This window comes from Pseudophryne corroboree, chromosome 4, assembly GCF_028390025.1.
Source record: "Pseudophryne corroboree isolate aPseCor3 chromosome 4, aPseCor3.hap2, whole genome shotgun sequence".
NCBI classification, from domain to species: Eukaryota; Metazoa; Chordata; class Amphibia; order Anura; family Myobatrachidae; genus Pseudophryne; species Pseudophryne corroboree.
In genome coordinates, this window is record NC_086447.1 from 890,957,714 (window position 1) to 891,029,802 (window position 72,089).

Below are 72,089 nucleotides of genomic sequence, written 5' to 3' on the forward strand. Positions count from 1 at the left end.
GACCCGATCGCTGCGCTGCGAACAACTGCAGCGTGCGATCAGGTCAGAATGACCCCCATTATTCAGTCAAACCTGATTCACAGTGCAGACGTCTTTTCTTTATTTTTGTATTTATTTAAATAGTACTATTTATTTAGTTGGGCAACTCTCCCCCCAATGGCGTCCACTGTTTGAACTGTGTGTTTGATTAGCAGTTTACACCTCTCCAGTGGAAGTAGGTCTAACCCATACATCAATAGCTATTTCCCACACGCCTGAGAATAGATAACCTGGACTACCCTGTCCCCTCCTGAGCTGCGCACACACCTGTAGTAAACCAGTGTTTGTCCTAGGCTGACTCACAGGTGACAAAGGCGGTTGGGTGGCTATGACTCACGGAGGCGTGTCGTGCTGATGTCCAGAGACAGATCAATACCGTGCCAGGAACCAATATCTCTTCTCAAATTGTCCAAACATGTTGGGGGCCACATCCTGGTGCATAGACTCATCGTTGAGCCCTGTATGACTCGTTAAGCAAATTGTGGGGGAGGGGATGGATGTAATATTCGGATATGATACATAGTACCTGGATATGATTAATAGCAGGCAGGGGAAAGTGATTTGCAACATTTACCTACATAATCATCTGCCTCATCAAAAACAGAAAACATATTACAGCTACAGTATAATACATAAATAAAGATAATTGCTCATTTGTTGCTGCGGTTGTTCCTGTGAAAGATTTTCACTGTTATGAAATAATTGCACTAAAGCTAATTTCAATTATTTTTGACAAATTTCTGTTTCTTTTGAAAATGAGACAGATGTAATTGAATTTGCCCGATAAGCGGGATGCATGGTTTTGCCTTGTAAATGGCCGCCACTTTAAAAAAAAGTCCAAGTTCGTCCGGTATACCGCACGTCCGCCAATCTCGGACTCAATTGCATCCTGCCCATGGTGTCACTTGTGTACCTGGAATACCTCATGGAAGACATTGCCACCCACAATGGACAGCGCAGTGGCTGATTACTCAATGATCATGACCAGCGGCATCTGGTCAGAATTGTCCTTAGTAAGAGACTGGCTCAAATCTTATCCACATTCAATGCAGGAGGTACCAGAAGGTCAGTGCCGCATTAGTTAGCCTCCACAGGATACAGTGCCCCTGTTAACACTCTGACACCAGACACAAAGCCTCATCTGGGCTTGTGACTTTGCTAATTGGACACTGGAGGACTGGCAACATGTGGTGTGGTCCGATGAGTCTAGGTTACAAGTTGTTTTGGGCTAATGGTAAGGTTTGAGTGTAGAGCAGACCCCATGAGGTCATGGACCCCAGTTGTCAACAAGGCATCATGCAGGCCGGTGGTGGTGGTTCCATAATGGGGTAGGGTGTATTCATGTGATATGGGTTGGACCTCTGGTCCCCCTTAACACATCATTGACAAGTAACTGCTATGGTGCAGTGCTTGGTGATCATTTGTAGCCCTTCATGGACTTCATGTACCCCCACAATGATGAAATATTCTAGCAGGATAACACACCATGTCATTGGTCCAAGTTGTCCAGAATTGGTCCGAAGAGCATTTTGAAGAGTTCCGATGAATGGTGTAGGAGAGGTCCATTTGTACCCAAGAGCTAAACCTACAAATATCAGGGAATATGTGGGAAGCTATCCAGATGACATTGGTCAACATCTCTTCAGATGTCTTCTGTCCTCTTTTGGAATTGATGCCACATCAAGTTTCTGCACTTCACCAGGCTAGACACAGCTCTACACAATACTAGGTACCTATCCCATGACTTTTGGCACTTCAGTGTATTTTTTTTAAATTTACTGTCAGGTGTGTTTGTTGTTGATAAACATATTTATATACTTGGGGTATATAGACATACAGATGTGTCCCTGCTCATCTTACATGCAATTTGTGCATACGCATTGCGTGTAAGATTAGTTGCACCCACAACTTAGCCACAGTAAGAGAATGGGTCACAGGAGCTTGTGTAACCAGGGGTTCAGTGTATTAGAGGAAAGGTAAGTAATGAAAGTTGGTACCCCATCTGATACTGCTCTTTAGAAAAAATAAAGATGAGGTGCAAGATGAGGTTCCCCAGGACCATATCTGCCATGGCCTCTCCATCTTAAACATGGAAGCAATTTCGGTTTAATAAATATGCCCAATATACCCCTTTTAGACGGGTGTAGTATGGTATGCCGGCGGCCGTCTCCCGGCGACCAGCATACCGGCGCCGGAAGCCCGACCGCCGGCATACCGACAGCGTGGCGAATGCAAATGAGCCCCTTGTGGGCTCGCTGCGCTTGCCATGCTGCGGGCACGGTGGTGCGCTATGCGCACCCACGCTATTTATTCTCCCTCCAGGGGGGTCATGGACCCCTACGAGGGATAAATAGTGTCGGTGTTCCGACTGTCAGGATTCCGGCGCCGGTATACTGTGCGCCGGGATCCTGACAGCCGGCAACCTGAAGACCACCCCTTTCAGACATATGACCTGGGAATTTCAAGGCACAGACCCAGGTTTTTTGCTGGCTGCCCCGCTTTCACACTACACCTGAGACCAGGGAAATTCCCGATTCGTCTTTTAGGCAGAAGCCGGGTCTGCTCTGGCACTCTATAAGGCTGCCAGAATGCTCTCATTCACACATACATGTCATAAACACAAATGTCACGCTCACACATGTCATACGCACACGTCACACACATACAAGTCATATACACACATATCACACACACATACATGTCACACACGCACACATGTCAATCATATATGTCACACTCATACACATACATGTCATACACACAAACATGGTATATAATGAGCTGCATCTTTGTAGCTAGGGAGCTCCGGCTGCTTCTACACACTCAGCAAGAACTGCAGCAGGATGCACTGACCCCTCCAGGCAGCTCCGCCCCCTCAGGCATCCTTGAACTTCTAGATGCGACCTGGGAGTAAAAGCCTGAGTCGCACCATTATGATTTAACCACTCTGGAACAAAAGTACCGGGAAAAACCATGGTCAACAGCAGGGCTGCCAACCCAAGTCTGTGAACCCGGGTTGGTGCATTTCAGACATTAGTGAGTCCCAGGTAGTTTGACCGAGCCCGGCCGAAACCCGCGACTCTCGTTATATCTGAAAGGGCCTGTAGTGTCTTTTTTGGAAAATGTCTGCGAGCTCTAGCTAAAGTATGTAACAGCATCCATTCTTTACAGAACTGCTTCCACTCACTGCTCTCCTGGGCTGCTACATGGACTGGTGACTTCAGGTCAGGTCAAAGCATCTACATAGGTTTAAGTGAAGATTTTGATTGGTTTAGTCAAACACACAGCATTTCCTCTTACAGATGGAGCCATCTTTATCTTGGCCTTTAATAGGATTAACAGAGCCAGGGCAGTCAGACTTAATCCCCTGCTGTAATGATTTAGGGGATAATTCAGACCTGATCATAGCAGCAAATTTGTTAGCAGTTGGGCAAGACAATGGCCCTCATTCCGAGTTGTTCGCTCGCTAGCTGTTTTTAGCAGCATTGCACACGCTAGGCCGCCGCCCTCTGGGAGTGTATCTTAGCTTAGCAGAATAGCGAACGAAAGATTAGCAGAACTGCTACTAAATAATTCTTTGCAGTTTCTGAGTAGCTCCAGACCTACTCCTAGATTGCGATCAGCTCAGTCCGTTTAGTTCCTGGTTTGACGTCACAAACACGCCCTGCGTTCGGCCAGCCACTCCACCGTTTCTCCAGACACTCCCGCGTTTTTCCCTGACACACCTGCGTTTTTTAGCACACTTGTAACAAATCGCAGCATAGTGAAAATCGGCAACGAGCGAACAACTCGGAATGACCCCCCATGTGCACTGCAGGTGTGGCAGATATAACATGTGCAGAGAGAGTTAGATTTGGGTGGGTTATTTTGTTTCTGTGCAGGGTAAATACTGGCTGCTTTATTTTTACACTGCAGTATAGATTTCAGTTTGAACACACCCCACCCAAATCTAACTCTCTCTGCGCACGTTATATCTGCCCCACCTGCAGTGCACGTGGTTTTGGCCAACTGCTAAAAAATTTGCTGCTACAATCAGGTCTGAATTACCCCCTTAATCCCCTGATGTATTGTTCTCTCTGTATTGGATTGCAGCTGAGAACAATAGATGAAAGGTATATACTAATAAACCATGGTGTGCCTAGGCGCAGTAAATAAGACAATATAAACGTGGCTCTATCTGTAGACCTACCTGAGTGTTTGGTGTCACTAGGGGAGATGTACCAAACCTTCTAAAGTGGACAGGTAGAGATCAATAACCTTCTAGGTATCATTTATCTGGTGTGTATCAATAAAATGATAGCTAGAAGCTGACAGGTTACTATGACCAACTGGTCCACCTGTCCAGCCTATCAGCTCCTGTCATTTTCCAGCAGGATTCCTGTCCCTCAATGTCTGTGAGCTGTCCAGGTGCTGAAGACCTGCCCCCAGTCATGGTGACTCCCCCTCGCCTTGCTTTTAAAGACTGAAAACGTTCCCAGGTGCAAGTTTTATTGTTTGGGACCTTAAAAGATGAAGACAATCCTGTTTTTTCTGCATTACGTGGACCTATTCCCAGGTACTTATGTGACTTGTTTACCCATCAGAGAGTGATCTGCTCACAGGGTGATGGTATTGTTGGATAGGGGTCCAGTGTCCAATCACACAGGATATGTCTCTCACCTGTTGAGGCAACCAGCATTCGCTGTGTACATAATAGTAACACGAGTACTGTGTTTATTTCAGGTGAGAAAGCCAAGTCCCATCCCAGTAAGGTAAATACTACGACAAGGTTTGAGCACACACATCAGATCTATTATGTTCTGAAGGGAGCGCAGACTCCGAGGTGATATTGGGACACTCAGTAGCGAGAGAAGGTTGTTGAGTACAGTATTCTCTGCATACAGTAAAACTAGGCAGATTTAGGGGTCTATTCATGAAGCAGTGAAAAGAGTGGTGAGTGAGCCTGTGGAGAAGTTGCCCATGTCAACTAATCAGCTGCTCCATACAACTGTACAGTATGCAAATTATAAATGTTACCTCGATGTTGATGCAATGGGCAACTTTTCTACTGGCTCACTTCTCCACACTTTTCATTGCTTCATGAATAGACCCCTTAGAGTCTGGGGATCATAGCGTCCAGTTCAATATCTGCACAGGGAAAGCCAAGTGGAATCCACAGTATGCGGCCGATTCAACTCATTTTCAATTTCATCAAGTTATTGACATAAAGTGACCATTTGGGGGTGTTACCAGGGAGTTTACATGGGGTTGTTGGGAAAACGTGGGCATCTCATGGCCATTTTCTTGGCGTGTATCTGCTGTCAGATGCGAGCTCGTATGTAGACAAACAGTGGTAGCTGCTCAATCATCCTGGAGATAATTATATATCAGGTGCTAGAAAGGGGGAGGGGTCACAAACAAACAACAGACAGAGAGGGTTGGTGCTTTTCCCCCCACGGGTATCCCCCACGCACACAAAAAATAACCATACCTGAACCTATCTGGTAAAAGAATTTCAGAGAAATTGGTTGCATGCGTTTGCAAAGACATGTTTAGCTGCTGGCCACGTCAAGGCTTCTCCAATATCAGCAGTCCTAACACTACATAACGGCAGTGCCCACATAGGGCCATGTGATTTGTCTACAGTAAGGCCTCATGATGAAGGCTATTACTAAAACACATCCAGACAGAGGGCAAGCTTACCTGGGAGCACTACAAGGAACAGCATGCCTTCCAAATGCTGCTTCCATTCAATACCTTCTCACACGTTTAGTGTGCTCGTATGTGCAAAAACATGGCCCCTGAGTCGCTACCCCCGTGTTTTTCCTTGTAAGTGATTGCCCCTTTTAAAAAAGTGTCCCAGATTAGCCGGCATCTCGCAACTCCGGTGATCTTGGGCGTCATTACACCCGGCACATAATCTTATAGTGTGTATCCAGATGTTCCTCGTTTTTACATGTAGGTTGGACATATCTATACAATTGCTATTGTCTCCGGTGGGCGTCTATTTTCATTCTGGGCGGCAGCTTCACTTGCTAATATTAGCAGTACCATAGCATAGAAAATCACAATTGCATTTGCGTACAAACATCCCTTTGATCCCATAGAGGTGCGCAGGAAACTGGCAGTATTGGGGGTACCCAATAGCTGAATAGTACACCGCACCCAAACAGCACTTCCTTTATGTCCAACTCTATGTAACCCCTAATACCTCACCAAAATACAACTTTCACTTTTTACACTTATTGCAGGGTATCCTATAATTGTAAAGGAACATACCTAAGTGTTTTCTAATGTCACCGGATATTTTGCTGTCCAGGTGAATGGAGATCATCATCTTTGCACAAACATAATTCTGTTGTTTTTGTTTTACAGTTAGAATGAGTCCATCATGGACGGATGTGTGCAGGGGCATAGGGACTAGGGTGGAACAAGTGGAGCTCAAGCTCCAGGCGCCGCTGGGGACAGAAGGCGCCGGCTCACTGCACAGCTGAGTGCCGGGATATCGGGGTAGGAGGAGATGACTAGAAGAGAGGGAAGGGGTGGCCACCACACTGCCTGCATGTTGCATATCACTGATTGCACAGTGCAGAGAGTCGAGTGTGGTGTGTTGTTAGGGAAGAGGGGAGGTTTGAAGGCTTGTCAGGGATCTGCGTTCAGTGATCTGGAACATGCAGGCAGTGTGGTGGCCACGCCTTCCCTTTCCTCAGTCCTTTCCTCCTACCCATGGAGTCCCAGCCTGTCAATCACATAGAAGCTCCGCCCCTCCAGGCTGGAACGAGGAGCTTCTCTGCTGCTGCCCTCTTGGTGAGAATTACTGTGTGTATAGTGTTTATGTCTGTGTATACTGTGTGTTTATGTCTGTGTATACTGTGTGTATACTGTGTTTATGTGTATATGTCTGTGTTTGTGTGTAAATGTGTGTGTATGTCTGTATGCTAATGTGTATATATGTATGTATGTATGTGTGTGTGTTTGTGTATATATACTTTTGTATACAGTATGTGTGAGTATATGTGTGTGTTTATGTATATGTGTGTATATATGCAGTTCTGTATATATCTGTGTGTGTATATTTGTGTGTTTATGTGTGTGTATATTTGTGTGTGTGTTTATATCTGTGTATACTGTATTTGTGTGTTTATGTATGTCCGTGCCTAAATGTGTGTGAATGAATGTATGTATGTATGTATGTATGTATGTATGTATGTATGTGTGGTGGTGGGTGGGGGTGCCATGGCATGACCCTGCTCCGGGTGTCATGTCTCCACGCTACGCCTCTGGATGTGTGTACTGTAGATGGGATCCGACATGGGGTTTCTCTGTTTATTATGTTGAGGCGTTGCAGATGGAAGTGAAGCTTCCGTTTTATGCTGTAAGGCAGCAGAAAGGGATGAAGCTGTGACAACTGTCCTCGAGTTCCCAGTTCTTAGACCCGTTGGCTGCAGGAACACAAACACTTGAATTTGTCAACGCTCCATTGCAACCTGGAAGCCGTTACATTCCATCCTGAAGGGCCAGAGACAGGAGCTCTGTAATTGCCGCTGGTGCTGGGAAAGTTCCTATACTCTTGTGCATATACAATGTCCTCTGGTAAATAATTCCACTGGTATAAAGTTCTGGTAATATTACACATTACAAACTTAGCTAATTAAACAAATATGCTTCAAATTAGATAGTTGGGCAAATGACACTGGAACTCTATACGAGAGGGTGTCACAAAAGTCATTCCTGACTATAATGCTGTTATTAGAACAGGGAGCACTTGGGTGCTACTATCTACATCCTAATTGTTCTTTCTCTTACATCCTAGAGGATGCTGGGGACTCCGAAAGGACCATGGGGTAAAGACGGGATCCGCAGGAAACATGGGCACACTATAAGACTTTTACTGGGTGTGAACTGGCTCCTCCCTCTATGCCCCTCCTCCAGACCTCAGTTAGATTCTGTGCCCAGGAGAAACTGGACACACACTAGGGGAGCTCTACTGAGTTTCTCTGGAAAGACTTTATGGTAGGCTTTTTTATTTTCAGGGAGACCTGCTGGCTACAGGCTCCCTGCTTCGTGGGACTGAGGGGAGAGAAGTCAGACCTACTTCTTCTGAGTTAAAGGCTCTGCTTCTTAGGCTACTGGACACCATTAGCTCCAGAGGGTTCGATCACTTGGTGCGCCTAGCTGCTTGTTCCCGGAGCCGCGCCGTCACCCCCCTCACAGAAGCCAGAAGAAAGAAGCCGGGTGAGTATTAGAAGAACAGAAGACTTCAGTGACGGCAGAAGACTTCAGTAATGGAGGTACAGTGCAGCGGTCGTGCTGCGCTCCATGCTCCCACACACCAACGGCACTCACAGGGTGCTGGGGGGGGGAGCGCCCTGGGCAGCAGGTTACTGGAGCCTTTTTCCACTGGCAAACATACATATTAGCGGTGCCTGGGCACTGTATTGTAACCCCCGCCAGTATAATATTTTAAATTTTAGCAGGACTATAGCGCGCCGGGAAGGGGCGGGGCTTAGCCGCACAGCTTACCAGTGCCATTTTCACTACTTCACAGTGCATGCAGAGACGCTGGCCCGGACCTCCACTCTCCTTACAAGTACAGGGAGAAAAACGGGGGAGGGGCACAGGCAATTGGTGCTATATATTTACAGCGCAAACATCATATATTATTTGTTTAGTAGTATATGGGCACTGGGGTGTGAGCTGGCATACTCCCTCTGAGTTCTCTCTACAGGCTTCCCTGTGGGTCTGTCCCCTTTGGCCAGTGTGAGTGTTGGTGTGTCGGTACCGTGTGTCGACATGTCTGAGGCTGAGTGTTCCTCCCCGGAGGAAGTTACTGGGGGCGCGGAGAAAGATTTGGGAGTGACTCTGTCGGCACAGCCGACTGTTGATTGGGTAATATGTTGAGTACATTGAATGCAAATGTGGCGTTATTGTCTAAGAGACTGGATAAATCTGATTCTCAGACACAAACGTGGAGAAAATCCATGGAGGACGCTTTGTCTCAGGTACAGGCTCCCTCAGGGTCACAAAAAAGTTCATTTACCCAGATGGCAGATACGGATACCGACACAGACTCTGATTCCAGTGTCGACTTCAGTGAGGCCAGTTTACATCCGAAATTGGTTAAGAGTATTCAGTACATGATTGTGGCTATTAAAGATGTTTTACATATTTCTGAAGTGCCTGCTGTTCCAGATACGAGGGTTTGTTTGTATAAGGGAAAAAAGCCTGAGGTGACGTTTCCCCCCTCTCATGAACTGAACGCTCTTTGTGAAAAGGCTTGGGAGTCGCCTGACAAAAGGTGGCAAATTCCCAAGAGAATTTTTATGGCATATCCTTTCCCTTCTGACGACAGGGTGAAATGGGAGTCATCTCCCAATGTGGACAAGGCTCTATCCCAACTGTCCAAAAAGGTGGCGCTTCCGTCTCCTGACATGGCTGCCCTCAAGGATCCTGCGGATCGCAAGCAGGAAACGACATTGAAGGCCATTTACGTCACTACGGGTGCACTCCTCAGGCCTGCCGTGGCATCGGCGTGGGTGAGTAGTGCTATTGTTAAGTGGGCTAATAATTTGGCATCTGACATGGATACCCTTGATAAGGATAACATTCTTTTGACTCTTGGTTATATCAGGGACGCTGCAGCTTACCTAAAGGATGCAGCGAGGGATATTGGCCTCTTGGGATCAAGGGCCAATGCCATGGCGGTCTCGGCCAGGAGGGCGCTGTGGATTCATAAATGGAATGCTAATGCCGACTCCAAGAAAGCTATGGAAGCTCTCCCTTTTAAAGGTAGTGTCTTGTTTGGTGACGGCCTTGCTGACCTGGTGTCTACCGCTACTGCGGGTAAGTCATCTTTTCTTCCTTATGTTCCCGCACAACAGAAAAAGGTGCCCCATCAGCAGATGCAGTCCTTTCGGCCTAATAAATACAAAAAAGGAAGGGGCTCGTCCTTCCTCACTTCAAAAGGTAGAGGAAGGGGAAAAAGGTCGCCTGCTGTGTCTTTGCCCAGGACCAAAAGTCCTCCCCTGCCCCTACCAAGTCCACCACATGACGCTGGGAGTCCGTGCCGGTGGAGGACCCTATGGGAGTCCGTGCCGGTGGGGGACCGTCTCCGAATCTTCAGTCAGGTCTGGTTTCAATCGGGCCTAGTTCCTTGGGTCTTAGACATAGTGTCCCAGGGGTACAAACTGGAGTTTCAGGAGATGCCTCCCCGCCGATTTTTCAAATCAGCCTTGCCAGTTTCGATTCCAGAAAGAGAAGTAGTAAATGCTGCGATACAAAAGCTGTGTCAACAGAGGGTCATTGTCCCGGTTCCCCCGTCCCAACGGGGGGAAGGGTTCTATTCGAGCCTCTTTGTCGTGCCAAAGCCGGACAGCTCAGTCAGACCGATCCTGAACCTAAAATCCCTCAATCCGTACTTGAAAACTTTCAAGTTCAAGATGGAATCTCTTCGAGCTGTGATCTCCAGCCTAGAAGGGGGGATTTTATGGCGTCAGTCGACATAAAAGATGCCTACTTACACATCCCGATATATCCTCATCAGGCCTTCCTGAGATTTGCGTTGCAGGATTGTCATTACCAATTTCAGACGTTGCCGTTTGGGCTTTCCACGGCCCCGAGGGTCTTCACCAAAGTGATGGCGGAAATGATGGTACTCCTACGCAAGCAGGGTGTCACAATTATCCCGTACTTGGACGATCTCCTGATAAAGGCGAGATCAAAAGACCAGTTGCTGAGAAATGTGGAACTCTCCCTGACGGTTCTGCAACATCATGGTTGGATTCTAAATTTGCCAAAGTCTCAGTTGGTCCCGACAACTCGGCTGCCCTTCTTGGGCATGATCCTAGACACGGAACTACAGAGAGTGTTTCTTCCGGCGGAAAAAGCTCTGGAAATCCAGACCATGGTCAAGAAGATTCTGAAACCAGCAAGAGTGTCGATTCATCAATGCACTCGAGTGCTAGGGAAGATGGTTGCGGCTTGCCATTCCGTTTGGCAGGTTTCATGCCCGGGTGTTTCAGTGGGACCTGCTGAACAAATGGTCCGGGTCTCACCTGCACATGCACCGGAAAATAAGTCTACCTTCCAGGACCAGAATTTCTCTCCTGTGGTGGCTGCAAAGTTCTCACCTTTTAGAGGGACGCAGGTTCGGAATCCAGGATTGGGTCCTGCTGACCACAGATGCAAGTCTCCGAGGCTGGGGTGCAGTCACACAAGGAAGAAGTTTCCAGGGAAAATGGTCAAGCCAGGAATCTTGTCTCCACATAAATGTTCTGGAGTTAAGAGCCATTTACAACGGCCTTCTGCAAGCGAAAAACCTTCTTCAAGGTCTACCTGTCCTGATTCAGTCGGACAACGTAACAGCGGTGGCGTACGTAAACCGCCAGGGCGGAACAAAGAGCAGAGCGGCAATGGCGGAGGCCACAAGAGTTCTCCGCTGGGCGGAACAGCATGTGAGCGCTCTGTCAGCAGTCTTCCTTCCGGGCGTGGACAACTGGGAAGCAGACTTCCTCAGCAGACACGATCTCCATCCAGGAGAGTGGCCCCTTCATCATGAGATATTTGCAGAAGTGACAAGGCGTTGGGGAATTCCTCAAATAGACATGATGGTGTCTCGCCTCAACAAGAAGCTTCCGAGGTATTGTTCCAGGTCAAGGGACCCCCAAGCCAGTGCAGTGGACGCCCTGGTAACTCCGTGGGTGTTTCAGTCGGTGTATGTGTTCCCTCCACTTCCTCTCATTCCAAGAGTGTTGAGGATCATAAGACGAACAAGGGTTCAGGCAATACTCGTCGTTCCAGATTGGCCACGAAGGGCCTGGTATCCGGATCTTCAGGAATTGCTCATAGAAGATCCTTGGCCGCTTCCTCTCAGAGAGGACCTGTTACTGCAGGGGCCATGCATATTTCCGGACTTACCGCGGCTGTGTTTGACGGCGTGGAGGTTGAACGCCAAATCCTAGCTCGTAAAGGTATTCCCGGGGAAGTCATCCCCACTCTCCTTAAGGCTAGAAAGGAGGTCACGGCGAAGCATTATCACCGTATTTGGAGAAAATATGTGTCGCGGTGTGAAGCCAAAACAGCTCCTGCGGAGGAGTTTCACTTGGGTCGTTTCCTTCATTTTTTGCAGGCAGGCGTGGATGCAGGCCTGAAATTGGGTTCCATCAAAGTGCAGATTTCGGCTTTATCTATTTTCTTTCAAAAAGAATTGTCCGCCCTTCCTGAGGTTCAGACTTTCGTGAAGGGAGTGCTGCACATCCATCCTCCGTTTGTGCCACCCGTGACACCATTGGATCTTGAAGTGGTGTTACAATTTCTTATGTCTCACTGGTTTCAACCTTTGCGAAAGGTTGAGTTAAAGTTTCTCACTTGGAAAGTGGTCATGCTTTTGGCCTTGGCGTCTGCCAGACGAGTGTCAGAATTGGCGGCTTTGTCTCACAAGAGCCCATATTTGATTTTTCATGTGGATAGAGCGGAATTGAGGACTCGTCAACAATTTCTGCCGAAGGTGGTTTCTTCGTTTCACATAAATCAACCTGTTGTGGTACCTGTAGCTACGGATGCTGTGGCAGTGCCAAAATCTCTTGATGTCGTAAGAGCTTTAAAAATTTATGTCGCCAGAACGGCTCTTGTTAGGAAAACGGAGGCTCTGTTTGTCTTGTATGCTTCCAACAAGATTGGAGATTCTGCTTCTAAGCAGACTATTACACGATGGATTTGTAATACGATTCAGCACGCTCATTCTTCGGCTTGGTTGCCGTTGCCGAAGTCTGTAAAGGCCCATCTTGGGCGGCTGCCCAAGGGGTCTCGGCACTTCAACTTTGCCGAGCAGCTACGTGGTCGGGTTCAAACACTTTTGCTAAGTTCTACAAGTTTGATACCCTGCCTGAGGAGGACCTCATGTTTGCTCAATCGGTGCTGCAGAGTCGTCCGCACTCTCCCGCCCGGTCTGGAGCTTTGGTATAGAACCCATGGTCCTTTTGGAGTCCCCAGCATCCTCTAGGACGTAAGAGAAAATAGGAGTTTAATACCTACCGGTAAATCCTTTTCTCCTAGTCCGTAGAGGATGCTGGGCGCCCATCCCAGTGCGTACTGTTACTTGGAGTTGTATTGTTGGTTGTTGTTTACGGTTACACGATGGTTGTGTATCGGTTATGTTCAGCTTGTTGCTGTTTTTTCGTTCATACTGTTATCTGGTTTCTTGGTTATCCAGTTGTATGGTGTGTTTGTGGTGTGAGCTGGTATGTCTCTCACCCTTAGTTTAAAAAAAATCCTTTTCCTCGAAATGTCTCCCCTGGGCACAGTTCCTATAACTGAGGTCTGGAGGAGGGGCATAGAGGGAGGAGCCAGTTCACACCCAGTAAAAGTCTTATAGTGTGCCCATGTCTCCTGCTGATCCCGTCTATACCCCATGGTCCTTTTGGAGTCCCCAGCATCCTCTACGGACTAGGAGAAAAGGATTTACCGGTAGGTATTAAAATCCTATTTTTCCCCCTATACTCCCACATGAACAGTACTGATGTATTTATAATGGGTGCAGTGTGTGCGGAGCACACGTGCCCCCGGGGTCTAGGGGGGCCCACAATACACAACCTGCACCCAATATTTTCCATTCTTACCGGAGTCCTGCGCTGGCAGCAGCAGCGCTGCAAAAATCACCAGGAAAATGGTGCCATTTTCCCAGCATTTTGCGCATGCACAATAAGAAAATCACTGGGAAAATGGTGCTGTTTTACTGGAGACCGGTGCATGTGCAGTAGACTCGGGGATAGCGCTAGGGTCCTCTAGGGACTCTAGTGCCCAGAGTCTACTTTGCTACCTGCTAGAGAGGTGGGGACCCAGAGAAAGGCCTCCTCCTCTCTAGAAACGCCCCTGCTCACAGGTCTTCTCCCAACAGGAGATGAGTATCACCTGACGTACGCCGTCCCAGCAGAGAGAGGGTTCAGCAAAGGGTTAATCTACCAATACTGAGGGGGTCAACTTGTCTTTTGCATGGCCCTGACCCAAACTAACATACAGTAATCATTATCATTTCATGATAAGAAGCCACAGCACTCCACAGCGCCACAGAGTTGCCACAAGTACCCACCAATGATACACAGAAACCGAGCAGGGGCACAAGAGAGAGGGGGGTTGATGCTCAGGTGAGCGCACAGCCATTTGCAGAGCATCTTCTGTGTTCTCACACTCTGCATGCTCCGTAACCCGGGTATACACAAGTACGGGTGATACAGAGGTGTATGCATTTCAGTCACATCTCCAATGCCGACTGAAAGGGAGGAACTTGGCTGTAACAGGGCACTCTCACATAGGGAATACTCAGAGAGGCTAGAAGCACAGCTATGCCGGTAACCAGATGGATATCCTGCACCAAGGACAGGACTGTGGCAATCACACCAAGCATTTGGATAGGGGCAGTCCACTGGGTCGACCTAGAGACCCTGTCGACCTAGAAACCCTGTCAACCTAGTTACTGTCGACCAATAGTGGTCAACCTAGATAGTGTCGACCTAGTTACTGTCGACCTAGAGTCCGGATCCCAGTCCACTCTCAGAAACGCGTACAACTCTGCCTATATGCTACAACACCGGGCTTGGTGCGGAGGTTAACGCCAGATATTGCTGTTAGTACACATGAAGTTAGTAGTATCAGGGCGGGATGTACTATCCTTCGCCCCCGCGTTAAGTGCCGTTTTCTCTCCGTTCACACTCGCCGCTTCCCCTGAACTCCCCCGTCTGCTTTCTTATTTCCCTCTCCCTCCTCTTAACCGCCGCGGCCACGGAGTTCTACTATCGCAGCGCTCCCCTTGGCGGTTGGTGCATGCGCACCACTCACTTTTTTTTTTTTCGGGCATGCGCACAGCGCCTTTCTGGACGGATCCTGGAGGCTTCCTGCGCCGCATTTGTAGCTTCCGGCCTTGCGCATGCGCCAACCGCCATGGGGAGCGCTGCGAGAGGAGAACTCCGTGGCCGCGGCGGTGAAGAGGAGGGAGAGGGAAATAAGAAAGCAGTCGGGGGAGTTAAAGGGAAAGCGTCAGGCAGCGGAGTGGTGAGTGTGAACGGAGAGAAAACGGCACTTAACGCGGGGGCGAAGGATAGTACATCCCGCCCTCACTGTGTTTAGTGGAGATGCGGTACATCCCGTCCTAACACACCACTCATCTCCTGATATACTCTGTGCTGCAGGTGAACTTTCACTATTCAGCTGTCAGAGATTCATTATTATAAAATATTTGCATCATATCACCTGAAAAACACTCATTTTCAAGGGATACCAGCACATATTAGTGGAGGAAGCAGCCAGGTCGCACAGGAGGGGGCATGGAGGCGTCGTTCTGTGGGCGTGGAGACATGATTGCATCATCATAGCCCTGCCCCCACTTTACAACATTATTTAGAGTGGATTGCATCATTGTTGCCCCACCCACTTTTACTGAACGAGCGGATGGAGTGGGGGTGAGCGGATGGAGGAGGGAGGCGTGCTGGCAGTGGGGAGCAGGATGCGGGAGACTTGCCCTTTTTTCAAGGGGGCCAGGAGTGCCACCCAATTTTCGGGAGGTAGGACCAGGCTGTATCGTTGCTAAGTCCTGCCTCCACCCATCACAGCAAAATGCAGCTATTTGCGGGTCTGTGGGGAGGAGGCAGACTGGGGGACATGTACTAAGCAGTGGTAAAAGTGGAGAAGTGAGCCAGTGGAGAAGTTGCCCATGGCAACCAATCAGCATTGACGTAACATTTATAATTTGCATACTATAAAAATAAACAGAGCAGCTAATTGGTTGCCATGGGCAACTTCTCCACTGACTCACTTCTCCACTTTTATCACAGCTTAGTAAATGTCCCCCTTAGCAAGTGATACAAATTTGCGTCATTTAGCCCTGCCCCTTCTATATGGAGCCAGGTATCCCAGATATAATCTCATTCTGCCCCCTTCATTAGGAAGTGGGTGGGATATGGGAGATTCGGGCACTCTTCCTTGGGTGTGGGGGACTGCCCCAAAAAACGTGAGTCTCCTGCAAGTAGCGGAGCATAACCTGTGGATTGCAATCAGTCCCCCCTGACCAACGCTTTGCTGTTATATGCATTAGGGGTGGGTGGGGGGCACTGGCAGTTAATCTCCAGCATTTTTTAAACACTCAGTTAAGGGGTAAAGAACATAGGGCCTGATCCATACAGTAGGTTGATGGAAATGAGTCTCCTGCCCCATTACCTCCACTTCAATTCTGCATCAGCCCCATAACGTACGGTAAACCGGGCCCCATGAAGAATAACATCAAGTTCTCTGAGCGAAGTAAAACCCACCTAAAAAAGAATGAATACCCGCCTAATACTGAAAATGGTCTTGATGCTGCAGACAGGGAAGGGTTAAAATAAAACCAAGGTTTACACAAAAGTAACACGAGCAAGAGCCGCTGCGAGCTACAACTTGCCCTTAAACATACTGTAAATATATACCCTGGTGCGCATGGCAGGCTGTCCGCACCTGTCCTCGTCCTCACACAGGTAGGTGAATGAACCCAGTTATCTTCCTGGCACCAGAAGCCGTTGCCTTGCGGCCCCCGCCTGCTCCTCTGATCATGCGCTGACAATATCTATCCGTGCTAATGTTTTCTGGCTGACGACCTACAAACACATTCATTACCACAACAAATTCCTGACACACATCCAAACTCCCAGATAACAGTGCTCCTGCGCCCAGTTACTGGTGCCCCAGCAAGCCCACATTCCAGGGACGTGTCCCTGCCCACTTTCTTCACTCCTTGCTGGGCAGAGCTGAGATGTGCCGCACTGCTCCACTTTGGCGCAATTGGAGGGAGGGGTTGTTATGAGCTATTGTTGTGCATTAATGCAACGAAATGGTATCAACCGACACAACGCACAGATATCATTCAACAATGTATGGAACTTCCGTGCCCTTTACTAAGTAATACAACTACTGTACATACTGTATAAATATATCAAAATAAAAATTAGGATTAGGATGTATGTTACATACAGTATACTAGCCCTCATTCAGCTTCAGTAGCAGTTTTGCTTTGTAAAGTGACGCCCAATGATGCGATGGCAATCCAATTGCGATTGCATCGAAGAAATCTGCAATTAGTGGAAGCCCCAATTAGTGCCGCCATGTTTCCTATTGCAGGAAATGCATTTCCTGTTCCCCTCCCATCCAGTGCTGCATCTTTGCCCCAGAACGCCAACCGTCTGTTACTCACTTTGCAATCGCATAGAACAGTGAGTTCTACATAAATCACAGCATCTTTTTTCACACACCGCCAGAGCAAGTGTGATTTTTCCTAAAATCATTATTTTTAGGAAAAATTATTCACCCCCCCCCCCCCCCCTTCCAGGACTAATTAAGCAAGTTTCCAATTTAGTTTAATTAGTCAGTAATTTACTCACTTTCCAAAACAGTATCTTCTCCTCCAACTTTGGGATCCGGACTCCTGCAGCAGCGGTGAGTGGAGTAATGTGTGTGAGTGTGTCTAATGGGGACATTTACTAAGCAGTGATAAGAGCGGAGGAGTGAGCCAGTGGAGAAGTTGCCCATGGCAACCAATCAGCTCTGAAGTAACATCTATAATTTGCATACTAGAAAATGATACAGAGCTGCTGACTGGTTGATGGAGCAACTTCTCCACAGGCTCACTTCTCCACTCTTATCACTGTTTAGTAAATGTCCCCCTAAGTGTGTGTGTGACTGACTCCTCCCCTACGAGTGTGTGATCTACCCCTGGAGGCAGCAGCTGGGAGACTTACATCTCCCAGCAGCCCCCTCCCCAGTGCAAAGATGGGGGAAAGACCACCGGGAGCCGCAGAGACCACAGGAGTGGTAAGTATTTTTTTTTTCTCGCACCGCGATCTAACAATCCCACAACCATTTTTTCAAATTAGATACTGTGGGTATCGGGAGTGCGCAAACCGCAATTGAATTCCCCCCTTAGGTGCAGAAGTACAAAGCTAGCTATCGGTGACGGGGCGTCTAAGGGCCTAATTCAGCATGGATCGCAAAAGCAAAATCTTTCTTTAATGGGCAAAACCATGGGGGTCATTCCGAGTTGAACGCTCGCTAGCTATTTTTTGCAGCGCTGCGAACAGATAGTCGCCACCTATGGGGGAGTGTATTTTCGCTTTGCAAGTGTGCGAACGCCTGTGCAGCCGAGCACTACAAAAAAGTTTAGTGCAGTTTCTGAGTAGCTCTGAACTTACCCAGCCGCTGCGATCACTTCAGCCTGTCCGGGACCGGAATTGACGTCAGACACCAGCCCTGCAAATGCTTCGACACGCCTGCGTTTTCCCAACTACTCCCTGAAAATGGTCAGTTGACACCCATAAACGCCTTCGTCCTGTCAATCTTCGGCTGTGCGAATGGATTCTTCATTAAATCCATCACCCAGCACTGATCCTCTTTGTACCCGTATGACGCGCCTGCGCATTGCGGTGCATATGCATGCGCAGTTTTGCAGAGTTTTGACCTGATCGTAGCGCTGCAAAAAATAGCTAGCGTGCGATCAGGTCGGAATGACCCCCTATGTGCACTGCAGGTGGGGCAGATGTAACGTGCAGAGAGAGTTAGATTTGGGTGGGTTATATTGTTTCTGTGCAGGGTAAATACTGGCTGCTTTATTTTTACACTGTAAGTTAGATTTCAGTTTGAACACACCCCACCCAAATCTAACTCTCTCTGCACATGTTACATCTGCTGTAACTGAGAACACCCAGCTCACAGCGTACCACCCACCTGCTTAGAATGTTATGGTTTGTTACATTTGTTTACAAACACAAGACAGAATAAATCGACTGCTGTAACCGTCACTGTAATTATAATCAGACATTGAGATACTGTGTAACATTGTTCAAACCCATCTCCACTTGGAAATGGGCCCAGTATCAAAATCTGTCAGGGGGCCCACACTTCCTGTGGCCTGGCACTGAGCGAAACGGCCTGATCTGATGATGCAAAAACTTGATTGATGTAAAATTTTGCCGCAACTTTGTAGAACGCATACACAGGAGCGAGGTACAGTAACTGCCTCTACGGTTCTATCGGTGCAAAATCTGCAGAAGAAGTTCATTTCCACTGAACTCATCGCCCATCTCTCATCTCGCATTTGGCATTGAGCAAAAAGGGTCATTCCGATGAGAAGCCGCCTTTGTCCCCATCCCCTGTCTTCCTGCAGTATTCATGTCGGCTTCACTTGCAGCACACAAGGGGCCGTGTTACGCAGCCAGAAACACAATACACACTTGTTGCTCTTATACCGTGCATACGCGGATGCAGACACGTAGCATCTCTCTGAAACATGAGTTCGGAGCCCAGATTGTAGAGTAGATGCTGTGAAATTCTGTACAGTCAGAATTAACCCCCTCTCTGCATTGGCAAACGCAGGATTTCTAGAGGGGGGTTTCCAAATGCAACCCACAATCTCTCACTCTGCAGAGCATTGGAGCAAGTGCGGGAGTCTGGTACAGCGGTAGAAGAACCTAGTAATGACCCTGGATATTAATGTAAACATTAGTCTTTTTATACACTGGACACTGTATGGAATACAGTATTTGTATTTAACTCAACATAGATGGTCCATAGTATAGGCTGTATCAAACATATTTAAATAATAAATACACAAACATAATAGAACCAGTACTGCACTTCTAAGCACACATTCTCCCACCTCATGGTAAGGCTCCTGTCTCTTCTTCCTGGTAGCTACTCTCTGGTCCAGTGCACTGATTGATTGATTCCACACGCACAGCAAACTTGGTAGAAGAGGCTTCATGATGTGGTGGCAGCTTGCTATTGTCATAATTTGAGCCACTTGCCAAGAGGAGTGGGGGTGTCCAGGCAACCAGATGCCCCCCCCCCTCCCCCTGCGTTTGCCTATGCTCTGCCAGCCGCAACTTCCCGACTGATTCTGATTCACTTCTTCAGTTGTTGTGTTTCCCTATGGCCGGGGCACTGTACTCTCTTTCATATGCTAATGCCACAAACGTGCGAACTACTGTAATTCACACATCTGTGCATTTGAAAGTGCAAGCCTACACCATGCACTGTGCTAGCGGCCGCAGGCGTCGGCATCAGCACTGGCAGCCCCACGATTCGTGCAAGCGATAGTATGAAATAGACGTTCCTTACTTCTACGCACTCCCACCAGAAACAGCTGCTTTGCACACCTTGATGCTCGCTGCCCACAAACGCCTATTTCACGCTGGTCTCTGTTCGCGCAAGATGTGGCATGCACACACCAATTGTAGGCCTGATTCAGATGTGATTGGAGGCTTTATTACGGGTTCAGTATCATTTACCGACGGACACAATACCGACGGTCATAATCCCGACAGCCATTGGCCTACAGTCAAAATACCGACACGGTCAAACTAACGACATTCATTATGCCGCCATGTTCAAAATGCTGACATAGAATACCGACATTTGAAATGCCGACATGCCAAAATACAGACATGAGTTTTTCTGGGGGTCGACATGGACACCGTCTAAGTGTACCGCGTCCCCTCACATGGCTCGCTGCACTCGCCATGCTTCAGGGCCGGTGCCTCGCTGTGCTTGGCACACTATTATGTTCCCCTTCCAGGTCCAATGGGATGGTAAAGTATGAACAAGTCTGTTTTTGGTTAAAAAAAATTCCTTAAAAACATATGTTGACATTTCGACACGTCGGCATTTCTATCGTCAGTATTCTATGTCGATATTTTGAACATGTTGACACGACGAATGTCAGTATTTTGACTGTCGGTCAATGACTGTCGGGACTATGATCGTCGGTATTGTGTCCGTCGGTAAATCAACTGCTACCCATTATTGCAGCTGCTCACCTGCAGCAGTGATGCGCTAGTAACGTATGGTAATGCAGCAGTGATGCGCTAGTAACGTATGGTAATGCAGCAGTGATGCGCTAGTAACGTATGGTAATGCAGCAGTGATGCGCTAGTAACGTATGGTAATGCAGCAGTGATGCGCTAGTAACGTATGGTAATGCAGCAGTGATGCGCTAGTAACGTATGGTAATGCAGCAGTGATGCGCTAGTAACGTATGGTAATGCAGCAGTGATGCGCTAGTAACGTATGGTAATGCAGCAGTGATGCGCTAGTAACGTATGGTAATGCAGCAGTGATGCGCTAGTAACGTATGGTAATGCAGCAGTGATGCGCTAGTAACGTATGGTAATGCAGCAGTGATGCGCTAGTAACGTATGGTAATGCAGCAGTGATGCGCTAGTAACGTATGGTAATGCAGCAGTGATGCGCTAGTAACGTATGGTAATGCAGCAGTGATGCACTAGTAACGTATGGTAATGCAGCAGTGATGCACTAGTAACGTATGGTAATGCAGCAGTGATGCACTAGTAACGTATGGTAATGCAGCAGTGATGCACTAGTAACGTATGGTAATGCAGCAGTGATGCACTAGTAACGTATGGTAATGCAACAGTGATGCACTAGTAACGTATGGTAATGCAGCAGTGATGCACTAGTAACGTATGGTAATGCAGCAGTGATGCACTAGTAACGTATGGTAATGCAGCAGTGATGCACTAGTAACGTATGGTAATGCAGCAGTGATGCACTAGTAACGTATGGTAATGCAGCAGTGATGCACTAGTAACGTATGGTAATGCAACAGTGATGCACTAGTAACGTATGGTAATGCAGCAGTGATGCACTAGTAACGTATGGTAATGCAGCAGTGATGCACTAGTAACGTATGGTAATGCAGCAGTGATGCACTAGTAACGTATGGTAATGCAGCAGTGATGCACTAGTAACGTATGGTAATGCAGCAGTGATGCACTAGTAACGTATGGAAATGCAGCAGTGATGCACTAGTTATGTATTGTAATGCAGCAGGAGGCGTCTGATATAAGTAGACGCCTCCTGCTCGCATAAGTGATCCAGTGCTGCACCCTAGGACCAGGACAGTAGAGAACCTGGCTGGGCCCAGGTACTTTTCAGGGGGTATGGCCTAATCACAGGAGGGGTGGCCATGCACCCTTAGAAAAATATACAGATTTTTTTTAAGCACTTCCCTGGCCACACTGCAGCCCAGCACACAGCAGTGTGTGATGGGCTGAGAAGAAAAGCTGCAGCTGCTGCTTCCAGGGAAGGGGGCAGCGGGACATGGGCCCCTCTATCAGACCTGGGCCCAGGTAATTTGTACCCCCTCCCCCCCTCTCTCTGCACCAGTGCCTAGAACGCTGCATTGGATCACTTGCGTCGCCGTCAGCCAGCTGTGTGACACACGGGGTCACGCAAACTGGCCGCTGCAGTTCCTGGAGACCGCACGCCCCCTCTCTGCCTCCAAAACCGCAGCAGACTGTCAATCACTGACAGTTTGCAAGCCGTGGTGCGTCCAACGATGCAGGAACCGTAGTGCGCTTGTGCAAAGTCCCGAATAACGGTACTCTGCACTATGTGTTGCATCTCCAATCATATCTGAATCAGCCAGCTTGACTCAGAATCAGACCTACAGTCACATGATATATTGATATCATTGTGACAGACCCTACAGTATGTACAGCAGACCCGGAATACAGGAATGGGGGCTCAGGTGCAGAGATATATTTTGGGTCGCCCAGTGTTCTTTCTCCCCTCACCCCCTCCCATACAATTCTCATATTCATGAACACTCTCCTTTGTGTTATTTTATCTCATTTTCCTGACTGACCCGCTGCTGGCTGGCCACTGTAAGTAACGCAGCAGCTGCAGGCGAATTACTCACTGATATTATTCTAATCAGTAATTTGATAGTCACGTATATATATTTATGAGTGGTGTGAGCGCGGCTTCAGGATTTGTTAGTCTTATAAATAAATAACTGTAATGGAAAAGCTACGGGGAGTTTTGACCAAAAAGAGTTAACGTCCTCCAGAAGATGGAATGTTGACTAGTACAGGTCGATCCATAGTTACCCCACTGTAAATAGTTACACAGAGTGAGAAATTGTCTAGACTGAGATAAACTGACCGCACAGGAATACTCATATTACTACAGTGTGTCCTGTACAGGAACTTTTACATTTCTCCTCTGATTAATATATTACATTCATGTCTGCAATACTCCAGTCCTTGCACTCGTCTCTCCCTCTTCATCCTCAATCGATTCCCTTTACCCCATTCCCTCCCAGCTCTGATACCCTTCAACTCCTTCCACCCCCTAGCCCCATGGGCGTTATTTATAATCTGCGATGCAAACAGGCCCCACAATGCACACCTTGCACCCATAGACAATCCTTACTGTGCCTGTCAATCATCAGGCGCCATTTTCATGAAGCCCTGCTCATGCGCCATAAAGCAGTCACTGGGAAAATGGTACTGGAGCCATATTCTCGGAGATAAATGAATGCGCAGAAGACTCTAGCACAGTGGCAGAGTGTACTCGGCGCATGCACCAGGTTTAGCTACAGTATGCAAGAAATACAGAGACCATGGGATTAATATAACGGGTGTGGCAGCCATTTTGGGTCCCCGGTTGCAGGGATTATTCATCCTACCCACGAAGGCTCCAGGTGAGGCAGCCGTTCTGGGTGCACTACATAGGATTATAATACCCAGTAGTACCCCATTCTGCTTCCAAACCACTTGTATTTGATCTGCATTTGTTTCACTGACTTGTTTTTATGTCCATAGCACAATGGGCCTCATTCCGAGTTGATCGCTCGCTAGCTATTTTTTGCAGAGCAGCGATCAGATAGTCGCCGCCCACGGGGGAGTGTATTTTCGCTTTGCAAGTGTGCGAACGCATGTGCAGCCGAGCGGGACGAAAACGTTTTTTGCAGTTTCTGAGTAGCTCTGGACTTACTCAGCTCTTGCGATCACTTCAGCCTGTCCGGTCCCGAAATTGATGTCAGACACCCGCCCTGCAAACACCTGGACACGCCTGCGTTTTCCCTACCACTCCCAGAAAACGGTCACTTGACACTCATAAACGCCCTCTTCCTGTCATTCTCCTTGCGATCGGTTGTGCGAATGGATTCGTCGCAGCAACGATGCTGTTTGTACCCATACGACGCGCGTGCGCATTGCGGTGCATGCGCAGTAGTAACCTGATCGCTGCGCTGCAAAAAACGGCAGCGAGCGATCAACTCGGAATGAAGGCCAACATGAAGCGAATTGGCTGCGTGCAGTTACTTATAATCTGTGGAAAATGTTGAGCCCCTCTACTCCGGGTGACAGTGATCCTTCTACCGGTCATTACTGTATATACAGAATGATACAGTACTGTGCAAAAGGTTTAGGCAGGTGTGGAAAAAATGCCGCATAATAAGAATGCTTTCAAAAACAGATGTGTTAATAGTATTTTTAACAATTAACAAAATACAAAGTGAAAGAACAGAGAAGAAATCTAAATCAAATCAATATTTAGTGTGACCACCCTTTGCCTTCAAAAAAATCATCACTTCTTCTAGGTACACTTGCACACAGTTATTGAAGGAGCTCAACAGGGAGGTTATTCCAAACATCTTGGAGAACTAACCACAGATCTCACGTGGATGTAGGCTTGCTCAAATCCTTCTGTCTCTTTGTGTAATCCCGGACATACTCGATGATGTTGAGATCAGGGCTCTGTGGGTCCGATATCATCACTCCTTGTTCTTCTTTATGCTGAAGATAGTTCTTAATAGTGATGTGCACCGGAAATTTTTCGGGTTTTGTGTTTCGATTTTGGATTCGGTTCCGAGGCCGTGTTTTGGATTCGGACGCGTTTTGGCAAAACCTCCCTGAAAATTTTTTGTCGGATTCGGGTGTTTTGGATTCAGGTGTTTTTTTTACAAAAAACCCTCAAAAACAGCTTAAATCATAGAATTTGGGGGTCATTTTGATCCCATAGTATTATTAACCTCAATAACCATAATTTCCACTCATTTTCAGTCTATTCTGGACACCTCACACCTCACAATATTATTTTTAGTCCTAAAATTTGCACCAAGGTCGCTGGATGACTAAGCTAAGCGACCCAAGTGGCCGACACAAACACCTGGCCCATCTAGGAGTGGCACTGCAGTGTCAGACAGGATGGCACTTCAAAAAAATAGTCCCCAAACAGCACATGATGCAAAGAAAAAAAGAGGTGCAATGAGGTAGCTGTGTGACTAAGCTAAGCGACCCAAGTGGCCGACACAAACACCTGGCCCATCTAGGAGTGGCACTGCAGTGTCAGGCAGGATGGCACTTCAAAAAAAATGTCCCCAAACAGCACATGCAAAGAAAAATGAAAGAAAAAAGAGGTGCAAGATGGAATTGTCCTTGGGCCCTCCCACCCACCCTTATGTTGTATAAACAGGACATGCACACTTTAACGAACCCATCATTTCAGCGACAGGGTCTGCCACACGACTGTGACTGAAATGACTGGTTGGTTTGGGCCCCCACCAAAAAAGAAGCAATCAATCTCTCCTTGCACAAACTGGCTCTATATACTGGTGGTCAGCAAACTGTGCAAAACTGAAATGCACCACAGGTATGGATGGATAGTATACTTGACGACACAGAGGTAGGTAGAGCAGTGGCCTACTGTACCGTACTGCTATATATTATATACTGGTGGACAGCAAACTGTGCAAAACTGAAATGCACCACAGGTATGGATGGATACTAGTATACTTGACGACACAGAGGTAGGTAGAGCAGTGGCCTACTGTACCGTACTGCTATATAGTATATATTGGTGGTCAGCAAACTGTGCAAAACTGAAATGCACCACAGGTATGGATGGATAGTATACTTGACGACACAGAGGTAGGGAGAGCAGTAGCCTTCTGTACCGTACTGCTATATATTATATACTGGTGGACAGCAAACTGTGCAAAACTGAAATGCACCACAGGTATGGATGGATACTAGTATACTTGACGACACAGAGGTAGGTAGAGCAGTGGCCTACTGTACCGTACTGCTATATATTATATACTGGTGGACAGCAAACTGTGCAAAACTGAAATGCACCACAGGTATGGATGGATACTAGTATACTTGACGACACAGAGGTAGGTAGAGCAGTGGCCTACTGTACCGTACTGCTATATAGTATATATTGGTGGTCAGCAAACTGTGCAAAACTGAAATTCACCACAGGTATGGATGGATAGTATACTTGACGACACAGAGGTAGGTAGAGCAGTGGCCTTCCGTACCGTACTGCTATATATTATATACTGGTGGTCAGCAAACTGTGCAAAACTGAAATGCACCACAAGTGTGGATGGATAGTATACTTGACAACACAGAGGTAGGTAGAGCAGTGGACTACTGTACCGTACTGCTATATATATAGTTATACTGGTGGTCAGCAAAATTCTGCACTGTCCTCCTACTATATACTACAATGCAGCACAGATATGGAGCGTTTTTCAGGCAGAGAACGTATAATACTGGTGGTCACTGGTCAGCAAAACTCTGCAATGTACTCCTCCTATATAATACTGCTGGTCCCCAGTCCCCACAATAAAGCAATTAGCACACTGAGCACAGATATTTGCAGCACACTGAGCACAGTCAGATATGGAGTGTTTTTCAGGCAGAGAACGTAGATATTTGCACTTGCAGCACACTGAGCACAGATATTTGCAGCACACTGAGCACAGATATTTGCAGCACAATTTGCAGCCCACTGAACATAGAAACTGAGAGGACGCCAGCCACGTCCTCTCACGATCATCTCCAATGCACGAGTGAAAAATGGCAGCGACGCCGCGGTATGATGACGTTCGGGCGCGCTCGGGTTAACCGAGCAAGGCGGGAGGATCCGAGTCTGCCTCGTACCCGTGTAAAATGGGTGAAGTTCGGGGGGGTTCGGATCCCGAGTATCCGAACCCGCTCATCACTAGTTCTTAATGACATTAGCTGTATGTTTGGAGTCTTTGTCCTGCCTAATCAGACGCTTCCCTGATGGTATTGCATTTCAATTTTTTACTACAGTGCCTGTCACTGCAGGACTCCGGAGAGGTAAGTATAATTATATTGGTGCATGTGTGTGTCATGTCTCCTCCTGGGCCCAGGGGCCTGTATGCACCACACGCCCTGCATCTATTATAAAGTACAGACCAGGGAACTAGGTGTACACTTTTTTGTGGGCATACACAGAACCATAGTTTTCACAGTACAAAGGTATCACACACGTCCACACTGTAACTGTATCTGTTTAAGGGACCGTTTTATCACCATCCGCATCTGAGGATGCAGATGTGCTGTGATAATATTGTGCCAATTCGCAATGTGATAATTGATTGCATCACACAGATGTATTATTCATCACATGCAGGCACAGAGCTTGCGAGAAAGCTCTGTCCCTGTGATGCCACTCCGCAGTCAAATCGGGGTATTTTTCCCCAAAAATACCCTGATTATCTGCCGCCCGATATCACCACTGCTACCACCACTGCCGGCACCCCCCTCCTCATTGCTGAAGTTGGCATAATTACATACCTCCCAATTGTCCCGATTTTCGTGGGACAGTCCTGTTTTATTAGGATTGGACTGTCCTACCCGTGTCCTGCAGTGGGGAAGGGGGGGGTGGGGGGGTGGCAGTTGGGAGGCTCCTGGCACTCTGCTCTTCCTAGCAGAGCAGTGGAGAATAGACGCTGGGCGCATGCGCACAGCAGATATTCACAGAAGACAGAGGGGCTGGGGACATGGACAGCAGCTCACAGAGCTATCCCCCCTAAATGACGGATTTGGGAGGCGTGGCTTGCGGACACCTCATCCCACCCAGCCATGCCCCCTTCCCCTGAGGCCACACCCCCTTTTGGTGTCAACCATGCTCCTTTTCATGAGACCATACCCCCTTTTGTTGGGAGTTATGAAATTATCACAGGGCTCACTGCGGTATTTTACAATTATGTTTGTTTGTTTATTCGGCCAGATCGCATTTCCCATTAGTATGGGGAATGTGATCTGATTACTAAACAAATTAGAATTAAAGTACTTTGGGGGCAGTCTTTCATGAAATCTGCTCCAAAAGCCCTTTAATACATTCAGGTAATACTAAAGTCATGTGAAAAGGGTTTGAAAACACTCTTTTTTTCATATTATTTTAGTAAAGGAAATGTTAATAAATATGCCCGTTAATGTGCAGCGCTTATGCTAATTCGCAACACTGTATACTAGTCTTTTGCGCAATACTGTATACTGGTCTTTTGCGCAATACTGTATACTGGTCTTTTGCATGGATGCTAGTATTGGGGGTCATTCCAAGTTGATCGTAGCTGTGCTAAATTTAGCACAGCTACGATTATCTTCCCTGACATGCGTGCTCCCCCCCCCCCCCCCCCCGCACAAATACAAAAGCATCGCACAGTGGCGATGCTTTTGTATTTGTGGAGTAACTCCCGGCCAGCATAGCTCCTGCGGCTGGCCGGGAGTTGATCGTCGCTGCCACTGTCCGCAGCGGCTGCGTGAGCCGGACCGCGCCCCGCGTTGGCCGGACCGCACCCCCTAAATGGCGTCTTAACGCCGCCGCCCTGCCCCCTCCCGCCCTGCGACCGCCTCTGCCTGTCAATCAGGCAGAGGCGATCGTCGTGCGCCGGTGCACTGTGGTGCATGCGCAATTCCGAACTGATCGCTGCGCAGCGATAAACTGAAGCGAGCGATCAGGGCGGAATGACCCCCCTTATTCTCTTGGGATGAACGGAAAGAGTTCTAGATGGTGCAACAAGAGTCTTTACATCGTGCTTTCCAAAGTCTTGTGCAATATTTGCAATGTGTAAATAGAAATGGGAGACTTAAAATAAATCTTGTCTCCTGCACAGAGAAGTATCAGCTGCAAATATACTGTGATGTTGTTGTAGCCAAGTGAAGTCTCTCGATGGTAGCAGAGGGAATGTAACTCATACCTTGATATACATGAATAGGAGAGGTTTAGGAAAGGAAGTAAGAGAAGATGAGCGGATATTCATATTACAGCACAATAAGTAACAATGTCATAATCATTATATGGATCAGTGAATACTGAAACTACCGGAATGCAGAGTGCTTGAATAAAATGAGCAGTAAATAGAAATATGTAGCTATAAACAGCAGCGGGCATTGGTGTTTACCAGATATTACTGCCACCACTGCAACCTAGAATTACATGCGGTCTGGCAGCAGCGCCTGACTCATACTATCATGACACAGCACATACTATAGTGACCACACTTCGGGCTCCACCTTTATTTAAAAGTTGTGCTATGCAGGGCGATGGCTTCATCCGACTTCTTTCCAGCTGAAAAGTTGTCGTCATTAGAACGTGACAGTTTTGGGTTGAAATCAACTTTTTTTTAGTCGTAAATAGTGGATTGGTAACACTGGTTCTGGCTGGTATTGGAACACAGCAGAAAATATCACAAAAGCCAGATGGAACCAAGTCATTAATGAGAATAATCTCTTTAAGGGGCATATTTATTAATCCTGTACAGTTTCTACATGATTTTATGGGGACGTAGTTTTAATGTCGACATTTACAATGTTGTCACCACAGTGTTGACGGTTCCAATGTTGACATTATTGAAATGTTGACATTCTGCAGGGACCGGAAGGTTAGGGTTAGGCATTAGGGGGAGGGTTAGTCTACAAGAGGGAAGGTTAGGGTTAGGCACTATGGGGAGGTTTAGTCTGCAAGAGGGAAGGTTAGGGTTAGGCACTATGGGGAGGTTTAGTCTGCAAGAGGGAAGGTTAGGGTTAGGCACTATGGGGAGGTTTAGTCTGCAAGAGGGAAGGTTGGGGTTAGGCACTATGGGGAGGTTTAGTCTACAAGAGGGAGGGTTAGGCATTAGGGGGAGGGTTAGCCTACAGGAGGGAAGGTTAGAGTTAGGCATTAGGGGGAGGGTTATGCTACAGGAGGGAAGGTTAGGGTTAGGCATTAGGGGGAGGGTTAGGCTACAGGAGGGAAGGTTAGAGTTAGGCATTAGGGGGAGGGTTAGTCTACAAGAGGGAAGGTTAGGGTTAGGCACTATGGGGAGGTTTAGTCTGCAAGAGGGAAGGTTAGGGTTAGGCACTATGGGGAGGTTTAGTCTACAAGAGGGAAGGTTAGGGTTAGGCACTATGGGGAGATTTAGTCTGCAAGAGGGAAGGTTGGGGTTAGGCACTATGGGGAGGTTTAGTCTACAAGAGGGAGGGTTAGGCATTAGGGGGAGGGTTAGCCTACAGGAGGGAAGGTTAGAGTTAGGCATTAGGGGGAGGGTTAGGCTACAGGAGGGAAGGTTAGGGTTAGGCATTAGGGGGAGGGTTAGGCTACAGGAGGGAAGGTTAGAGTTAGGCATTAGGGGGAGGGTTAGGCTACAAAAGGGAAGGTTAGGGTTAGGCACCAGGAGAAGGGTTAGTCTACATGAGGGAAGGTTAGAGTTAGGCATTAGGGGGAGGGTTAGGCTACAGGAGGGAAGGTTAGGGTTAGGCACCAGGAGAAGGGTTAGTCTACAAGAGGGAAGGTTAGAGTTAGGCACTAGGGGGAGGGTTAGGCTACAAGAGGGAAGGTTAGGGTTAGGCACCTGGAGAAGAGTTAGTCTACAAGAGGGAAGGTTAGTGTTAGACACTAGGGGGAGGTCTAGGCTACAGGAGGGAAGGTTAGGCTTAGGGACCAGGGGACGTGATAAGCTATGGAAGGAGAGGTTAGGGACCAGGGGAAGCGTTAAGCTATGGGAGGGGAGGTTGGAGTTAGACACTATGGGGAGGTTTAGGATTAAGCACCAGGGGAAGGGCTAAATTATGTGAGGGGAGTTTGCAGTTAGACACTAGGGGGAGGATTAGGGTTATGATATGGCTGGGGTGGTTAGGGTTATTCAGTACGGGGAATATTAGGCCACAGGAGGGGGGGAGGGGAGGAAAGGGTTAGGCACTAGGGGTACGGTTAGGCTATAAGAGGGAAGGTTGGAGACACTAGGGGAAGGTTTAGGATTAAGAACCAGAGAAAGGGCTAGGTTACGTGATGGGTGGCTGGAGTTAGACACAGGTTTAGTGTTAGGCTATGGGAGGGGAGGTTATGGTTAGGCACTAGGGGGAGGGTTAGTGTTAGGCTATGGGAGGGGAGGTTATGGTTAGGCACTAGGGGGAAGGTTAGTGTTAGGTTATGGGAGGTTATGGTTAGGCACTAGGGGGAGGGTTAGTGTTAGGCTATGGGAGGGGAGGTTATGGTTAGGCACTAGGGGGAGGGTTAGTGTTAGGCTATGGGAAGGGGAGGTTAATGGAAGGTACTAGTAGGAGAGTTAGGGTTAGGCTACAGGAGGTGTGGTTAGGCACTAGGGGTAGGGTTAGGGTTAGGCTACAGGATGCGTGTTTAGGGTTAAGCACTATGGGGAGGGATAGGGTTAAGTTACTAGAGTGAAGGTTAGAGGAAGGTACTAAGGGATGGTTAGGATAAGGTAGAAGAGGTTAGGTTTATGCACTAGGGGGAGGGTTAGGCTATGGGAGAAGAGGGTAGGAGAAGGCACTAGGGGGAGGGTTAGGCTATGGGAGAAGAGGTTAGGAGAAGGCACTAGGGGGAGGGTTAGGCTATGGGAGAAGAGGTTAGGAGAAGGCACTAGGGGGAGGGCTAGGGTTAAGCTATGGGAAGGGAGGATTAGGCACTTGAAGAGTGTGTGTGTGTGTGTGTGTGTGTGTGTGTGTGTGTGTGTGTGTGTATGTGTGTGTGTGTGTGTGTGTGTGTGTGTGTGTGTGTATGGGGGTAATTAGACACTACATGATGGGGGTGGGGGGTTATGGTTATGGATACTCGCCACCGGCAGTCCTTCAGGTTGAGACAGTCAGAAGTCATCAGCTAACCTCCGGACCTGGAAGACACTGCTGGATTGGTCGTACCAGGTTTGTCACCACTAAAATCATCAGGAACATTTTGTTGACATTCTTATCATGTAAATATTTCATAAGACAAGCATGTTGACATATTGCATGTTGACATTATAACTTGTTGAATGTTTACAATACATACCACACCTGATTTTATTAAACTATAGCCTAATGCAGAAAATTTCACAGTCGAGAGTCGGATATTATGGCCTGAACCCTATTTATCAAACCAAAAAGCTTTATGGCGTTTGTCCCTGTCAGTTAATATTAACCGCTTTATGTCATCGGAGGCATTCTCGTAGGAGTGTATATTATGAGTCACGGCATCACCCCATCTGAAAAAAGATATAAAATTCTATGTGTGGTACTGCAAGGTGGCGTTGTGAACTGCAAAGGAGTACATTAAGGCTACACATACCCACCAATGGGAACCCGCAAAGCTGGACCCTCTGGGTAACATCAGTCTGGGCATCCACGGACATTCACCACACATGCACCGACATTAGCCACGCTGGCACATACCCTTCACAGGTGGAGTTAGGGTGTCAGTGAGAATGACAAAACCCTCACTGAGGTCTAAATTGCACATGTACAAAATGATGGGAAATATCACATTTCGGAGAGAGATGAAGTGTAGAGAGATAAAGTACCTGCCAGTTAGCTATGCTAGAGAAACGATAGAAGATGATTGGTCGGTAGTTTATCTCTCTCCACGTTGCGGTTGATTTAGAGGTGGGCGCTAATTGTTCCACCGATGCTTCTTTGTCCTCAGCGACTGTGCAAAAAAGCCGAGTTAAAAGACGTCACACTGAAGACTTCTGTGATCCGCTGGCATGTCTGAGGACGCAGCATCGGAGTAACTGCGTGACCATCAGTCATCTGAGCAACCCTCAGGTTATCCGGTGTAATCACGCTGCAGAGGCCGTATCAATCAGGCTGCAACATCCAGCCACTGTGAGCGACATTTGCCCATACGCAGTGCAGCATCAGTGCACTACACCATCAGAGATGTGCATTAACTTCGCGTTAACGTAAATCTCCGAATCAGATCTTTTATCTCTCGCCAAGATTTGACCAATCTCCCCATATGTATTGCTGCGATACTGAATGATTGATACTGTTAAACAGATCCCTACTGAGAAACAGGATTTATTATAGAGCATGCTGCTGATACCCATACAATAGTGGGGGCCTTTTATGGTGATTGGATGCAGTTGCATCTGGTCCTAATTGATTGTAAATGTGTGGAGATTATTCTAGCTGTGGGGAATTATTACGTCCAGTATTCCGGGCTCTCAGGCTGAACCTTTCTCCAGTTTGCCTCCTGCCGTGTCCCGTGTTCCCAGTGTAAATATACCAGTGGGCAGAGGGGAAGTAGCCGCACTGAGACTGGGGATGTACAACACCCCCTGAGTGCCCCGTCTGACAGGGGGTTTGTTATTCCTGTCAGGATGGATTTAGCTGGTTGTTTTCTGTTTATTTGGTGGCAGCTGCTGGGAAGAGGTCACAGCTGGAGGATATGGAGGTTACTTACAGTATATACTTCTGACTTGCTTCTGTTCAATATACTCCAAAGACATCAGTTTAATCTCTTAAATGGAATATGTACATGTAGAAAAATATGAAAGATGTGAGAGAATAATAATAATAATAATAATAATAATAATATTTAAGGTGCATCCAAACTTTGGCTCTGATATATCAAGCAGTGTAAAGAGTAAAGAAATGGACCGGTGGAGAAGTGTTCCGTAATACCCAATCAGCTTCAAGGTAGAAATATTAAGTATGTTCTATAACATTATATGTAGAAGCTATGGCGGTTGCTATGGAAAACTTCTCCACTGGCCCACTTATCCACTCGTTTCACTGCTTGATAAATCAACCCCAAAGACCGATAGTGTAAAGAGACAGAGTAATGGGGGGCAGATCGGAGAGGGGTCGATTTGACTCACATTGTATTTTTTTATTTAGTTATTAAATAACCTTGATAATTGAAAAATTATTTCACACTAGTGTATTGGACCCAGGCAGACCCACCCTCCGCTCTGGCTGGCTTCACCCCTGTTCCCGCACCGAGTCGCCATCTCCCACCAATCTCATCCCTTATCTTTGTCCAGACTCCCCCCCCCCCCCCCCCTTCTGGTCGAAGGTGGAAGTCCTTTTTTGTTGGGGTGGGGATACCAAATGTGGAGAGGGGTGCTTGTGTGGCGCTGTTTCTTCTCCAACAGATGTTAGGGACACAGGGAGCGTTTATGCAAGCACACTATGACATCTATACCAGCGGAATAGCACTTTGAGACGAGATTCAATGATAGTGTAGCTCACTGAGCAGAAAAAAATATGGTGTAGAAGATTTTATGCCAATCTTTAGGATCCAGCCAGAGATTGAGGTCATGCTCCTAGTATGTAGTGAACTTGGGTAGAGAATGGAAAGTATCTACAATGAGAAGCTTATAGCCCAAGGAAAGAAAATAAGTAGGTCTAGTGGAGGCTGATCAAAAGGATTTAAAGACAATTAGAGGTCTACGTCTTTATGGAAGACCTCAGAGTATTGCAGAGACCATGTGGCCTGAATTTCCCCAAAGGGTGAGACACATGAGGAGTTAACCAGCTGTGCTACACTACATGTAAGATCCCAGCTGTATACCTGGGCAGTAGAAGGAGGAGAACATGCCTGGAGGGAAATCAGGGTTATCAAATAGTTGCATAAATGGAGAGAACATTGAGGATACGCATGTTCACCTTGGCAAGTTATTCCAAACAGCTAGTGATAAGCTTACAGTCGGGTGGGAAACAGTAGGAATAGTAGGCAGAGAGGCAGACAGTCGTGTAGGGGAAGGCAGCACATGGTCCTTGATTACAAGCCATTGTGACCATTCCAGGACTCTGCTGAAAATGACAGCAGTGTAGTATCATGACAGTGAGGAAGCTTCAGACCCGCTAAGTAAGTTTCTCTCTAGAAGAAGTGGGAGAGGGCTACACCTACATGGAGCGATGCATACAGTTGTGTGGTGGTGCTCGGTGTGCCTTGCAAACAAACACTGCACAAGAGATCAATGACTGCCTACTCCAACTCTGACTATACCTTACTGGATTTTCAGTATTGGAAGCAAAAGGCCGGCTGTGGAGGTACTTCTATGGTACCTTCAGCCCCCACTCCTAATCCCCCCACAGTCGTCAGTGCTCTGAGGGTTCTTTATAAAACACAGTTCCCTATTTTTATTTATAACACTTGAAAAAAGGGCTAAGTAGCCTAAACACCACAGATCCGTACTGTATGGGGTTATAAGGAGGGGGAGCAACAACACATCATGAAGTATTAAAGTGCCCACGACCCTCTACATCCACTGTACTGCAAAGTATTTCCAGTGCCCCCTAATGGAGGACTGAGGGATCTATTTACTAAGCCTTGGATGGAGATAAAGTCGCTGGAGATAAAGTACCAGCCAACCAGCTCCTGTTATTGTTCAAACACAGCCTGTGGCATAGCATTTAGGAGCCGATTGGCTGGTACATTATCTCCAGCGACTTTTAAATAGACCCCTAAAACAAATATTTAGAAGATGGGTAGCCAGAGGTCTGGGACCAGAGATAAAAGGGGAGATGTATCAAGCCTTGGAGAGAGATAAAGTGGAGTAGTTGGCCAAAGCAACCAATCAACTGTCATTTCCAAGACTTTGTCATAAGGTTATTGGTTGCTTTGGACAACTACTCCACTTTTTCTCTCTCTCCTACAAAAGCGTAATCCATATGTATCAATAAACATGCAATAACCACCAAACTACTTCCATCAGAAGTTGCAGGTTTGTGGACCACCACAAAAGCTGCAATTCCGGCCCTCTCTTGGCAGACTTTTTCAAAATGGGATTAAGTTGCACCAAAAGTGTATGCACCTCTGAACTTGAACCTAAATGACATCACAGGTTCCTGGAACACGTGCAGCACCTCTGCTCCTGCATGCAGTAATAGGGGTCGTTTTCGCGGTTGCACTCTCTCTACTGATATAAACGTTGTGTAACTGACAACAGTCACTGAATCTTGGCTCCCGCTAAGATGAGCCATCTGGAAATGATTGTGTTGAAAATGTTGCTTGCTAGAAAAGAAATCATCAGACCGAACGCGCATGATAGATCTTCTGTGTAAGTCTTTACGGCCAGAGTCCTTGGGCAATATCTCCTATATATTAGCCCTGTGACTCTGTGCCTGCATTTCTAACGCTGGGCGGAGTCACAGGCACAGATCTGGGTGGCTGGATGCAGGCCAGGAACAGTCCCCTCCCTCGGTCCGCCCATCCCCGCCCAGCCCCCTCCCCATCTCCGCCCAGTCCCCTCTTTCCCTCCTCCCCGTACACTCCCTGCACCCTGGTGAGTTGTGACACTGCAGCCGGTGAGTCTTGCCAGGCAGTGAGGCTGAGAATGCTGTGGACGACCTCGGCCTGCTGCACCCGCCCCCCTCCCACCCGCGGCACCCACAGCCTCCACAATATACGCCTCCCACCCGCGGCACATGCCCTGCGCCACTCCGCACCCTCCCACCCGCGGCACCCACACCTGCAGCGCCCCTCGCCCACCCGCGGCACTCCCTCCCCCACCCGCGGCAGACGCCCCTCCCCCACCCGCGGCACTTCCGCCCCCTCCCAACCCATTGCACCCACATCTGCAGCCCCTCCCCCACCTGCAACACTCCCACCCCTCCCCCACCCGCGGCACTCTCGCCCCCTCCCCCACCCATTGCACCCACACCTGAAGCACCCCCGCCCCTCCCCCACCCGCAGCATTCCCGCCCCTCCCCCACCCGCGGCACTACCGCCCCCTCCCCCACCCGTATAACCCACACCTGAAGCACCCACCCGCGGCAGACGCCCCTCCCCCACCCGCGGCACTCTCGCCCCCTCCCCCACCCATTGCACCCACACCTGAAGCACCCCCGCCCCTCCCCCACCCGCGGCACTCCCACCCCTCCCCCACCCACGGCAGATGCCCCTCCCCCACCCGCGGCACTCCCTCCCCCACCCGTATAACCCACACCTGAAGCACCCCCGCCCCACCCGCGGCACTCTCGCCCCTCCAGCACCCGCGGCAGACGCCCCTCCCCCACGCACGGCACTCTCGCCCCCTCCCCCACCTATTGCACCCACACCTGAAGCACCCCCCCGCCCCTCGCCCACCCGCGGCACTCCCGCCCCTCCAGCACCTGCGGTACATGCCCCTCCCCCACCCACGGCACTCCCACCCACTCCCCCACCCATAGCACCCACACCTGCAGCACCCTCTCCCCCACCCGCGGCACCCCCCGCCCCTCCCCCACCCGTGCCACCCACACCACCCACCACATCTGTCCTCCACCCACGGTACACGCCCCTCCCCCACCTGCACCACTCCCTCCCCCACCCGCAGCACCCTCAAACCCCGGCACCCCCGCCCCTCCCCCACCCGTGGCACTCCCGCCCCCATACCCACCTCTCCCCCCGCTACACCCTCCACCCCACCTGCGGCACCCACAGTATCCACCACATCCGCCGGCACTCCCACCCCCTCCCCCACCCGTACCACCCACACCCACAGCACCCCCTGCCCCTCCCCCACCAGCGGCACTCGCGCCCCCACCCGCAGCACCCCCCGCCCCTTCCCCACCCGCCGCACCCACCACATCTATCCCCCACCCCGGCACACGCTCCTCCCCCACCCGAGGCACTCCCACCCCCTCCCCCACCCGTATAACCCGCAAAACCCCTGCCCCTCCCCCACCCACAGCACCCCCGCACCTCCCCCACCCCCATCTCTCCCCCCCCACTACACCCCTGCACCCTCCGCCCCTACCCCACCCCCATACCCACCTCGCCCCCCCGCACCTCCCCCACCCACGACGCCCACAGCATCCACTACATCTGCCCCCCCACTCGCACCACACGCCCACCCCCTGCACTCCCTCCCCCACCCGTAGCACCCCCTACCCCACCCGCACCACCCCCGCACCTCCCCCACCCTGCTACACCCCCGCACCCTACACCCCACCCGCCCCTCCCCAAACCCGCGGCACCCACAGCATCCACCACATCAGCACCTACCTGCGGCACAGGCCCCTCCCCCGTGCGCTGTTCTCCTGCCCACCCCTAGCACCCCCCGCTCCTCCCTCACCCCCATACCCACCTCTCCCCCCCGCTACACCCCCGCACCCTCCACCCCACCCGCAGCACCCACCACATCCCTCCCCCACCCACGGAACACGCCCCTCCCCCACCTGCAGCACTCCCCCCCCCACACCCATAGCAACCACAATCCGCGGCGTCCCCGCCCCTCCATACCCCCCCCCTCTACACCCCCGCACCCTCCACCCCACCCGCCCCTCGCCACCCCCGCACCCTCCCACCGGCGGCACCCACACCTGCAGCACCCCCCGCCCCTCCCCCAGCCGCGGCACTCCCGCCCCCTCCCCCACCTGTTGCACCCCCGCACGTCCACCACATCCGCCTCGCGTCCCCTACCCCACCCGTAGCACCCACACCCGCAGCACCCCCCCATCCCTCCCCCATCCACGGCACTCCCGCCCCTTCCCCACCCGCGGCACCCAACACATCCGGCCGCCACCCCCGGCACATGCCCCTCCCCCACCCACGGCACTCCCGCCCCCTCCCCTACCCGTATCACCCACAACCCGCAAAACCCCCGCCCCTCCCCCACCCGCGGCACACCTGTACCTCCCCCACCCCCATACCCACTTCTCCCCCCGCTACACCCCCGCACCCTCCACCCAACCCTCCCCCAACCCACCTCCATACCCACCTCTCCCCCCCTTACCCTCCACCCCACCTGCACCTCCCCCACCCGTGGCACCCACAGCGTCTACCACATCCGACCCCCCCCCGTGGAACACGTCCCTCCGCCACCCGTAGCACCCACACCTGCAGCACCCGCCACCCCTCCCCCACCCATGGCACCCCCATACCCACCTCTCCCCCCCGCTACACCCCCACACCCTCCACCCCACCCACGGCACCAACAGCATCCACCACATCTGCCCCCCACCCGCGGCACCCGCCCCCCCATCCACAATATCCCCCTCCCACCCGCTGCACTCCCGCCCCCTCCACCACCCGTAGCACCCACACCCGCAGCACCCTTCCCCTGCCCACAGTGCATCCGGACCCCCACCACGCCCCCGCAGCCGCCACTCCCCCATCCCCCTCCCCCACCCACATCATCTATAGACACCTTACCCCATTCGTGGACCTACCACACCTCCCCCACCCGCAGCACCTCTGGACCATCTTCCACAGCACCTCCGGACCCCATCCACGGCTCCCCTGCAGCCACCCCTCCTCCACCCGCAGCACTTCTAGAACCCAACCTCACCCCCCCTGCAACCCCACCTCCCCAAACACACTCCCACTACTTCGCCCCTCCCCCACGCACACCACCTCCAGACCCCCTCCTTCATCCACAGCCCCCCCCACCCACCCCTCCCCCACCAACAGCATCTACACTCCCCTTCCACACCCACACCTCCCGCACCCCCTCCCCCATCCACGCCCCCTCCACACCTACCCCTCCCCCACCCACAGCACATCTGCACCCTTTCCACCATCCGCGCCACTGCACCCACCCCTCCACCACCCGCAACACCTCTGGACCCCCTCCCGCACCCACACCTCCACCACACGTAGCACCTCGGACACCATCCGCTGCCGCTACAAGTGATTCCCTGAATCAGGGTGATCAGCGGCACGGATAGGCACCTCCACCTCACTGAACCCACCCCCTTTCCAAACACCCCACACACACACTGAACTTCTGTGAGTATAGATTCCACCAGTGGACATTGGATTAATTAAAAAAAGTAATACTGTGGCCATTATGTGTCTAAGCGACACTGCTACCTGTGGCCATTGTGTATAAGTGGCGCTGCTACTTGTGGGCACTGTGTGTATACGCGGCTCTGCTACCAGTGGCCATTGTGTGTATAAATGACACTGCTACCTGTCGCCATTGTGTGTATAAGTGGTGCTGATACCTGTGGCCATTGTGTGTATAAGTGACACTGCTACCAGTGGCCATTGTGTGTATAAGCGGTGCTGCTAAAAGTGGCCATTGTGTGTATAAGTGGTGCTGCTACCTGTGGCCATTGTATGTATAAGCGGCTCAGCTAGCTGTGGCCACTGTGTGTATAAGCGCCTCTGTTACCTATGGGAATTGTGTGTAGAAGTGGCACTGCTACCGGGGGCCATTGTGTGTATAAGCAACACTGCTACCTGTGGTCATTGTGTATATAAACTGCTTTGCTACCTGTGGGCACGTTGTGTATAAACGTCTCTGTTACCTGTGGGCACTGTGTGTATAAGCGGGTCTGCTACCTGTGGCCACTGTGTGTATAAGCGTCTCTGCTACCTGTGGGCGCTGTGTGTATAAGCGGCTCTGCTACCTGTGGGCACTGTGTGTATAAGCGGCTCTGCTGCCTGTGGGCGCTGTGTGTATAAGCGGCTCTGCTACCATTGGGTATTGTGTGTATAAGCTGCCCTGCTACCTCTGGCCACTGTGTGGATACGTGGCTCTGATACCTGTGGCCACTGTGTGTATAAGCTGCGCTGCTACCTGTGGGCGCTGTGTGTATAAGCTGCGCTGCTACCTGTGGGCGCTGTGTGTATAAGCGGCTCTGCTACCTGTGGGTATTGTGTGTATAAGCGGCTCTGCTACCTGTGAGTATTGTGTGTATAAGCTGGCCTGCTACCTCTGGCCACTGTGTGGATACGCGGCTCCGTTACCTGTGGCCATTGTGTGTATAAGCGGCTCAGCTACCTGTGTCCATTGTGTGTATATGCGGCTCTGATACCTGTGGCCACTGTGTGTATAAGCTGCGCTACATACACTAGCAGTATATACTACACTATGTTATTCATTGTGCCCTGCGGCCACTCTACACGCCCTCACAAAGGGCTACGTCCCCTTGACAATTGCATGCCCTTCCCCCTTGCAATATTTACCCAATAGCATAAACTTTTGTGAAGGTAATACTCCATATAATAACAATTATAGCACAGCTGAAGCCCATGCAGGGGTTAACAGGTCGTAGCCTCTTGCAACGCTATTTTCTGTCTAACACCTTCCCTCTCTTTTATCCTCTCCCTACCACCCTGCCTCTCCCTATCCTTTACCCATCGCACAGCGTTTTTCTGTACATTCCCTTTCTCCCCCCCTACACCTGTCTACCTTTTCTCAACCGGAACCCATTTCTGTATGCCCTCTATACTGCCCTGCATTTCTGGTTCTATTATCTACCAGCCTGCGTATGTTTAAAGGCGTGCAGGGGTTAACGGGGCGTAGCCCCTAACGACGGTGTGAAGAGCGCCCGTAGGGCGCGATGAATCACCTAGTTTACTAATATTCGTGTTTGATTCGGTTTGTGTAGTGTTTAAACTCGTTTTGTATCGGGTGCATTTTCATGCAACTTTTTGAATCCATGGGGGTCATTCCGAGTTGTTCGCTCGGTAAATTTCTTCGCATCGCAGCGATTTTCCGCTTAGTGCGCATGCGCAATGTCCGCACTGCGACTGCGCCAAGTAAATTTGCTATGTAGTTAGGTATTTTACTCACGGCTTTTTCTTTGTTCAGGCGATCGGAGTGTGATTGACAGGAAGTGGGTGTTTCTGGGCGGAAACTGGCCGTTTTATGGGAGTGTGTGAAAAAACGCTACCGTTTCTGGGAAAAACGCGGGAGTGGCTGGAGAAACGGAGGAGTGTCTGGGCGAACGCTGGGTGTGTTTGTGACGTCAAACCAGGAACGACAAGCACTGAACTGATCGCACTGGCAGAGTAAGTCTCGAGCTACCCAGAAACTGCACAGAGATGTCTTTTCGCAATATTGCGAATCTTTCGTTCGCAATTTTAAGAAGCTAAGATTCACTCCCAGTAGGCGGCGGCTTAGCGTGTGCAATGCTGCTAAAATCGCCTTGCGAGCAAACAACTCGGAATGACCCCCCATATACGCAAAGTTACGAAGCAGTCGACTTTATGGTTTTCGAGTTTTCCGATGTCGATGCCAGTCGGTTTTTTTTGGCACATTTACGGCCGTCATTGTCGTTTGCGTACGTGTTTTTGTTAGGTTTGCAGCTTTTTTTCCTAAGTTAAACGCGGCAGGGTTTTTTTTCCCGCGGCCGCATTTTTACTTTCAGTTTCGATTTTCATCCCCGTTCGTGATTGGTTGTGTTTCCGCTGGTAGGAGTGTCTGTGCGCAATCATATAAATACGCCCCAAACCGTCCGCACCTCGTGGGTTTAGTTAGTGGTGAGGAGGAGGGAGGTTGTGCTGTGGAGGTAGGTGAATTTGTGGTTTGGTGAGGAGTGTTGGTAGCGATTTCTGAGTGTGGTATTGTGTTTGAAAGTCGTCTTGTCATTCTTGTTGTCTTGTATTTTGTGGTTTTGTCTCATTTTTAGTCCAAGTTATTTTTCTTTATAGTCCCTTGTCAGTGTTTGTGTGTGTGGGTGGGTGTGTGTGTGTGTGGGTTGTGTAGTGGTAGTGGAGGAGTGTGTTGTTTGTCTTTTTTTTCCCCTGTGTTAACTGTGTAGACACACAATTATGTGTGACTCAGAGGTGGAGGGTGTGAGTGAGGGGGAGGAGGTCGGTGAGGGGGAGGAGGTCGGTCAGGTGGAGGAGGTGAGTGTTATGCTGCATTCAGATCGCAAATGCCGGATCCTACCCGGTAAGAGAAACGTGTACTTACCGGGTGGGATCCGGCATTTGCGCTCCGTTGCTGGCTTTCCGACCCGGCAATATACCGGGTCGGTTGCCATAGCAGCGGAGGGCGCAGCAGCAGCAGGGGCGGTGGTGGAGGCGGCGCCGGAGGATGAGCTCATCTCCTGCGCCGCCTCTGCCTATGCTGTGAATGGGAGCCGTGTCGCATCGGAACGGCTCCCATTCACACTGCGCCTGACCCGGTAATCAACCCGGTAATAACCCTTCTTTTTTACTGGGTTGAATTACCGGGTCAGGCGACCCGCTAATTCACCAAAGGATCTTTCACATCGCACACGGACCCGTTTCGACACGGCAATATGCCGTGTCGATACCGGGTTTTTAGTGCGATGTGAAAGGGGTATTAGTGAGGTTAGTGAGGTGGGTGAGGTTGCTGCAGCAGCCTCAAGTGACAGTGACAGTCAGAGTGCTCCGCAGCCACGCACCACTACTGAGACTGGGCGGAATGTTAAGTTTAGTTTTGCAGAAAATGTGGCATTGGTGCGTGAGCTGATGAAGTATCAGAGGCAGCTATTTGGCCCTGAGTCTGCCAAGGTGCCAACACGGAGGAAGACGGTGTTGTGGTCAAAAGTAGTTGCTGCTGTCAATAGTGAGGGGGTGGTCAAGCGGACGGAGGACACATGCCGCAAACGGTACTATGACATAAAGCGACGTGTCAAGTCCAAAATGGCCAAGGAGGCCAAGTCGGCTCGGAAGACCGGTGGTGGCCAGCCCTATATTGCAAGTTATCTGGAGTATGAGGAGCCCATGCGGAGTGTAATACCTCCTGAAGTTGTCTCTGCAACCCATGTCCGGGATTCAGATAGGCCAAGGAAGATTGGTGAGCATGTGTTTTTTTTTTGTGTTAAAATGTTTTATTTTGTAATCTGTGTCATGTGACGTTGCATATTACTCCCATCTTCAAGTGTGTGTCTGCAAATTCATTGTTTTGGGTCATGTGTTAGCTAAAAGCCAATGTTACATCTTACTTTATTGTATGTCATGTGTTTTTCAGGCAGATATTTTGCATGTGTAGTTTGGACTCTTGATTTGTCCTGCAATAATGTGTTCCTTTTGGGTTTCTTTTTTTGTTTTAGATTATGACTATGTTTTATATATGTGTTCCATGTTTTTTTTAAGTTAACAAATTCGTTGTCATGTTAGAGGCTGGAGTACAGGGAAGTGGTTTTTAAACCACTTACATGTGTAATGTCATCTTTAGAGAATGTTATTGGGGTTTTTTTTTTTTGGCTTGTATTTGTAACGTGACACCATACTGCATTTTTTTTAACCCCAAAATTAGTTTTTTAAATATTTTGGTCATATACTGGTAATGTGTCTTTGGAGTGCCACATCACAGAGCAAATTAGATATTGCATCTGTAATATTTTTAATAACAATACAAAATGAAGTTGTGTTTAAAAAAAAAAAAAAAAAACCTTTCCTTGAACTTGTGGCCTATGTCAGTGTCCTGTACATGTTTGGCTGTCTTGATGTTGCCATAGTGCATATGTGTTTTGGTTGTTTTTTGTGTTAAATTTTTGGCTTTCTGGTCCTTATGTTTGTTTGAATTAAAAACCAAGCATTTCTAAATGTAAAACTGTTTATAAGCATAATGGGTGGATGTATACACAATAGCATGATTTATGAATATATCTCATTTTATACAGTGTCTGAAAAAAGCAGTACTACTCGTCGGCCAGTAAATCCTAACACATCTGATGATGATGATGACGCTGCGGAAGCAGGTAAAGTGTCCATTGTAGTATAGGGTATGCTTGTAAAGGAATGGCCATAACAAAATTGCACTTTCATTAAAAGGTCCATCAAAAGAAGTATGGAGTAGCAGAAGTGGCTCTTCTGTAAGACTTAACCACAAGAAACCTGTGGCGGAAAAGAAAGCAAGGTCGTCTGTCCCGCCACAAACACAGCAGGCTACCCCGCCACGAAGATTATCGTCCGTATGTTCGGTCCCCCCACTCCAAATTTTGAACACACCTCCAAGACGTCATCCACACTCCCCTCATCTTGATTGTGAGTATCAAACTGGAATCAAAGTGAAAAATGTCAGAACATAATCATAATCAGTCATAACCGCATTAAGTCAATCAAAACACTTCCAAAACGAAAAAACTTACCGCAGTAAGTAAAAGCTGAAATGGAATCCAAACTAAATGTCCTTGTCCACATCCAGTAAAGATATGTATGTCCACTTGAGTCATACAGTATGACATTGGGTATAAGATGCTGCAACAAAAAAAGCATGTTGGTTTGTTTGTTAATTTTTTTTTTTTCTGAAACTCTCATGTGTGCTTGAGGTTACATTGCAAAATACATACAAAAACATTACTATGTTTGTTGGGACAAAGCTATAAGGTAACACATTATGTATTACAATGTTTTTTTTATGGTGGAGTATGTGTGAGCTACAATAAAACTAAAGTGTTTGCTTTCACAATTAAGTAACCAGACACATTTGCCACAAACAGGCATATGTATGCATTTAAGCTATGAGTGATGATGTTGCTAGGCAGAATAGTTGAAAGCAACAGTGAATGACATGTATTCCATGTGTAGTGTTTTTTTATCATTTCACAAACATATGGATAGCTAACGTAGATATGTTTAATATTTCAGCTTCGAGTCCTGGGAACAGCATCCCTCCGCAACAACAGCAACACAGTGACATGGAGGAGACAAACATCTTAGAAATGCAGCCATTAATGCAAAGAATGAGCCCCCCAGCACCTGTGAGTACACCACCACAGCAAAGCACACCACAACCACAACACAGCCCAACAACACCAGGAACACAAGGCCCTGATCAGGTGTTTTGGACTATTTGGGCTAGACAGCAGGCCACTAATGAAGATTGCCTGCGTAAGCAGACACAAATGTTTGCAAGCCTACCATCTCACCTCAGAAGAATCTCAAGAAATCTGAGTCAACAATATGAGCAAACAACCAGAATAGGCAATACCATGGAAGTCATGCGTACAGACATTACACAGATCATGGGCAACTTACAGCGCATAATGGAAGAACAGCACAGACTAATGGAAGAACAGCACAGACAACAGCAAAGTTATATGAGCATTTTTCAAAACAGTCAAAAGATTAATGAAAGTTTAATCAGAATAGTAGACAATCAAAATGCTGCTACACGTGAACTCAATGCCACCCTCACTAACCTGAATGAAACTCTCAGATGCATGCACCAACAGCAAACAACCAGCAGTTCTGGTACGACTACTCCAAATATCACACCAGTCTCATCACCACCAAGACGGTCCACCAGAGCACGCCAACATGACAGTGCTAAAGGCAAAGGCCAGGACAAGCAGCCACCCAAAAAAACGTAAAAAAACAAGTTAGACATTTGTGATAATTAACACAAAATAGTTTGCAAGTGTTTTTGATGGTTTACAAAATATCACACTTAGCTCCTTGACCCTTTTTTTAACATCATTAATTAAAAGTGGGCCAAAATAATTGGGGGGAAAAGTACGCACATTTATTCCTTTTCTTCTTTTTAGGGTATTGGAGGAGGAAAATGTTGATGTAGCCACACATACATGTTAGCAGGAAGTAAACTGACCACTTGATTTTTTTCTAATCATTACTCTTTCTAGATTCCAATCATTCTCTTTGCCTGCAGATACAATAATTGCCTGCCAGGCAGAATGTCTTTAGCAGGAAATAAACTGACCACTTGATTTTTTTCTAATCATTACTCTTTCTAGATTCCAATCATTCTCTTTGCCTGCAGATACAATAATTGCCTGCCAGGCAGAATGTCTTTAGCAGGAAGTAAACTGACCACTTGATTTTTTTCTAATCATTACTCTTTCTAGATTCCAAACATTCTCTTTGCCTGCAGATACAATAATTACCTGCCAGGCAGAATGTCTTTAGCAAGAAGTAAACTGACCACTTGATTTTTTTCTAATCATTACTCTTTCTAGATTCCAATCATTCTCTTTGCCTGCAGATACAATAATTGCCTGCCAGGCAGAATGTCTTTAGCAGGAAGTAAACTGACCACTTGATTTTTTTTCTAATCATTACTCTTTCTAGATTCCAATCATTCTCTTTGCCTGCAGACAATCCAAATTACAATGTTAGTGATACATATCTTAGCTATCTTATCTATACAACATTACAAGATGAACTCAATTGAGTGGCGTAAAAAGCTTGTAATATGTTGCCTTTGTTTTGTTTGTAAAACATTGTCCAAATGAATGTCAGTATTGTTGGGACATGTTTGTGTGTGTTTAAAATTATTAGGCATGTTTTTACACATGATGCCGAAACAAACAAATATGTACTTTTACCCTAAAAATAAAAAAAGTACAATAATGTATATGTGTGGCAAACTGTGTATTTACTTACACATCATCAAGTTTACAGCATCAAACATTAGTAAAAAAATTATTCCTGATTACATTAAGTTTGTGATTCTTAAATATGATGGTGCATCACACATAGGGACACATGTTTTCCTCAAGGCTAACATATTATATGTTGAGGAGTGTTTTTTGGGAACACAGGTTCTCAAACTCGGCCATCAGGAACCCACACAGTGCATGTTTTGCAGGTCTACTCACAGAATCACAAGTGACATAATTAGCTCCACCTGTGAACCTTTTAACATATGTCTGTGAGTAATTCAAACACCTGTGCTTCTACTGTGTTACTTTAAAAACATGCACTGTGTGTGGTCCTGAGGGCCGAGTTTGTGAACCTGTGCATTAGGACATTACACACAATGATAAAGTAAAATACTAAATGGTTGATGTTGGCTTGTAAGAAATTAGCACTGCAAGATTTCAAACACTTATCCAGACTTAATGCATGCCACTCATAATCTGTTGTTTTGATATTAAAAAGACACACAATACACATGCAACATTTTTTACGCATATAGCGAGGGTATGTTTGTATGTGTCAAGGAGACAGACACATTCAGAGTAATGGATTTTGTCAAAAAACACAAAACATCTATTTATGAAGACACAACAAATGAAATAAGCAAACCAAGCTTACCTTAGAAATAGCTATTTATGATCTGTTGCCTAACCTGCCTCCCTACATCAGCACTCCAAGTATCACCAGATGTCTCTAATTCCTCTGCTTGCTGGCTGCTTTCTTCCTCCTCCTCCTCCTCCTCAACATGTGGCAGATGATGTTGCAAACACATGTTATGAAGAAAGCAGCAGCAGAACACAATTTGAGTCACCTTGGAGGGACTATACAACAAAAGGCCACCAGACTTATCCAGACACCGAAACCTAGATTTCAGCACACCAAAACATCTTTCTATCACATTCCGCGTGGACTTATGTGCATTATTGAAATTGTGTTCAGCAGGGGTATCAGGTCGGGACAATGGAGTTAGAAGCCAAGAGTAACAGCCATATCCTCCATCACCTAAAAGACAGATATAGTAACGTGAATCATGTTAAGATACAGCAACACATAAGTAACACACTATGGGGCAGATGTATTAACCTGTAGAAGGCATAAGGAAGTGAAAAACAAGTGATATGTGCAAGGTAAAAAAGGCAGCAGACAATCTGTTCCTAAATGTTAATTTACATATTGGAGCAGATTGGCAGGTGCCTTTATCACCTTGCACAGATCACTGGTTTCTCACTTCCTTATGCCTTCTACAGGTTAATACATCTGCCCCTGTATTTGGACAAAGTATACGCAGGCCTACACATATCAAATTACATACCCAGCAGCCATCCATCTGGCATTTGTCCATCCTCAAACTTATCAAAGAGGGATGACTGACTGAGGATGAAGGAGTCATGGCAGCCCCCAGGGTAACTAGCAACAACACTCATTATTTTGAGATTTGCATCACAAACCACCTGCACATTTGTAGAGTGTTGAAAATGGCGGTTAGTATATATGTGCTGCCTGCCCCTAGGTGGTCTCAGCTGAATGTGTGTGCAATCTATGGCTCCAAGCACATTGGGCATGCCAGCCAGCTCATAGAAATCTACCCTGACGGCATGCCACTGAGACTCCTGGGTAGGGAAGCAGATTGAGGCCTCGATGTGGGGCTGCAAAACAGCCAAAACCTGTGTGAACATTTTAACAAACAATAAACTTGAGATTTTAGGACAGAACTGGCCACCGAGAAATTAAAACAAACACAAAACAGAAGAGGTTGTTAGGTATACATCACCTGTATTAAGATTCTTGAAAATGAGGGCTGTGAGATTCCTATGACATCCCCAGACACAGCCTGAAAGCTGCCAGCAGCCATAAAATGCAACACAGCCAGGAGTTTGTGCAGGCCTGAGACAGGGCGAGAGCGTGCTGTCTCAGGGTCTAGGCCCAGATTGACAAGGTCATACAGACGGAAAATGTTGTTACGATTTAGACGGAACATCTGTATGACCTTATCATCGGACAATGCGTTCAAGTTTAAACGCCCCCTAAAAAAACGAGGCCTGCGCAGCCTCCGCGGAACCTGTACAACCTGCTGACCATGTTCATTTTCTGGGCCCTGGGTACTTACAGGCTGATGTCTGAGTCTGAGGAATCCCACAGCACACAAAAGATCACTGGCCCACAGTCCTGCTGCCATTTCTGAGTGTAGGTGTATTGAAATGGGCCTAACATCCTTTAATAGGCATCCTAGTTCAGGTGTGAGTGATTTTTTATTGCCAACACATGTAAACACGACTGAAAAAAGCAGGTCTATTTTTTTGCCGTTTTTTTTTACGAATCGCAAAAAAATACGACCGCATTTGAGCCCTCAGAGACTAACACCCAAATACGAATGAATAGTGAATTTCCGTATTCTATGAAATAACAGCCGCGTTTGACCGATGGTCTATTCATTCGTATTTCGGGACGTTGTCAGTCAAAACATTACGAATAGACCAGACACTGCCGAGATTGGTGCTTAGTGAATTCCCGGATTGGGACTTAGAAAAAAAAACACAAATCGACCAAACTCGGATTTTTAGTAATACTGGCCCTTATCGGGATACTGGGAGGGCTGGGGGGGGGAGAGGGTTAGGCAGATGTAATTGTAATTTATCTAAGGTTGCTGGATTAATTAAAGGAGGATAATAATAATAATAATAATAATAATAATATTATGGTTGATGTCAACGTATATGGGAATGTTCCCATTAACACAACTACAATGTTCTACCACTAGGTGTCATCAGACAGAGGGACACTTTTCCCACCATGAATAAATTGTAAAGAGATATGAGCTAAGCATTTACATTAAGGGCATACATTGGAGACCAACAGCAAAACGTATGCTTTTAGTTGTCCACAAAACCGCTCGGAAATAGTTTTTATTTTTTTCTTCAAATGTTTAAAAGGTTATTAATAATAAGAATTTACTTACCGATAATTCTATTTCTCGTAGTCCGTAGTGGATGCTGGGGACTCCGTCAGGACCATGGGGAATAGCGGCTCCGCAGGAGACAGGGCACAAAAGTAAAAGCTTTAGGATCAGGTGGTGTGCACTGGCTCCTCCCCCTATGACCCTCCTCCAAGCCTCAGTTAGGATACTGTGCCCGGACGAGCGTACACAATAAGGAAGGATTTTGAATCCCGGGTAAGACTCATACCAGCCACACCAATCACACTGTACAACCTGTGATCTGAACCCAGTTAACAGCATGATAACAGCGGAGCCTCTGAAAAGATGGCTCACAACAATAATAACCCGATTTTTGTAACAATAACTATGTACAAGTATTGCAGACAATCCGCACTTGGGATGGGCGCCCAGCATCCACTACGGACTACGAGAAATAGAATTATCGGTAATTAAATTCTTATTTTCTCTGACGTCCTAAGTGGATGCTGGGGACTCCGTCAGGACCATGGGGATTATACCAAAGCTCCCAAACGGGCGGGAGAGTGCGGATGACTCTGCAGCACCGAGTGAGAGAACTCCAGGTCCTCCTCAGCCAGGGTGTGCCCCTGACCAAGTAGCAGCTCGGCAAAGTTGTAAAGCCGAGACCCCTCGGGCAGCCGCCCAAGATGAGCCCACCTTCCTTGTGGAATGGGCATTTACATATTTTGGCTGTGGCAGGCCTGCCACAGAATGTGCAAGCTGAATTGTACTACACATCCAACTAGCAATCGTCTGCTTAGAAGCAAGAGCACCCAGTTTGTTGGGTGCATACAGGATAACAGCAAGTCAGTTTTCCTGACTCCAGCCGTCCTGGAAACCTATATTTTCAGGGCCCTGACAACATCTAGCAACTTGGAGTCCTCCAAGTCCCTAGTAGCCGCAGGTACCACAATAAGCTGGTTCAGGTGAAACGCTGACACCACCTTAGGGAGAAACTGGGGACGAGTCCGCAGCTCTGCCCTGTCCGAATGGACAATCAGATATGGGCTTTTGTGAGACAAAGCCGCCAATTCTGACACTCGCCTGGCCGAGGCCAGGGCCAACATCATGGTCATCTTTCCATGTGAGATATTTCAAATCCACAGATTTGAGCGGTTTAAACCAATGTGATTTGAGGAATCCCAGAACTACGTTGAGATCCCACAGTGCCACTGGAGGCACAAAAGGGGGTTGTATATGCAGTACTCCCTTGACAAACTTCTGGACTTCAGGAACTGAAGCCAATTCTTTCTGGAAGAAAATCGACAGGGCCGAAATTTGAACCTTAATGGACCCCCAATTTGAGGCCCATAGACACTCCTGTTTGCAGGAAATGCAGGAATCGACCGAGTTGAAATTTCTTCGTGGGGCCTTCCTGGCCTCACACCACGCAACATATTTTCACCACATGTGGTGATAATGTTGTGCGGTCACCTCCTTCCTGGCTTTGACCAGGGTAGGAATGACCTCTTCCGGAATGCCTTTTTCCCTTAGGATCCGGCGTTCAACCGCCATGCCGTCAAACGCAGCCGCGGTAAGTCTTGGAACAGACATGGTACTTGCTGAAGCAAGTCCCTTCTTAGCGGCAGAGGCCATGAGTCCTCTGTGAGCATCTCTTGAAGTTCCGGGTACCAAGTCCTTCTTGGCCAATCTGGAGCCACGAGTATAGTTCTTACTCCTCTACGTCTTATAATTCTCAGTACCTTAGGTATGAGAAGCAGAGGAGGGAACACATACACCGACTGGTACACCCACGGTGTTACCAGAACGTCCACAGCTATTGCCTGAGGGTCTCTTGACCTGGCGCAATACCTGTCCAGTTTTTTGTTCAGGCGGGACGCCATCATGTCTACCTTTGGTCTTTCCCAACGGTTCACAATCACGTGGAAGACTTCCCGATGAAGTCCCCACTCTCCCGGGTGGAGGTCGTGCTGAGGAAGTCTGCTTCCCAGTTGTCCACTCCCGGAATGAACACTGCTGACAGTGCTATCACATGATTTTCCGCCCAGCGAAGAATCCTTGCAGTTTCTGCCATTGCCCTCCTGCTTCTTGTGCCGCCCTGTCTGTTTACGTGGGCGACTGCCGTGATGTTGTCCCACTGGATCAATACCGGCTGACCTTGAAGCAGAGGTCTTGCTAAGCTTAGAGCATTGTAAATTGCTCTTAGCTCCAGTATATTTATGTGGAGAGAAGTCTCCAGACTTGATCACACTCCCTGGAAATTTTTTCCTTGTGTGACTGCTCCCCAGCCTTTCAGGCTGGCATCCGTGGTCACCAGGACCCAGTCCTGAATGCCGAATCTGTGGCCCTTTAGTAGATGAGCACTCTGCAGCCACCACAGAAGAGACACCCTTGTCCTTGGAGACAGGGTTATCCGCTGATGCATCTGAAGATGCGATCTTTTCCAGCAGATCCCACTGAAAAGTTCTTGCGTGAAATCTGCCGAATGGAATCGCTTCGTAAGAAGCCACCATTTTTCCCAGGACCCTTGTGCAATGATGCACTGACACTTTTCCTGGTTTTAGGAGGTTCCTGACTAGCTCGGATAACTCCCTGGCTTTCTCCTCCGGGAGAAACACCTTTTTCTGGACTGTGTCCAGAATCATCCCTAGGAACAGCAGACGTGTCGTCGGAGACAGCTGCGATTTTGGAATATTTAGAATCCACCCGTGCTGTCGTAGAACTACTTGAGATAGTGCTACTCCGACCTCCAACTGTTCTCTGGACCTTGCCCTTATCAGGAGATCGTCCAAGTAAGGGATAATTAAGACGCCTTTTCTTTGAAGAAGAATCATCATTTCGGCCATTACCTTGGTAAAGACCCGGGGTGCCGTGGACAATCCAAACGGCAGCGTCTGAAACTGATAGTGACAGTTTTGTACCACGAACCTGAGGTACCCTTGGTGAGAAGGGCAAATTGGGACATGGAGGTAAGCATCCTTGATGTCCAGGGACACCATATAGTCCCCTTCTTCCTGGTTCGCTATCACTGCTCTGAGTGACTCCATCTTGATTTGAACATTTGTATGTAAGTGTTCAAATATTTCAGATTTAGAATAGGTCTCACCGAGCCGTCTGGCTTCAGTACCACAATATAGTGTGGAATAATACCCCTTTCCTTGTTGTAGGAGGGGTACTTTGATTATCACCTGCTGGGAATACAGCTTGTGAATTGTTTCCAATACTGCCTCCCTGTCGGAGGGAGACGTTGGTAAAGCAGACTTCAGGAACCTGCGAGGGGGAGACGTCTCGAATTTCCAATCTGTACCCCTGGGATACTACTTGTAGGATCCAGGGGTCCACTTGCGAGTGAGCCCACTGCGCGCTGAAACTCTTGAGACGACCCCCCACCGCACCTGAGTCCGCTTGTACGGCCCCAGCGTCATGCTGAGGACTTGGCAAAAGCGGTGGAGGGCTTCTGTTCCTGGGAATGGGCTGCCTGCTGCAGTCTTCTTCCCTTTCCTCTATCCCTGGGCAGATATGACTGGCCTTTTGCCTGCTTGCCCTTATGGGGACGAAAGGACTGAGGCTGAAAAGACGGTGTCTTTTTCTGCTGAGATGTGACTTGGGGTAAAAAAGGTGGATTTTCCAGCTGTTGCCGTGGCCACCAGGTCCGATGGACCGACCCCAAATAACTCCTCCCCTTTATACGGCAATACTTCCATGTGCCGTTTGGAATCTGCATCACCTGACCACTGTCGTGTCCATAAACATCTTCTGGCAGATATGGACATCGCACTTACTCTTGATGCCAGAGTGCAAATATCCAGAGTGCATCTCGCATATATAGAAATGCATCCTTTAAATGCTCTATAGTCAATAAAATACTGTCCCTGTCAAGGGTATCAATATTTTCAGTCAGGGAATCCGACCAAGCCACCCCAGCGCTGCACATCCAGGCTGAGGCGATCGCTGGTCGCAGTATAACACCAGTATGTGTGTATATACTTTTTAGGATATTTTCCAGCCTCCTATCAGCTGGCTCCTTGAGGGCGGCCGTATCTGGAGACGGTAACGCCACTTGTTTTGATAAGCGTGTGAGCGCCTTATCCACCCTAAGGGGTGTTTCCCAACGCGCCCTAACTTCTGGCGGGAAAGGGTATAACGCCAATAATTTTCTATCGGGGGAAACCCACGCATCATCACACACTTCATTTAATTTATCTGATTCAGGAAAAACTACAGGTAGTTTTTTCACACCCCACATAATACCCTCTTTTGTGGTACTTGTAGTATCAGAAATATGTAACACCTCCTTCATTGCCCTTAACATGTAACGTGTGGCCCAAATGGAAAATACGTTTGTTTCTTCACCGTCGACACTGGAGTCAGTGTCCGTGTCTGTGTCGACCGACTGAGGTAAATGGGCGTTTTAAAGCCCCTGACGGTGTTTGAGACGCCTGGACAGGTACTAATTGGTTTGCCGGCCGTCTCATGTCGTCAACCGACCTTGCAGCGTGTTGACATTATCACGTAATTCCCTAAATAAGCCATCCATTCCGGTGTCGACTCCCTAGAGAGTGACATCACCATTACAGGCAATTGCTCCGCCTCCTCACCAACATCGTCCTCATACATGTCGACACACACGTACCGACACACAGCACACACACAGGGAATGCTCTGATAGAGGACAGGACCCCACTAGCCCTTTGGGGAGACAGAGGGAGAGTTACCAGCACACACCAAAACGCTATATTATACAGGGACAACCTTATATAAGTGTTTTCCCTTATAGCATCTTAATATATATTAATATCGCCAAATAAGTGCCCCCCCTCTCTGTTTTAACCCTGTTTCTGTAGTGCAGTGCAGGGGAGAGCCTGGGAGCCTTCCTAGCAGCGGAGCTGTGTAGGAAAATGGCGCTGTGTGCTGAGGAGAATAGGCCCCGCCCCCTTTTCGGCGGGCTTCTTCTCCCGTTTTTCTGACAACCTGGCAGGGGTTAAATACATCCATATAGCCCCAGGGGCTATATGTGATGTATTTTTAGCCAGCATAGGTACTTTCATTGCTGCCCAGGGCGCCCCCCCAAGCGCCCTGCACCCTCAGTGACCGTTGGTGTGAAGTGTGCTGAGAGCAATGGCGCACAGCTGCAGTGCTGTGCGCTACCTCATGAAGACTGAGAAGTCTTCAGCCGCCGATTTCTGGACCTCTTCTCTCTTCAGCATCTGCAAGGGGGTCGGCGGCGCGGCTCCGGTGACCCATCCAGGCTGTACCTGTGATCGTCCCTCTGGAGCTAGTGTCCAGTAGCCTAAGAAGCCAATCCATCCTGCACGCAGGTGAGTTCACTTCTTCTCCCCTAAGTCCCTCGTTGCAGTGAGCCTGTTGCCAGCAGGACTCACTGAAAATAAAAAACCTAACAAAACTTTTACTCTAAGCAGCTCTTTAGGAGAGCCACCTAGATTGCACCCTTCTCGGCCGGGCACAAAAACCTAACTGAGGCTTGGAGGAGGGTCATAGGGGGAGGAGCCAGTGCACACCACCTGATCCTAAAGCTTTTACTTTTGTGCCCTGTCTCCTGCGGAGCCGCTATTCCCCATGGTCCTGACGGAGTCCCCAGCATCCACTTAGGACGTCAGAGAAAATAAGAATACACCCCACACACCCTTTTATAAACCACCTTCCACCCTGTAAAAATACTGGGGGTGAAAAAACGACTTAAGTTCCCTCCTTGCCCTTTGATCCCCGATGCATACGCTCCAGACTGCTGGTCGCACGGCATTCTGGGACACGGTTCTGGAAGTGATGTCGGTGGTCACAGACCACTGCTTCACCTCCAGGGAGCCAGAGGAGATGATCCATTCAGAACGGATCTCCTTTTCTAGAGCGAGGGCACATACCAGGGTGGGCGCAGTCGCATATGATGCAGGTTTGCCAGCTGAAGCACTTCTTGTTGCGGTTGCCAGTTAAGTGGTTAAGCGGTAAGCATCAGGAATCGGGATGTATATGCCTCCAACGCATGTGCAGAATGAAAACATTGCCCGATTGCGCCCGTGGTCACCATAGTGTCCACCTCTGCATCGAGCCCAATGTCCCACTATTGTTTTAAAACTGCTACTGTGTCCTTGTCCTGGAGGAGGGATACAAGGGGGGATATGTATCAAACCTTTGAGAGAGATAAAGTGCAAGCCAATCAGCTTCTAACTGCCATATTACAGGCTGAATTAGCAAAAAAAAAAATGACAGTTACAGATGTGTCCTTTTAAGTATTTGCTGCGTAAAGCGGCATTTCTTCACTGTACCTACATAGCGGCTGTCCGCATACGACTTAAAAGGACACATCTGTAGGAGCTGATTGAGTGGTACTTTATCTCTCCACTTTATCTCTCTCCAAGGTTTGATACATATCCCCTAATGTGTCTTCTCTATTACCCTCCCAAAATAAATTTCTATATATCATCTTTCGCGGCTCATTGATTTTTCGCTTGTCGCAATATCTCTGTTGCGAGAAAAGGTTACTGTGTTCCGTGACTTGTCTACCATTGCCAGACGAGTCATTGGCTGGGATATACGGCAGAGAGTAGTCACAGATGACAGCGAGATGTTGCAGATAAAACTTATTTATGATTCTTCCCCCTGCCAGGAGGAAAAGGGGATCATAATAGCAGTTTCTGACAGAAGTGATCTTACCAGATCAGTGACCATCATCGAAGAGACTGCTGCATCTATACTGGTTCCCAGTTCCGGACCACAGTGACAGACCATTAATCATCTCCACAGAGTGTTGTTCTACAGAACCATTAACCACATGTGCTGTATCCTTTCTGTATCCAGTCATACAGTCTAAGACAGCAATTGACTGTAACCTGCCAAGTCTCCAGGTTAATGAGTTTGCTGTAGAAAGTGTTTCCCTGGATCACTCAGCATTTTTCATCGGTAATCTGGTTTCCACATACAGACTTTCTTAGGAAATCCCTTGTTATTATAACCAGGACCAGAGGACTCGTTAGGTCATCACACTTCACGTTCAGCTTCTATTACACTTTCCATCTCCTGATGACTCAGAATTATCCGAGTAGGCTCTGCTCGTCCTCCCTGACCCTGACAAGTAGCGACCGTTATGTATTTATTATGCTGCCAGCGGTTCTCACATACAGTATGCCTGGGGGCGTGGAATTAAATGTTGATAGTCATGATGTTGGCATGAGAATGCTGACACAGTAAACACTGATGAGATGTCTACATGTTATAAAGTCAATATATTGTTGCTGGTGGCTCAGCGGTGACTTACCGGCCCCTGACAGCTGCAGCGGCACCGGCGTGGCTTCCAGGTCCCGGTGGTCATGTGACCGTCACGTCTGGTGCAGACCTCTGATCCTCCAGCTTTCCAGTAAGTAACCATCCCATCCTGCAGCCTAACCCTAATGTCGATATTCTGACAATTTTGACATTTGACATGTCAACAGTCTGGCAATTTCGACATGTTGCCTGTTGACATTTTAACACTATCAACATCATAACTGTTGACATTGTGGAATCAACATGAATGTCGACACTGGATTACTGTACATCCCTCTGACTATAGGCCTGATTTAAAGATGGGTGCTAAGTACATTTGCTCCAGGTAAAGCGCCCCATACCTAAAGTTACAAGTGAAATGCAGTCATGACCCCGTGGCTCAGTAGAGGCGAAAGAAAGGCATTCACAAATTACTCCATAAACGGGCACCATAGCTAACATTTTATAGGGCTGGCAAAGTGCTCCACAACCCTCTTACCAGCATCACCAGGCCCTACAGTAGTAGCATGGCGAGCTCCGATTTGAGTCTCACTACTACATTCACAAGTAACGTCATCACTGTAAGGGTGTGCACAGTGCAGGCTTGTCAGTTATGCCAGCTACACAGGCGTGTAGAGCACCAGCCAACAGAAGGCGCCATGAATACCTTCCTGCAGTGAGTAAGTGCAACCACAGACAGAGTGGAGTGGAGACAGAACTCCAGAGCTGACCTTCCCTTATGTCTGCCACCCAGCCAGGAACCCCAAAGGGCTACCCCACCAATCTGCCTGGCGTGCCGTCCAACCAAGAATCCCCAGGGCTGCCCCTCCACTCTGACTGGTGTGTTGTCCGACTCCAACCAAATTCCCCACAGGGTTGCCCCTACACTCCGCCTGGCTTGCTGCCCAACCAAGACCTCCCATGCTACAGTCTGCTGGTGACACGCACTTGGCTGCGGCACACCCAGAGCCGACCAAGCACCAAGAAGTAAGTCATGTGCAGACTGAAGGGTGCACCCCCAGAGATGAGTCTTATAAGAGGTTGGCACGGGTTTGTACTATAGTTCTGTGTAAAAGGTGGGTGGTGGTGGTGGTTATACTAGCCTCAATGCTTGTTTACAATAGCTCCAGAAAAAAACAAACCCCAACTCCCATTGACAAATCAATAAAACCAGCATTACAAAAAATAAAACCAACATGCGGCTGGTTGACAGCTATTTAAACTAGAGATGTGCACCGGAAATTTTTCGGGTTTTGTGTTTTGGTTTTGGATTTGGTTCTACGGCCGTGTTTTGGATTCGGACGCGTTTTGGCAAAACCTCCCTGAAATTTTTTTGTCGGATTCAGGTGTGTTTTGGATTCGGGTGTTTTTTTTCCAAAATCCCCTCAAAAACAGCTTAAATCATAGAATTTGGGGGTAATTTTGATACTATAGTAGTATTAACCTCAATAACCACAATTTCCACTCATTTCCAGTATATTCTGAACACCTCACACCTCACAATACTATTTTTAGTCCTAAAATTTGCAGTTGCAGACAGGATGGCACTTAAAAAAACTAGGCCCCAAACAGCACATCATGCAAAGAAGAAAAAGAGGTGCAATAAGGTTGCTGTATGACTAAGCTAAGCGACACAAGTGTGCGGCACAAACACCTGGCCCATCTAGGAGTGGCACTGCAGTGTCAGACAGGATGGCACTTAAAAAAATTGGCCCCAAACAGCACATGATGCATAGAAAAGAGAAAAAAAGGTGCACTGTGGTCGCTGGACGGCTAAGCTAAGCGACACAAACACCTGAATATCACAGGAATTATTTGTTCTAATCAATGGTATTATTGGTCCAAATCACTGGAAGTAAATGACAAAATCACTGGAATTATTCGTTCTATTCAATGATATTATTGGTCCAAATCACTGGAAGAAAATGACAAAATCACTGGAATTATTTGGCAAGATCACTGTAATTAATAATTATAAATCACTGAAATTAATTGGTAAAATCTCGCTATCGCCTGCCTAGTGAAGTGGAATCTAGATGGGATTTTGTACCGGGGACACAATAACTTCATCAATTGTCTAAATCCCACTGCACTAATGGCGGAAAATGGGCGCACGTCTAACAGCGCACTGATTATACTGAGAACTGATTATACTGATCACTGATGATACTACGGAGAACTGACACTGAGCAGCGAGAACAGCACTGAACTATTGTACTGTAGTATACTGGTCACCACAATGCAGCACTGACACTGATCACATATATTAAGCACTGATCAGGATACTAGAAGTGACACAGAGCTGCAAGATGCAGCAATGGCCTACTGTACTGTACTACTATAATTATATACTGGTGGTCCCCACAATGCAGCACACTGAGCACAGATATTACCAGGTGTATAACACACGTCGCACAGTACAGTATACAGTATGCAGCTCTGGAGGGATCAGTATTTGGCAGGAAGGCGAGGCCTGGTCCTGGCAGCAGAGTGACAGGCGGCCGTATAGTAGCAGCCAGCTCCAAATCTGGCAGTGTGTGGAGAGGGAGGGGGTGAGGGAAGGGAACGAGTGCTGGAGTGTCTGAGCGGAGGGCTTGGAAGTTCAGGGGGAGTGAGGCGGGAGCTGCTCTTCCATAGCAGCGCACAGTGGTGGTGACGGAGTCTGACAAAGGAGGGAGGAGGAGGATTGGGGCAACTGGCCGCAGGGGAGCGCTGTGCCGCAGCCATCACCTGCAGGGAGAGTGGAGGGAAACACATCCTATCTGCCCCAGATAAGTGACTTCTGATCAGAGCAATTGAGGGTCAGAGTTTTTCTGAAAGGTGGAAAGGAAGGGGTTCTTTTTCATGTAGACTGGAAGGACTACAACAAACTTGGAGAGACTACACTTTTCACCCTAGTTCGGCAGCCCTGCTGCCCTTTAATACACAGATGAATGAAGACTCCATTTGGAAAGGCGGCCGCTCAGCGATCAAGAGCAAGTGTTTCTGCAAATATGATGAAGAAAAGAACATCTCATAAGAAACATCGAAACAATATGGGACCAAGTAAACCAATCTCCCAGCCAAGGCGAAATATTGTAGGCTGTAGAATACAGCATGGGTGGAAAGAGGGCAGTGGGCCAATAACCCAGTGGAAAGGAACAGTTCGGGATCAAGTACCAGTGAATCCCTCCCTCTATCTTATAAAGTATGATGGATTTGATTGTGTCTATGGACTTGAGCTTCACAAGGATGAAAGGGTGTCTGCTCTTGAAGTTCTACCAGACAGAGTTGCCTCATCCCGAATCAGCGATGCCCATTTGGCTGACACAATGATTGGTAAAGCAGTGGAGCATATGTTTGAAACAGAGGATGGTTCCAAGGATGAGTGGCGAGGGATGGTATTAGCACGAGCACCTATTATGAACACATGGTTTTATATAACCTATGAAAAGGACCCAGTCTTATATATGTATCAACTTTTAGATGATTATAAAGAAGGAGATCTTCGGATCATGCCAGACTCAAATGATTCCCCTCCAGCTGAAAGAGAACCAGGGGAGGATGTGGACAGCCTGGTGGGCAAGCAAGTGGAATATGCCAAAGAAGATGGCTCAAAAAGGACTGGCACGGTTATTCATCAAGTTGAAGCTAAGCCATCTGTGTACTTCATTAAGTTTGATGACAATTTCCATATTTATGTCTACGATTTGGTGAAGACATCCTAAATGGGATTCTGTACTTTTTTTTCCCAAACGTAATCTAATATAATCATTTGTAGAAAGTCGCTGCTTTCTGATTACAGAAATGCTCAGATATTCTTGCAAATCCACAATCCCTTCCCAGAGGAAAAAGAAATTGAGAAACCGTTGTTTGAGAACGTTTGTTCTCTTTCCCTTTCAAAGGAACAAACCACTTTCCAAGAAGACTGACGTTTTTGGGATTATGGAGACATAATGTTTTTGAATATAAATCCTAAAGCAGGTGGTGTATTAGAGCAAAAGAGTGCAAGAGACCAGCCATGCAGTTTCTGAAATATTATGACAAAATGTTACTGTACAGTATTTCATAAGCACTCATTCCTAACTCTGCTAAATACTGTTTGGTATACTGTATCTGGCTTCCATGAGGTAATTGTCCATTATTTCAGCTTCCATGGACCTTTTTGAAAGCGGTAGAAATTATCGATTCTTTTTTTTTCTTTTTTTTCTCCTATTTTTAATTTTCTCCTGCATAACCCAGTAAATTGTTGCAATGTTAAACATTGACTTGTGCCTTCTGGGGGTCCACTTCTTCACCAAACCCAGCCAAATCTCATCCTAACCCTCTGTTCCACATTCTCTATGTACCCCATCTGTGTCACCCATGTCTGTCTACTCCTGCCCTTTAGATTGTAAGCTCTCTGTCACGATCCGGGTATCTGGACGCCATTTCTTACCCATCAGATGCCTCCTAAGGCTGGCTCAGCGCTCCAGGACCGGATCCCATCTGTTATCCTGATGTGTACATTCCTGTATCCTCTCCTGTCACTCTGGGACGCTGTCACAGTAAACGCCATATTACACCTGGCATGGCGTCTCCCGCGGCCTCCGCCGCCGTCCCTGAACTTCTGCATGCAGAGTGTCTGAGTGGCGATTACGTCAGCCGCGGCCTCCGCTGTGTCCGCGTGGTTGGATGTGCATCTGTCAGCCTGGCGCCTCCTGTCTCCGGTGGCCGGCGCCGCCATTACTGTTTTCATTACCACATGGATTACAAACCAAACTTCCCTCCAAGTGTCTGCATGGGCGCAGCCATCTTGGATTCTGTCAGCTGATCATTTCCACCAATCTGTTCTCAGTATTGATAATCTGCATAATTGCCTAGCCAATCCCTTCCTTGCTGCAGGTATAAATACACTGTGCCTGAGCAAGGAAGGCGTCAGTGCTTTGGTTGTCAAACCTAGTTCCTGTTTGTCTCTCTCCTGTGATTGTCTTCCAGGTTCCAGCTCCTGTCTCAAGACTTCCACCATAGAGACCCGCACCAGCATTCCACCTGCGGTGTAGCCTGACTCTCCAATCCATTGTGGATTCATCTGTTTCCAGCTACAACATTACCTGCTTCCAGCTCAGCTTCCAGCAGAGTACAGCTTCCCTTAAAGGGCCGGTGTCCTTTCTACACTTTACCACTCTCCACCGGTATTATTATTTCTCCGCTCTCAAGTTCTACATTTCAGTTCATATTTCATCGCTCCCAAGTTCATTTATTATTTAACTGGTTCCAGCCAGTATCCACTCCGTGCTAACAACAGTCTGGTTCCAGCCAGTATCCACAGCAGCTGTTTTATCTTCAGCAACCCAGCTTTTCCTGGAACACCAGCTGGCACAATCCTGGGTTATCTCCATTGCTACAGTCGGGCCTGGTAAGGACTTTCCATCTAGAAGATCATAAGAACTATCTCACACTACCAGTGCCCTGTGGCTCCTGCCATCCTGTAGTACCCAGGAACTGTATTTATTCTTTGCTGACTTTTACGTTTTCTTTTACTGCTGCTGTGTTGCGGAGTTGTCATAATAAACATCATTGACTTTTATCCAAGTTGTCGTGGTCACGCCTTCGGGCAGTTATTATTTATGTTACTTACATGTCCAGGGGTCTGATACAACCTCCCAGGTTCCGGTACATCTCAGCCCCTACAACTGAGGCTGCCTCCCGTCAGCTCAGGCCCTCAGTTGTGACAGTAAGCACTGACCTAATGAATCCAGCCGGAGACCAGGATCAAGCGGCCAGGCCGATGCAAGAACTGGCAGCCCGACTAGAACATCAGGAGGCTGCACAGGGCCACATCATCCGCTGTCTCCAGGATCTCTCTACTCGGCTGGATGGGATTCAGACAACTCTCCGTGGATCAGGCGCGTCTGGTGCGTCAACCACAGTGACTCCAGCTATAACCCCACCCACCTTACCCATTTCTGCTCCACGTCTTCATCTTCCAACGCCAGCAAAATTTGACGGATCTCCAAGATTCTGCAGGGGATTTCTCAACCAGTGTGAGATTCAGTTTGAGCTACAACCTGGCAATTTTCCCAGTGACCGTACAAAAATTGCCTACATTATTTCTCTTCTCAGTGGCTCAGCCCTTGATTGGGCATCACCGTTATGGGAGAGGTCCGACACCCTGCTATCTTCCTACACTGCCTTCGTGTCAACATTCAGGCGCATCTTCGACGAGCCAGGCCGGGTAACCTCAGCTTCATCCGAGATTCTCCGTTTACGCCAGGGGTCACGTACTGTAGGACAATATCTGATACAGTTCCAGATCCTGGCGTCCGAACTGGCATGGAACGACGAGGCCCTGTATGCTGCATTCTGGCATGGCTTATCTGAGCGTATTAAAGATGAGTTAGCTACCAGAGACTTACCTTCTAAGTTAGATGAGCTAATCTCACTCTGCACGAAAGTTGATTTACGTTTCAGAGAGAGAGCAACTGAGCGTGGAAGATCATCTGCTCCAAAATCTTCTGCTCCTCCTCCTCGTCAACTGTCACCATCTAAAGATGAGCCCATGCAACTTGGCCGTTCCCGTTTAACTCCTGCTGAGCGCCGAAGACGTCTCTCCGAGTTTCTCTGTCTCTATTGTGCAGCTCCGTCTCACACCATTAATGCCTGTCCCAAACGTCCGGGAAACTCCAAATCCTAGCTCGCCAAGGAGAGGGCCGGCTAGGAGTAATGATCTCCTCTCCATCTTCTCAAGATTGTAATCTCCCAGTCTCGCTTCAAGTTGCTCAACGTTATCGGAACGTCATTGCCCTCCTTGATTCCGGAGCAGCTGGGAACTTTATTACCGAAGCCTATGTTAAACGGTGGTCCCTACCCACCGAGAGACTTCCTTCGTCCATTTCTTTAACTGCCGTGGATGGCAGCAAAATTTTTGATGCAGTTATTTCTTTAAGGACTCTACCAGTTCGTCTGAGAGTGGGAGTTCTTCATTCCGAACTTATTTCTTTTTTAGTGATTCCAAGAGCCACACATCCTGTGGTCCTGGGCCTTCCATGGCTCCGTCTTCACAATCCTACAATTGATTGGACGACTACGCAAATCCTGGCATGGGGTTCCTCCTGTGCTGAGACATGTTTGTTTAAAGTATTGCCTGTCTGTTCTTCCTCCCCCAGGTCGTCTGATGTTCCACCTCCTCCATATCAAGATTTCACGGATGTGTTCAGTAAAGCTTCTGCTGATATCCTTCCTCCTCATAGAGAATGGGACTGTCCGATTGATCTCGTTCCAGGGAAGGTTCCACCTCGAGGCCGAACTTATCCGTTGTCTCTGCCTGAGACGCATTCTATGGAGGAATATATTAAAGAGAACCTAGCAAGGGGGTTCATTCGACCTTCTTCTTCTCCAGCCGGCGCAGGCTTCTTTTTTGTAAAAAAGAAAGATGGTGGTCTGCGGCCGTGCATCGACTACAGAGGTTTGAACGACATTACCATCAAGAACCGTTATCCTTTACCCCTGATTACTGAGCTCTTTGACAGAGTTAGCGGAGCTACCATCTTTACAAAGCTGGACTTGCGAGGTGCATACAATCTCATCCGGATCCGTGAGGGTGACGAGTGGAAGACCGCATTTAACACCCGTGACGGACATTATGAGTACCTCGTCATGCCCTTCAGATTGAGCAATGCTCCAGCTGTCTTCCAGCATTTCGTCAATGAGATCTTCAGAGACATTCTATACCGTCATGTCGTGGTCTATCTAGATGATATCCTCATTTTTGCCAACAATTTAGAGGAACATCGTTTTTGGGTAAAGGAGGTTCTGTCCCGTCTCCGTGTCAATCATCTCTATTGCAAATTAGAGAAATGCGTCTTTGAAGTCAAGTCCATTCCGTTTCTAGGGTACATTGTGTCCGGTTCCGGACTAGAGATGGATCCTGAGAAACTACAAGCAATTCAGAATTGGCCGGTACCCTTAACCCTCACAGGGGTCCAGAGGTTCTTAGGGTTCGCCAATTATTACCGAAAGTTTATACGAGACTTTTCCACCATTGTGGCGCCTATTACTGCTTTCACCAAGAAGGGTGCTAACCCGTCCAAGTGGTCTGAAGAAGCCATGCAAGCTTTTCATCTTTTAAAACAGAGGTTCATCTCTGCGCCTGTCCTGAAACAGCCTGACATCGACTCTCCTTTCATCCTAGAGGTGGATGCCTCCTCCGTTGGAGTAGGAGCGGTGTTATCTCAGAGGGCTAAAGATGGCCATTTACATCCTTGCAGTTTCTTCTCACGGAAGTTCTCCCCAGCGGAGCGCAACTATGCCATTGGCGACCAGGAGTTGCTAGCCATCAAGCTCGCTCTAGAGGAGTGGAGATATCTGTTGGAGGGAGCTTCTCATTCAATCACCATCCTTACAGACCACAAGAACCTTCTATATTTGAAAGGCGCACAATGTCTCAACCCTCGTCAGGCCAGATGGGCACTTTTCTTTTCCAGGTTCGACTTTAAACTCCAGTTCTGTCCGGGCTCTCAGAATTGCAAGGCCGATGCCCTTTCCCGCTCATGGGAGCAAGAAAATGAGTCAGAGTCTTCAGACAAGCATCCTATTATAAGTCCGTTGGCATTCTCCACGGTAGGGATGGACTCTACGCCCCCATCAGGGAAAAGTTTTGTGAAACCGATGCTAAGGAAGAAGCTCATGCATTGTGCCCATGCTTCCCGTTTTGCCGGACATACAGGTATCCAAAAAACCCTGGAGTTTATCTCTAGGTCCTATTGGTGGCCAACTCTGAAAAAGGACGTCTTGGAGTTTATTGCATCTTGCCCAAAGTGTGCCCAACATAAAGTATCCCGCCAGTCGCCTGCGGGGCAACTGGTTCCACTATCCGTTCCCCGTCGACCATGGACCCACTTGTCGATGGATTTCATTACAGACTTACCCATGTGCAACAAGTTCAATACCATCTGGGTGGTAGTTGACCGGTTCACCAAGATGGTACACTTCATTCCTCTCACCGGTCTTCCGTCAGCTTCCAAGTTGGCTCAAGTATTCATACAAGAGATCTTCCGACTCCACGGTCTTCCTGAAGAAATTATCTCTGATCGAGGAGTTCAATTCACAGCCAAATTCTGGCGAAGTTTATGTCAAGTCCTCCAAGTCAAGCTAAAGTTTTCCACGGCTTACCATCCTCAGACCAATGGTCAAACCGAGAGGGTGAATCAGGACTTGGAGGCCTTCCTCCGCATCTATGTGTCCTCCTCTCAAGATGACTGGGTTCAATTACTTCCCTGGGCCGAGTTCTGTCATAACAACCAGTATCATTCTTCATCTGCTTCAACACCATTCTTCACTAACTTTGGATTCCACCCTAAAGTCCCTGAGTTCCAACCGCTTCCAGCAACTTCTGTTCCCGCAGTGGATATCACCTTGCATCAGTTTGCCAATATCTGGAAGAGCGTACGATCAGCTCTGCTCAAGGCATCGTTCAGGTACAAGAAGTTTGCGGATAAGAAGCGTCGAGCAGTTCCTGCTCTCAAGGTGGGTGATCGGGTATGGTTATCCACGAAGAATTTGAGGTTAAGAGTTCCCAGTATGAAGTTTGCACCTCGCTATATCGGTCCTTTCAAGATTGAACAAGTCATCAATCCTGTTGCTTACAGACTCCAGTTGCCTCCCTTCTTAAAAATACCCAGGACATTCCATGTTTCCCTGTTGAAACCGCTGATCTTGAATCGGTTTCATTCCTCACTTCCTCCAACTCCGAAAGTCCAAACTCAACGAGGCGTTGAGTATGAAGTGGCCAAGATCCTGGACTCACGTCACCGTTACGGTCAACTACAATATCTTATTGACTGTAAGGGTTATGGTCCTGAGGAACGTTCATGGACCAATGCTTCTGATGTCCATGCTCCTGCCTTGGTCCGGAGATTCCATTCCAAGTTTCCTCAAAAGCCAAAGAAGTGTCCTGGGGCCACTCCTAAAGGGGGGGGTGCTGTCACGATCCGGGTATCTGGACGCCATTTCTTACCCATCAGATGCCTCCTAAGGCTGGCTCAGCGCTCCAGGACCGGATCCCATCTGTTATCCTGATGTGTACATTCCTGTATCCTCTCCTGTCACTCTGGGATGCTGTCACAGTAAACGCCATATTACACCTGGCATGGCGTCTCCCGCGGCCTCCGCCGCCGTCCCTGAACTTCTGCATGCAGAGTGTCTGAGTGGCGATTACGTCAGCCGCGGCCTCCGCTGTGTCCGCGTGGTTGGATGTGCATCTGTCAGCCTGGCGCCTCCTGTCTCCGGTGGCCGGCGCCGCCATTACTGTTTTCATTACCACATGGATTACAAACCAAACTTCCCTCCAAGTGTCTGCATGGGCGCAGCCATCTTGGATTCTGTCAGCTGATCATTTCCACCAATCTGTTCTCAGTATTGATAATCTGCATAATTGCCTAGCCAATCCCTTCCTTGCTGCAGGTATAAATACACTGTGCCTGAGCAAGGAAGGCGTCAGTGCTTTGGTTGTCAAACCTAGTTCCTGTTTGTCTCTCTCCTGTGATTGTCTTCCAGGTTCCAGCTCCTGTCTCAAGACTTCCACCATAGAGACCCGCACCAGCATTCCACCTGCGGTGTAGCCTGACTCTCCAATCCATTGTGGATTCATCTGTTTCCAGCTACAACATTACCTGCTTCCAGCTCAGCTTCCAGCAGAGTACAGCTTCCCTTAAAGGGCCGGTGTCCTTTCTACACTTTACCACTCTCCACCGGTATTATTATTTCTCCGCTCTCAAGTTCTACATTTCAGTTCATATTTCATCGCTCCCAAGTTCATTTATTATTTAACTGGTTCCAGCCAGTATCCACTCCGTGCTAACAACAGTCTGGTTCCAGCCAGTATCCACAGCAGCTGTTTTATCTTCAGCAACCCAGCTTTTCCTGGAACACCAGCTGGCACAATCCTGGGTTATCTCCATTGCTACAGTCGGGCCTGGTAAGGACTTTCCATCTAGAAGATCATAAGAACTATCTCACACTACCAGTGCCCTGTGGCTCCTGCCATCCTGTAGTACCCAGGAACTGTATTTATTCTTTGCTGACTTTTACGTTTTCTTTTACTGCTGCTGTGTTGCGGAGTTGTCATAATAAACATCATTGACTTTTATCCAAGTTGTCGTGGTCACGCCTTCGGGCAGTTATTATTTATGTTACTTACATGTCCAGGGGTCTGATACAACCTCCCAGGTTCCGGTACATCTCAGCCCCTACAACTGAGGCTGCCTCCCGTCAGCTCAGGCCCTCAGTTGTGACACTCTCACAAGCAGGGCCCTCTTCCCTCATGTACTGATCCTTTGTCTTCCTTTAATAATCTTCAACTGTACCACATCCAGCAGTCTTCTGCCACCTGATACTTATTCCAGTGTCATCTGCTGATGTAACTATGTTTATTTACCCTGTACTTGTCCTATACTGTCATCAACTGTAAGTTGCTGTTTTTCTGTTTGATTATTTATGTACTCTGTAATTGGGCGCTGTGGAACCCTTGTGGCGCCATATAAATAAAGGATAATAATAATAATATAGGGTGTATAATCCCCAGGTGTATCTCACACATCACACAGTACAGTATATAGGGTGTATAATCCCCAGGTGTATCTCACACATCGCTCAGTACAGATTACAGGATGTATAATCACCAGGTGTATAACACACATCGCACAGTACAGTATATAGGGTGTATAATCCTCAGGTGTATCTCACACATCACACAGTACAGTATATAGGGTGTATAATCCCCAGGTGTATCTCACACATCGCTCAGTACAGATTACAGGATGTATAAAATCACCAGGTGTATAACACACGTCGCACAGTACAGTATACATACTGGTCACAACAATGTAGCAGATATTGAGCACTGATCAGGATACTAGAAGTGACACAGAGCTGCAAGATAAAGCAATGGCCTACTGTACTGTACTATATGTATACTGCTGGTCACCAAAATGCTGCACTGTCCTACTATATACTGCTCACAATAATGCAGCACAGATATGGATAGTATACTTGACACAGAGCTGCAAGATACAGCAATGGCCTACTGTACTGTACTATATGTATACTGCTGGTCACCAAAATGCTGCACTGTCCTACTATATACTGCTCATAATAATGCAGCACAGATATGGATAGTATACTTGACACAGAGCTGCAAGATACAGCAATGGCCTACTGTACTGTACTATATGTATACTGCTGGTCACAAAAATGCTGCACTGTCCTACTATATACTGCTCACAATAATGCAGCACAGAGATAGTATACTTGACACAGAGCTGCAAGATACAGCAATGGCCTACTGTACTGTACTATATGTATACTGGTCACCAAAATGCTGCACTGTCCTACTATATTCTGCTCACAATAATGCAGCACAGAGATAGTATACTTGACACAGAGCTGCAAGATACAGCAATGTCCTACTGTACTACTATAATTATATACTGGTGGTCCCCAGTCCCCACAATGCAGTACACTAAGCACAGATATTTGCAACACACTGAGCACAGATATTTAAAGCACACTGAGCACAGATTACTGAGTTTTTCAGGGAGAGACGTCCTCTCCGTTCAATCTCCAATGCACGAGTGAAAAAGGCGGCGACGCGCGGCTCTTTATATAGAATACGAATCTCACGAGAATCCGACAACGGAATGATGACGTTCGGGCGCGTTCGGGTTAACCGAGCAAGGCGGGAAGATCCGAGGCTGCCTCGGAACCGTGTAAAATAGGTGAAGTTCGGGGGGGTTCGGATCTCGGAGAACCGAACCCGCTCATCTCTAATTTAAACACAAATGTTTCACAATGAATGTGTGCATATAATTTCCCTCTAAATATAATGTGATTCGGTTAAACTGTAAAAGGGTATATTTTTTGTACACTTTCCCGGCATTTTGTTGTAAATCAAAATACTGTTTCGTAACTGATGGTGTAATTTCCAGTATTGCGTCACTAGAGCCGGTGATTCAAACTTTATCTGTCCTATGGCTGGATTAGATCCAAGGAAATTTAGTTCCACAGAAAGTTCATAGCATGTTTTAAAATAGTCAATGACAGACCAATGGTATGGGTGGGCTACACCACTTTATAAATATATCCAATATAATAAAAGAATAATGCTGCTCCTCACCTCTATGTGGGGAAATCAAGTGTAGTGCATGCCGGCGGCCACTAAATGGCGCTCAATTGAGCAATTCCATTGGTGCTCCATTCAAGGGCCCACTGCCACTGGCGCTGATATTAAAGTTATGTTGTTTCGTCATGTTGATGAGCTGGTAGCTAGTTTTATTATATATCTCTTATTGAATACATTGCATATTGCCGCCCCCTAGCACAAGTGTCCGGTTTTGACATAGTATGACCTATCATAAAGAGGTTAATACTGGGCTGGTTGCGCCAATTTTAAACATAATGGAGGTGACAGACATACAGTATTCTTCAAACATTCACTGCATACTGTACCAACTGCTGCAACTGCATTAAATATTCCATCAGGTATGATGAGATAACTTTATTTATAGGAGTTAATTTACACATTTTTACATATCTCCGTCGGACGGAACATGGCCGGGTCTGTTTTCTGTGAAATTGGCCGGGCCTGCTGGGCACAACACAGCGACTACGTCATCCCTCTCAGTCCATCATGTAGGAAGCCCTGCGGAGAGGAATAAGGAGGATGTGTGCTACAAGAAAATGGCTGCCGCTCTCCAGCTCACTGATAGCTGTAAAATAAGAATTTACTCACCGATAATTCTATTTCTCGTAGTCCGTAGTGGATGCTGGGGACTCCGTAAGGACCATGGGGAATAGACGGCTCCGCAGGAGACTGGGCACACTAAAGAAAGATTTGGTACTACCTGGTGTGCACTGGCTCCTCCCTCTATGCCCCTCCTCCAGACCTCAGTTAGGATACTGTGCCCGGAAGAGCTGACACAATAAGGAAGGATTTTGAATCCCGGGTAAGACTCATACCAGCCACACCAATCACACCGTATAACTCGTGATATTTTACCCAGTTAACAGTATGAATAACAACTGAGCCTCTCAACAGATGGCTCAACAATAACCCTTTAGTTAGGCAATAACTATATACAAGTATTGCAGACAATCCGCACTTGGGATGGGCGCCCAGCATCCACTACGGACTACGAGAAATAGAATTATCGGTGAGTAAATTCTTATTTTCTCTAACGTCCTAGTGGATGCTGGGGACTCCGTAAGGACCATGGGGATTATACCAGAGCTCCCAAACGGGCGGGAGAGTGCGGATGACTCTGCAGCACCGAATGAGAGAACTCAAGGTCCTCCTCAGCCAGGGTATCAAATTTGTAGAATTTAGCAAACGTGTTTGCCCCTGACCAAGTAGCAGCTCGGCAAAGTTGTAAAGCCGAGACCCCTCGGGCAGCCGCCCAAGATGAGCCCACCTTCCTCGTGGAATGGGCTTTCACTGATTTAGGATGCGGCAAACCAGCCGCAGAATGCGCCAGCTGAATTGTGCTACAAATCCAGCGAGCAACAGTCTGCTTAGAAACAGGAGCACCTATTTTGTTGGGTGCATACAGGATAAAAAGCGAGTCAGTTTTCCTGACTCCAGCCGTCCTGGAAACATAAATTTTCAAGGCCCTGACTACGTCCAGTAACTTGGAATCCTCCAAGTCCTTAGTAGCCGCAGGCACTACAATAGGTTGGTTCAAGTGAAAAGCTGATACCACCTTAGGGAGAAACTGGGGACGAGTCCTCAATTCTGCCCTATCCATATGGAAAATCAGATAAGGGCTTTTACACGACAAAGCCGCCAATTCTGACACACGCCTGGCCGAAGCCAAGGCCAATAACATGACCACTTTCCACGTGAGATATATGAGATCCACGGTTTTAAGTGGTTCAAACCAATGTGATTTTAGGAAACTCAACACCACATTGAGATCCCAAGGTGCCACAGGAGGCACAAAAGGGGGCTGAATATGAAGCACTCCCTTTA

General features: G+C 48.0%; 1 protein-coding gene across 1 annotated transcript; it reads left to right on the forward strand.

Annotated features, from left to right (window-relative positions):
• Window positions 1-6,794: 6,794 nt before the first annotated feature.
• Window positions 6,795-46,804, forward strand: LOC134911867 (uncharacterized). Its single transcript, XM_063919843.1, has 4 exons — window positions 6,795-6,825; window positions 44,178-44,255; window positions 44,329-44,541; window positions 45,145-46,804. The coding sequence occupies exon 4, from the start codon at window positions 45,195-45,197 to the stop codon at window positions 45,867-45,869; it is 675 nt and encodes a 224-aa protein (XP_063775913.1). The 5' UTR covers window positions 6,795-6,825; window positions 44,178-44,255; window positions 44,329-44,541; window positions 45,145-45,194; the 3' UTR covers window positions 45,870-46,804.
• The last annotated feature ends 25,285 nt before the right edge of the window (window positions 46,805-72,089 follow it).

Bases quoted from the DNA above. Each gene is read 5' to 3' on its own strand.
- LOC134911867 (XM_063919843.1), top strand. From the start codon at position 45,195: ATGGAGGAGACAAACATCTTAGAAATGCAGCCATTAATGCAAAGAATG.